Source organism: Tympanuchus pallidicinctus, unplaced genomic scaffold, assembly GCF_026119805.1.
Source record: "Tympanuchus pallidicinctus isolate F22 unplaced genomic scaffold, pur_lepc_1.0 scaffold51, whole genome shotgun sequence".
Lineage (NCBI taxonomy): Eukaryota > Metazoa > Chordata > Aves > Galliformes > Phasianidae > Tympanuchus > Tympanuchus pallidicinctus.
The window spans coordinates 483504-550821 of record NW_026294771.1 but is presented as its reverse complement, the minus strand read 5'-3'; the positions used below and the strand labels follow the sequence as shown (position 1 = coordinate 550821).

General features: G+C 46.2%; 5 protein-coding genes across 9 annotated transcripts; 2 read left to right on the top strand and 3 right to left on the bottom strand.

The window, feature by feature from the left end:
- Nucleotides 1-21773: 21773 nt before the first annotated feature.
- Nucleotides 21774-31846, bottom strand: CALCOCO2 (calcium binding and coiled-coil domain 2). The gene is made up of 13 exons (XM_052705008.1): nt 31714-31846; nt 29967-30155; nt 29346-29448; nt 28840-28973; nt 28531-28656; nt 27932-28059; nt 27726-27816; nt 27448-27570; nt 26637-26723; nt 25879-25974; nt 25366-25501; nt 24904-24938; nt 21774-24417 (listed from the first exon to the last, which is right to left on the bottom strand). The coding sequence occupies exons 2-13, from the start codon at nt 30144-30146 to the stop codon at nt 24235-24237; spliced, it is 1422 nt and encodes a 473-aa protein (XP_052560968.1). The 5' UTR covers nt 30147-30155; nt 31714-31846; the 3' UTR covers nt 21774-24234.
- A 400-nt stretch (nt 31847-32246) lies between these two features.
- ATP5MC1 (ATP synthase membrane subunit c locus 1) lies at nt 32247-34573 on the top strand. Of its 3 annotated transcripts, none has more exons than XM_052705010.1 (5): nt 32247-32322; nt 32653-32710; nt 33212-33289; nt 33559-33734; nt 34335-34573. In XM_052705010.1, the coding sequence occupies exons 2-5, from the start codon at nt 32669-32671 to the stop codon at nt 34447-34449; spliced, it is 411 nt and encodes a 136-aa protein (XP_052560970.1). In that variant the 5' UTR covers nt 32247-32322; nt 32653-32668; the 3' UTR covers nt 34450-34573. The 3 variants fall into 3 exon arrangements, with proteins under 3 accessions (XP_052560970.1, XP_052560969.1, XP_052560971.1); XM_052705009.1 differs by having other exon boundaries at nt 32277-32392; XM_052705011.1 differs by lacking the exon at nt 32247-32322 and adding an exon at nt 32407-32532.
- A 1742-nt stretch (nt 34574-36315) lies between these two features.
- Nucleotides 36316-48199, top strand: UBE2Z (ubiquitin conjugating enzyme E2 Z). Its single transcript, XM_052705012.1, has 7 exons — nt 36316-36749; nt 38651-38723; nt 40698-40885; nt 42715-42826; nt 43415-43527; nt 44053-44143; nt 45702-48199. Exons 1-7 carry the CDS (start codon nt 36412-36414, stop codon nt 45870-45872), a joined length of 1086 nt encoding a protein of 361 aa, XP_052560972.1. The 5' UTR covers nt 36316-36411; the 3' UTR covers nt 45873-48199.
- Nucleotides 48200-48479: 280 nt separating this feature from the next.
- On the bottom strand, nt 48480-51845 carry SNF8 (SNF8 subunit of ESCRT-II). 3 transcript variants are annotated; one of them, XM_052705013.1, is made up of 8 exons: nt 51722-51845; nt 51315-51365; nt 50832-50970; nt 50430-50534; nt 50134-50206; nt 49396-49537; nt 49104-49178; nt 48480-48721 (listed from the first exon to the last, which is right to left on the bottom strand). In XM_052705013.1, exons 1-8 carry the CDS (start codon nt 51773-51775, stop codon nt 48584-48586), a joined length of 777 nt encoding a protein of 258 aa, XP_052560973.1. In that variant the 5' UTR covers nt 51776-51845; the 3' UTR covers nt 48480-48583. The 3 variants fall into 3 exon arrangements, with proteins under 3 accessions (XP_052560973.1, XP_052560976.1, XP_052560974.1); XM_052705016.1 differs by lacking the exon at nt 51722-51845 and adding an exon at nt 51624-51686; XM_052705014.1 differs by lacking the exon at nt 51722-51845 and adding an exon at nt 51463-51591.
- Nucleotides 51846-52555: 710 nt separating this feature from the next.
- On the bottom strand, nt 52556-58504 carry GIP (gastric inhibitory polypeptide). Its single transcript, XM_052705005.1, has 6 exons — nt 58462-58504; nt 56386-56511; nt 55207-55353; nt 54728-54859; nt 53778-53870; nt 52556-52677 (listed from the first exon to the last, which is right to left on the bottom strand). Coding segments are annotated over exons 2-6 (447 nt in total). The 5' UTR covers nt 56460-56511; nt 58462-58504; the 3' UTR covers nt 52556-52676.
- Between the last annotated feature and the right edge of the window lie 8814 nt (nt 58505-67318).

Below are 67318 nucleotides of genomic sequence, written 5' to 3'. Positions count from 1 at the left end.
AAGGGAAAAAGAAAATGGTAAAAAGGAAATAAGAAAAAAGAAGAAATGAGAAATAAGAACGAAAAGAGAAAAAGCGAAAGAAAGGAGAAGAAAAAAAAAGAGAGGGGAAAGACAGGAAAGGGGGGGAAAGGGAAAAAATGGAAAAGAGAGAAAAAAGGAAAAGGATGAAAAAGAAATGAAATAAAAAGTAAAGGGCAGGAAAAGAAGAAAGAAAGAAAAGGGAAAAAATTAAGAAAAGAAGGGAAAAAAGAAATAGAGAAAAGAGAAAAAGGGGAAAAAAAGGAAAAGAGAGAAAAGAAAAGAGAGGAAAAAAAGAAGAGAAAAAAGCAAAAAGAAACTATAGGAGAAAGAAAAGGGAGATCTAAAAAATCGGAGTGGGGAAAAAAAAAGACATGAAGAAAATTAAAAAATCAAACTCCCATCTTTTTAACCTCCACCTTTCCTTTTTCAGAGCCCCCCCCTTTTTTTTTTTCCCCTTTCCACACTTTGACGACCGCTCTCCTTTGATGCCCTTCGTGTCCCGTTCCCCCCCCCTCCCCATCCAGCTCCCATTTGCTCCGCTCCCTGCTTTGCTCTCGGCTCCGCGTTTGCCGCAGCTCCGGCCGGGCTCCGTGTTGGGGTCAAGGCCAAGTTGAACGCCGAGAGCGGCGATGCGGGGCCGCCGTCGGATCCAGAAGATGCGGGGGGTCGAAACGGGGCAGCTCGAAATGAGAAAACCCGAAAGGATCCGGGATGGCGAGGAGCTGCGGACGCAGAGGAGCGGTTGGCCCGATGCTCTGTGCCTTTTTAAATTATAATTTGTATTTTTTTTTGCCTTTTTCTTTATCTCTCGTTCGAGGAAGATCCAACAGCACAGCGCCCAAGGAAGGAAGAAGCGCGGCTGGATGGAAACGGGATTTTAGCCTTTTTCCAAGGAATTCTCGGTCAGACGCAGCCCAGCTGCCAGCTCCAGGAGCAGCGCCGGCTGAGGTTCTGCTTTCTGCCTCTTTTCACCCCCAAATTCCCACTCGGGTTCGCTTATTTAGAGGTCGGAGGGGACTTTTTCACCCGGTTTCTCCCATACATTTGCACGTGGGCTGATTTATGGGAGGCATTACTGATCTTTTGAGGTCTCCTTTCCCTTCGGTTTATCTTTGCAACACGGTCGGAACATTTTGAGCGCAATTTGCAGTGGAAACGATTGCAACTGTGGCTTTCAAAGCGATATTAAGATTTCTATTCTTTGACAATTTTACACATAAAATTCGGTGTGATATTTTATATCACAATAAAGCCAGAGGAACGGTGTCATTTTAAAGGAAAAGATCGATTTATTTACCAGCTCCTCTCTGCTCTCGCTGATTGTGTTTGAAATTATTAAATACACTTCACAGCTATACTGATATTATATTCTTGATGGGATCCATTTAATATTTATGCCATCTGGAATCCGAAAATCTTTGGAATAGATCTGAACTGTCTGTGATTTTTTTTTAAAAGCAATTGAAATTGAGGTCGTCCTCACAAAATAGAGGGGGGAGAGGGGGGGAAAGCAACCTCAAAACCAACACAAACCCCAAAGCAGTTTGAACTGGGAAAAAGAATTGGAACTACTTAAAGACGTAACATTTGGAAAGAATCAATTGCTGAAAAATTGAGTTCTGGCTCTGGAATGGAGCCCAGCCCTTTGGTGTCTGATTTTGGCAATATTTCTGGGAAGAAAAAAAAACCAACACAAATAAAGGCAAATATTTTGACCTTTCCTTTCTTTCTCTCTTCATTGATGGACGCTCCATCCCCCCCCTCCCTCCTCCCCCCATCTCACGGGCAGCCCCAGAAGCTCAGGAGGACACAGGGGAGAAGATTTCTTTCCCTCGTGCTTGGAGGGCCATAATCTGTACTTCATAGCACGTTGCTCTTGAATCCTTTGAACAAATCAGCTGGCATGGGAACAGACAGCACGGCCTGGCTTCTCTTCACTCCTTTTATCCTTGTCTATTGCTCCTGGCAGAGCCCCTGTGCTTGCAATCGCTGCAGCACATTTCTGACCCCCTCTCTTTAGGGTGCAATGTGAAGCGACCTCAAACTTGAAGCATTTTGTTGCACTTCAGGTCTTCCCTCTCTGAGTTTGTTCGGCCAGAGGCTTCTTCCTTACCTTTCAGTTTCCCTTCCAGGAACCAGGAAGGCTGAGCACCCTGGACAGGCAAACCTGAAACCTCCACTTTGGGGTTCTCTTTCCCTTTCTCCAAAATACAGTGTTGAAACTCTAGGAGGTTCCCCAAAGGCTGCAGCTCCTTTGCAATATGCCCCTCTTTAAGCCTGCCCCTCTGCCCACCTCCTGCTTATTGGGTAGGGGAAGGCTGAAACTCCAGAAGGGGTTCATTCTGTCCTCACTGCTGCCTCCAGGAAAGGAAGAGGTGTGGTTGGATCTGTATGGCTTTGCCTGCAAAGCAGAAGCCCGAGGAAATCGAAGGCAATGTGGCCTGGGTGCAGCATATGAAGCAAATCCTCTTGTCCTGGAGCGAAGAGAGAAAATATAAACGCTCATCTGCTACTGCAAATAGAGACATTTGCACACCTTCAACCTGGAAACCTCCCCGTAAATACTGCTGGGTGTCCACGTCTGTGTTGTCTCTGTGTACAGCCTTGTTTAAATATGCAAGTGCTCTTGTTAGATATGGCAAAAATGTGCCTCTCTCCTCACCCCCCTCTGCATACCCCCATATGTGTGCGTGAGTTGCTCTGCCCTGAGTCCCACCCCGCTGGAGCAGCACTTTTGCCAGAGCCCATTTCCCTTTTTGAGCATCCATCACTGCACACTCCAGGGATTAATTCGCTGTTCCCGTGTTCCTGCTCAGCTAAAGCAAATCATTTCAGCTGTTATGGGATAGAAGGGGAATCGCAGCTTGCTGTACTTCTGATGTTTCATTCATTAAGAGCTGTTCCATTCCTCTGAACTTTCCCACTTGGACCTGGCTGTGGGTCCTGCAGGCAGCCTGCAGAAGGCATGGTCACACGGATGGTGGGGATAAGTCAGATTTTAAGTGGAATCAGGAATATTTTAGGGCTATTCTCACAAATGTGCCTGGGACTGGGATCCCCCTGAGGGAGGTGAATCCAGGTGGGAACTCAGCAAGACCAGGAGCAGCTCTCCCACACCATGCTGCTGCCAGGGAACTTGGGCAGAGGGCAGCCTGCAGGTGGGAACCTCACACCATAAACCTACAGATGAGACTGTTCAGATGCTGAGGATCTCTGTGAGGCAGCAGTAGGGCTCTGGCTACAGTAGTAGGGCTCACTGCAGCTGATGAAGCCCTTCCTGCTTCTTCTCCACTGCACACAATGGGTGATCATCTATTCCAGCCTCTCTGGTAATTCAGAAATTTTTTCCAAACAGAAGACCTTTAACTTTTGGACAATGCCATTGATATGACAAACTCTGCTGTGCTGGATGTGATTCGTACCTTGCATTCAGGAAAGTTTCCCTGAGGTCAATAAGATGGACCATAAATCCCAGAGAAACGGTGGCACCTCCAGAACCAAGCTGGGCACAGAGCTGTGCAGAGCAGCAGGATGAGGCCCTCAGCCCCTGCAGTACCCATTGCAATGGGAATTACATTTCCTGATATTCGTGGCAAAACGCTTGGATTCAAGTCTTCAGAGCAGACAAAACATCGGGGATCTGAGCAGAGCACAACCACAGAGCAGCCCCGCTGTGGAAATGTCACTCGGCTCACAGTCAGTGAGAATTTGGGACAGTGCTTTTTGGGATGATTTGTATTTGTTGATTTTTTTTTTAATTATTATTATTATTTATTGTTCTCATCAGATTTATGCACGACCAAAAAGCGGCTGGACGGCTCACACGGGCTCCTTCTGCCTTCCTGAGCACGGTGATGGATCGTCCGATGGGAGCCCCCCCCCCCGTACAGGGCTGGATGCGCTCCGTGTCCCCTGGATGGAGCAGAGACCACAGCAAACCTTCCGGGAGACACTCGCGTCCTCCCCCCTTTTCAGCTTTTGAGTCCAATGCGAGCTCTCAGCACGAGCTGGGAACAGCAATAGGGAAGGACGGGGATCTCAATGCTCCGGGGGGGACTTCAAAGGTCAGCGTTCCTCATTCCCGACCCCCGCCTTTGGGAGGAGAGGAGGTTGAAGGTGGGGACGCGAATTCCTTCTCGCCGAGGGTTTCCGGGGATCTGAGCAGCTTGAGGACTCAGTGAATGCCCCAAATCACATCCAGGTAGCATCCAGCCCTCCTAGCGACCAAATCCACGGCTTCACACGGCTTGATTTAAGCACTGCTGGGACTGTCCAGCTGAGATCGAGTTCATTCGGTTTGAGAAATGAATGCGAGGCTGTGAATCAATTAAACACCCGAACAGCATTTGCTAGAATGGGGGAAGATAAAAAGCCGACTATCAGCCGATGGGTCGGGGAATTGTTTGCTTACAGGAAGTGCCAGACTGCATTAAATTCCGTGCATGAATACAATGGAGGGATTGTCGGTTTACGAGCTGCACACGGTCGGATGCTGATGTTCTGCACTGCAGAATCCTAACTCCAGAAACAGCATTACTCGAATCCTTCATTCGAAATTCACCTCGCTTCTATTTCAGTGGAGAAGACCGGGGCTCCCCTCCCACCCCCTTCCCCTTTCCCTTTTGGAGGATCCCAATTCAGAGCCCCACAGGTATTTGCACACGAGGGGGAAAGCCGGGTCCGGACGGCAGAAGTTAATTCCCATCAATTAGGAAATCATTGTTTTGGGATTAGAGACATCGCGGCTGGAAAGATCCCTGCAGTAACAGTTAAAACAAAAGTTAATTGCTTCTTTCTCCACGTCTTTGCTAAACAATTCACTGAATTGGAGTCAGTAACTGCACAGAAGCTCATTTCTCCGTTCATTTTGATATTCACTGCTCTTCACGCTCTTCCCATACACAAGAGAGGCGGCAGAACAGCGCAGAACCGACCCAGCTCCCGTCTGTAACACGAACAGAAATTACCCCAAATCTCTTCCCTTCGTTTTTCCCAAGAAGCGAAGAAATCCCTCACAATTTCCCCTCGGCTGATTCAATGCACAAATCACACCCAGGGCGGAGGATTCTGCCGCAAAATACGAAGACCAAGGATCACCACGATCAACTTGCCATCGGATTTCACTTTTTCAGCTCTGCAGAACGATGGGACGCCGACCCGGAGAGCCGTGAGCCCATTCCCACCCGGATTTCCCATCCTCCCAGCTCGCTGCCTTTGCCTACATAGCCAAGAAAGCAAATTATCCAACCCACAAGAACGCATTTTGTCTCTCTGTTAACGCAGCGGATAGGAAGGTTTCCTTTTTTTCCCCCTTCTTTAGTTAAATAGTATAGAAAACAAACAAACAAACGACACAAAAACGAAACGAACCATGAGAAAAACTGACAACGCAACTGGGAGATAACACTGCAAAGCGGAGAAATAATTCCGCCATTAATTAATAATTTATTTTTTTAATTAATAACTCCTGATCTTCATTTCCCCCCTCCCCTCGTTCCCTATGCTGCCCGAATTACACCGCTCCCCTCGAATGGAAGGGAAGCTTTCCTCCACCCTCCTTCTCTGTAACCTTTCAACGTTACCTGTTTTCAAGTTGTCCGAGGAAAAACGGATCGTTTTTCTTTCCTCTTTGTGGCACCTCCGGCTCTGGGGATCCCCTGAGCTCCTGGAAGCCCCTCAGTTCCGTCCGACCCCCCCACCCCCCCCTGGCTCAGGGAGATGCCCGCAGAGCGCATCGCCCCGCCGCTATTACAGCTACTACAGCCCCTCCTCTCCCGAGGGCTGAGCAGAGAACGGATTTCCCCTCTGCAAAGGCAGCTGCTTCGGTTTACCTCCATTATCCGGGTTATGAAAAGCGAACCCAAAGCGAGGACTCCGCTTTACGGTGAGGAGGGGTCCCGCTGCGGTGCGAGATCACCTATTTTGCTACTGCTGCTCAAGGAGATCCCATAAGCAGATTTGCTGCCAGCACTCAATAACCTCTTCTCCCCCCACCTCCATCCAGAAATCGCGGCTTTCCTTTCAGATCGCTGACGGAACAGGACCTGAGGAGAAGAATTTCCGTGTCTGTAGGGTGGATTCGGAACCTGGACCTCACCAGGAGGAGCAGAACAGGTAAAGCTGCCCCCCATCTCCAGGCGGATCGGGGGTTCCCACAAAGCGCCGTTACTTCAAGGAGAGCTTTGTTTGCAAACGAACTCAGGGGAGAGCACTTCTGTGTCTCACCTGTGCCTTGTTTTGCTTTCATTTCCTCCCCCATACCCGGTAACGTTATCCTGGAGAAGCCTATGGGTGAGTTCAGATCCTTGAGGTCCTGGAAGTGAAGGGAGAGGAGAGACCTGATGGGAGAAACCCCAAACTTTCCCCCATAGAACCGTTCACAACCTCAAGAAACTGTACAAGAAATGAAATAATGCATTTCCCAGCAACGTTTCCCAACCTGATGTAAATCCTTTCACCTCTTAATTTCGAGGCAATCTCTCCATCTTCTCATCCTCCAGCGAAGAGAATCCATTTTCTTTCCCTAATTATCAAGCAATCAGGACGTAAAAAGAAAAAAAGCAGATTACAGCATAATCAATAATAATAATAATAATAATAATAATAATAATAATAATACAACAGCTGCATGATTAAAATTAAAATGATCTTTCCTTGCTCCCAAAGTCCAGCTCACACAGAAACACTTCTCACAGCCTCTCTGCTTGCTGTCAGTGCAGTGTTTGGAGCTGTCTGCTCACCACAATTCCCACTCAGAAATTCCTTGTTTCCACAACTCTGATTATTTTTGATATTCTTAAAAGCCTGGACATTGAAACACTCAGACCCCAAATCCCCCAAGGGGCTGCAGCTTTGCCTTGCTGGGCTCCCAGCACAGAGCTATACCCACCTCAGCTCTCCACCTCCTCCATTTCCACCTCACCTCTCCATGGAGAACCTCTCCTGGGACATTTTGATGCTCTCTAGCTGTGCTCTTCCTTCTTGTTTTAGTTAATCTCCATCAGCTTTCGTTGATGCTTAGCAGTGCATCCAAGGGTAGCTTTGATTTCTGAAGCAAAGCATAGGAAAAACAGAGTCACAAATCCAGAGTTATTCACAGCCACATAAGAAAGTTCTTCAAAAAACATTTTAATTCATTCCTTTCAACAAATTTCCTCCCAGCGTTGCCCAGACCCATTTCTATACAGCAAAAGAGGCAGAGAATGTGCCAGGGACTTGACTTAGCCACTCATTTTCTTCCCATTTCCAGGATATCACGGATTTTCCAATACCTGTGCCCAAATCATTTTGTGTTCACCATCTGGCCAGGCAGATCTGGCTTCTCCCTCCTCGTGTAGTGGGTGCACCACACCAGTCTGGCAGATGGCTGCCAATTAATTGTGCTTTCCCACCATCATTAAGTACAAGTTCTGCTGCTGACAAGTCACGTACGGCGAGGCACCAGGCAGTGCAGGCTCATTGCATGGATGCCAGAGCCAATAAATGCTTCTTGATCCTCAGTGGTTGTCAGCAATGTCACCACCCGTGTGACTTAACATAATAACATATTGCTGCATCCAGGTCCCAGCAATTTCTGTGCCAGCGGTGGCTTCATAGTTTCCATTCATTATTAGATGTGTCGGAAGCACTACTGAGTGTTGCTTAAGAAATTAAGAAGCAAACACTGCATCCTCCTGACTGTAATAATCTCATCTTCTGAGGTTTTGTTTTGCTGTTTGTAGGTGACACCTTCCCCTTCTGCGGTAACATTTGGCATCCAGATAGAGGATTTTTATCCTGAACTGGGTCTCCCTGTCCCCTATTCTTTTTGGGTGTGATATCTTGGGGATTTTGGACCATAGAATCATAGAATGGCCTGGGTTGCACAGGACCACAATGCTCATATGGTTCCAACCCCCTGCTATGTGCAGGGTTGCCAACCAGCAGCCCAGGCTGCCCAGAGCCACATCCAGCCTGGCCTTGGATGCCTCCAGGGATGGGGCATCCACAGCCTCCTTGGGCAACCTGTTCCAGTGCCTCACCACTCTCTGGGTCAAAAACTTCCTCCTAATATCCAACCTCAACCTCCCCTGTCTCAGTTTAAAACCATTCCTCCTTGTCCTATCACTATCCACTCTCTTAAACTGACCAAGGCTGCTGTAGTGCCTCTCCAGGCTGTGCTTTGGGGAAGGAAACCTAGAACAGCATCAGCAGAAAGGAGTCAGAACCCTCCATGGGCCACATCCCTCCCTGTCTCTGCTAGGACATAAATCTTCAGTTATGTGCCGTAATGAAAGAATCCGTGCCATATGCACTGGAACTAATTAAATCTGAATCTCGTTCCCAACGCAGGGGATGTGCCCTGGGAGAAGTGCAGCTCTTCCACACACACAGGAGGAGGGGAAACGTTTTTCTCCGGGCTGCCAGCTGGACTGAAATAGCCCTGAAAAACGCTGAGCAAATGTTTTGGCTCCTGGGCTGGGTTCAGCCTCGAATTCTGCTTTTGTTCCCACTGCTGTTTGTTTAAGGACATCTCCAAACTAAATGTGAAAGAGCCCAAATGTCCTCAACATACCACTGCCTTCAGGAAAGCAAGGAGAAATGGATGTTGGGGCTCGTTATGCAGATAGCTCCTGAATCAAGGCTACCAGAGGACAAATATTATCTGAAAAGCAATATGTGTAAAAACTGATGCAATTTTCACATGCCGATAATCACCTCAATCTCATTTTGTGTGATTATATTATTGCAAAGGGATTATGTGCTATTGAAACTCAAGATATCCTCCAGCCTAGATCATTTCTCAGAGCCTTCAGCTGACAGTATTGCTGTCCATAATAATTATAGCTCATGATCATCTTGCTTTGCCCAGCTGTTATTGATATAACTCATCAGCTACACGATGTTCTAAGATCACCCTGATAAACGGAAAGCTGCATGCATACAAAATATGATGGAGTGAAAAATAATAAGCCCGCTACACTGAATGATCATAACAAAGCAATGGTCCCATGCAGTGAGACATGAAAGCCTTCAAGGAAGGGAAATTTATTAGAATTGTTTCCAAAATATACAGTTCAAAGTGGGCAGAACAACAGAAGCTGGGATTGTCTCAGCAAGGAGCCAATAAAGCTGGGAGAAATGGAGGAGATGCTATTTGAGGTTCTTACACGATGGCATATCCTGACCATATTAACCATTCACCTCTCAGCTCCTGAGGACAAGAGGCACCAAAGAGGGCTGAGAATCCCTCTGCGCTTTATAGCTGGTAGATGGAGCAGTGTGCTCATGGAAGGATCTTCCTGCAAGAAAAACCCCTTTTCCTAGCTTTTCTCTAGCTCCCATTTCTCAGGAATTAGATTACAAAGCAGCACTCGCCTCCTTCCTCTGCCCATTTGACTTGCAAGTGGGAAGCACTCCCAAGACAGCCTCATCCTCCCTCCTTCAAACAGCACTGGGGAAGCAGCTTGTGTACCAGTGCAGGAGCTGCAAAGCACTTTGCAGGCAGATGCAGTGAAGGCAGCTGAACCTGTGCTTGCCCTTAGCTGAAGGGCAGTGTCGAAACTTCATTTTCTTTTTGATTAACCCTCGGATTAAGTAATTTAAAAGGAAGGAAAGTGGTTCTGCTGAGTGACACTAATTTCAGTCTGATTCATTTTACAATGTTGTAAAAACAATTATGTGCCTGGCACCCTCCAGAACATTGAGCACTGCTCAGTAACCATCAGATCTACTGAGATGAAACTGATGCAGCTTGTTAGAGCAGAAACTTATTGAAAATGTGCTTTGCAGCCAGAGCAAGTGGGCAGTGGCTTGTTTTTTTGTAGTACGACCTCGGCTGGTTTTCCTTCTCTTAAATGAAGAGGTGCAGTTCTCAGATCTCAAGGATCTGCTGTCCTGGTCAAACTCAATGGTCAGCACCCTGATGGACCCTCAAAATTCCAGCTCTGCTGGAAGGAATTGCTTTGATTTGCTGCTTGCTGACTATGATTACAATCCTGGCCATTTTAATCCCTACAGCAATACCCTGATTGATCAGAACAAGGCTGTAGAGATCTGCAGAAATGAATGTTATAGGATCTCTCACTGCTCAAAAGTCAGTAAGAGCTGACACTACTGAGGGGTATCTTTGCTGTCTGATCCAGCCCTGTGCCATTGATTGCTGCAGCAGGAACAAAGACCAGGTTGAAGCTATCAAAATGATCTACATCACAGTGCAGAGAACAAAAAAATGTGGTTCTGTTCCTCACTCTGAGGGTCAGAGGAAGTTAGTGAGAAGTCCAGTCACAGAGGTGGTCTTCTGCCAACTCACACCACGTTCCGTGCCTCAGTTTCCCTACCCACCATACTGACAAAACAATATTTTCCCAATCCATCAGAGGTGCTTTGTACATATGGTGTTTCTAACATGCTTTGCTTTAGTTCTGCATGGGCATTCAGTTCCAGAACTTAAGAGCAAAAGGAAGAGATACTAATTACCTTGATAACTTCTCCTCAAGCTTGCTTTCCATAGCTGTTACTCAGCATGCTTTTAGTCTTTATGCTGAACTGATCCTTCTCCACTTCTCTTTACACTCAAATGTTCTTCCAGTCTTTTGCACTATATTTCTATATAGGAAACAGAACACCATGGATGTGAGTAGCCTCATTTGTAACCAAGCTTCTGTTAAAACATATTAAAAGATTAATATTTTATGGATACCTTGCATTGGAATGGCCTTCCTTGAAACACAGACTCATCTGTCTCCCAGGGCGAAACAGCTCGTATCACTGGCTGCTTCAAAATGGGATTGATGGTATAGACTAAATTCATTCTTGATGAAATGGAGATCATCCACTCAGTCTATGTTACAGAGTTAACCAGTGTTAAAAACTAAGTAAAGAAAGTGAGGATGAAGCACTGATTACTGCTTCACGTCACTGTTCTGCAGAGCTAATACCAAGCAGTAAGCTGTGGACGAGGGATGAAGATCAAGCTGAATGGGGCACTGGGTGAGATGCTGAATGAGGTTGTATTTGTTCATTTGCTGATAGAAGGAACTCAGAGCCATAGCTTTAAATCCATCTTTTTATGATGGCAGGTGTTATAAGTTCTTTGGACAAAGACAGTACCTCGTTATCTGTCTGCAAAGCAGGCATAACATAAAATTATTAACGAGTAAAACAGATTTCCTTGTTCTTGACAGGTTACAAACATTCAAAACTTTTCAATGACAAATCTAGGCCCTTGTGTTCTCTGGCAAGTATTTCTTACATCCCTTACCTTTGAACCCTGCTCCATCACTCACCCACTCACCTTCTGGCAGTTTTCAGGATAACCAGGGGGGGAAGTAGTGAGTATTAATAAGAATAATCAACATTTTTGTTAATACACAGTAAATGAATATCAGTGTACTGAAATCGCTCTACAAGAAGAAATCAGCCTATGAAATGAAGCAATTTGTCAGACACAAGAGGTTTTTTTGCCTCTAATCAGATGAAAACTAGGCCAAGGAAGGGCATGTGAGGAGCTGAGTGCTCTCTTAACAGAGTTAAGTGCAAAATGAATGACCCTCCACGGAGCAATATAAACAACGAGCCTTGCCAAACCCCCAGACTTCCAGGATCACGGTTGAGATTCCTCATTTTGGCCTCTTCCATCCTTTCATCTCTGTGAGCCTGAAAAGTGAAACCCTGGTCTATTGCATCAATCTATTTGTATTTATATCAATCACAGTATCAATGAAAACTAATAGGTGTGGTGCTGGAGATGTCTGATTTTGGCAGTCCAACAGCCCAGCAGGGTTGGCTCAACATCCACTGGGAAGGAAATAACTACGATCAACAATTTAATAGAGTGCCTACGCTGCAGAACAAAGCTTTAAACAACCCAGCTCCTATTCTAGAAGAAGTGCAGCCATGACCGTGCATGTGCACCCTCAGTTCTCAGTGAAATAAAGTCAAGATAGCTCAGCTATCACTACACAAGGGTGTTACTGAATTAAATTGCTGCTCCATGCTATAAAGCTGCATGGAGACTGTGCACCATTGCTCATAAAGGCGTCACAGTTTGAGAACGACTGCTCCATTTTACAACTGTCGGACTGCAGAACTGTGTGGACTGAAAGCATTTGAGGAAAGGCAGCAAACCCATCCCTTCAGGCTCACCACACTCCTCCCACAGATTCCATTCCACCTGCTCTTAGAGCTACTGAACAACCTGTCTATCGGCACAATCCATCCTGATTTCAATTTATTGCCATCGTCAAGGTTGGATATTCCACAGTTTTGCTGCTGGTTTCACCAAGGATTGCTGAACAGCCACTTCAGCTGAAAAACACGCCTTCTTATCCTCTCTTATCCTTATCCTATCCTCGTCCAGTGCGTCCTTGCTGTTTGTCAAACCAACAACAGCAACAAAAAGCAGTGACACAAACTGGTTTTTTTCTTTTTTTTTTAATTTGGCAAAGAGAAAACGAATCATGGACATGCTCAGTTTGAAATTATGGCCTGAGATTGAATGCGGAGTCGATGCCAATCTAGCATCCACCAGGAGTAGAAGAGGAGGAACTGCCATTAACTTGCTGTCCTCTGAGAGCCACAGGCTACACTCTCCATTACCAAGTACGTTCCACAGAGGGTAATAGCTAAGTCTGAAATAATTCCGCATGCAAAGAACTTGAAAGAAGCCGTCCACAAAGGTGGGGACTCCTGCAGGCAGGAGATGCTCCATGCAAGCTCCCGGAGACCTTTTTCCCACCGATTCAGTGTAGTCTATCCCCCTCTGCCGGCCACCCATGAGCCATCCGTTAGCTGGGAGCTGCAGGAAATCCGAAGCCACGACAATTAGGAATCGGTGTTAAAAAAGAGGCGGGTGGCTGCAAGCAACAGGCTGAAGAAGAGCAATAAGTCAATACAGAGGCAAGGCTCAAGTAGACAACTTCATATGACAGAAGAGGTAAATGCAACCCTCTGTGAGAGTAGCTCTGAAATGTTGGCTTCTTTTTATTTCTTACTACCAGTGACTTCTTCTCTGCAGAATTAACGCTGTTCTGGTTAATGGAATAATTTGTCAGATGCATGCATACATTATCTGTAAATGAATGAACAAGATGCAGGGTTAGAAAGGTATTAGCCTCCTCTCTTCTTCTCTACATGATCCTGGTCACACTGCATAATGTACAGAGCATCTTAATTAAGCACAGAAGATTTAATGGCACTGAATATGATCAGCTCTATACTGATCCCATTACTCTAAAGAACCCAATAAATGAGGCTCAACAGCTTCAATTTCACTTCACTGCAATCTCATCAGCATTCCAATTCCATCACTTCTGAGAAATCAGCAGTTTCAATTGAATATAGCCCTCTTTCTCAGTCAGGTCCCATTCTACAACTACTTATTAGCAGAGCTAATTCCATGTTAGAATGATCCAGAACTACACAGCAGAACCTTTTCCAGCCATCAGCTAAGCCAGGACTTCTTTTCATAAAGAAGCAGGAAAAAAAAGACAACTTAGCATGGAGGCAAACTTTCCTTCCAGCGTTTCTTTTTCTTGTAACTACCTTAAACAGTACCAAAATTATGCTGAAAGTCGATTAGATCTGTATTTATGGCAGTGTTATCACACCTAAAACTTGTTTTCAGCTTAGATACCAAAAATATAACTACCTACTAGAAAAGAGCTAAAATATTTTATGCATGCTTTTATTAATGGAACTGAGGTTCTGCACATTGAGATCACTAACATTTATGGAGTACTTAGAGATTCCCAGATAAAGAAGCTTTGGACAATCAAACCACAGTGTTTTCTCTGTCCAGTTGCTATGTATTGGATGGTCATTAATATCTGCTGATAGAGTTGTTTACTTATGAAGCTATTAGGCAAAGGGTCAGAGTGTGCTGGACTGGCAAAGTGTGTAATGTCCTCATTATAGACAAATATCCTCAGAGGATCTCAAGATTCACCAGCACATAAATTTGCAGATCGAACTTTTGTCTACCAGTTATAAAAGTCTGGGACTTTTGTGCGAAGCCAATTTGCTTCTAAACTTGCTTGAAACACATGAGTCACTCAGGTAACTCATTAACCTATAGAGCAAAGGTTATAAGCCCAGTTAATGTCTCTACTGAACCCTTTCCTACAGTAGATATTTTTCCAGAATAGTCTAGGTTAGCTAACACAGAGCTAGGAAAGATGCAGCAAATGTCTATTGCTGGGGTCTGTGACCCAAACACTGATTATACGCAGCCCACAGCATGGGAGGTGGAATAAGATGATCCTTAAGGTCCCTTATGACCTATGCCATTCTCTTATCCTATGATTCTGTGACTGCCTACTTCCTTTTTCAACAAGCCAGAGTCTCCGTGTGCCCTCCCCTCCATCTATGGCTTTGACTTTCATTCTTTCCTGGGAATGATCCCCGAGAAATAACAACGAGGTGAATGCAAAGTCAAATTTATCTCCCAAAATAAAGCGTATCCAACGGTCAACAGCAAACCAGAGTAAATTAAGGTTCTGTTTCTAAGACTATCAGAAATCTACAAACCTAGACGTTCACTGGGGTTTGTACATTAGACTTCATCAGGAACATGACTCCAAATGTCAGTCAAAAGTGCTTTGATGAGAGTTTTGTAAAGAGCAGGACAGTAGGGCTTAACTGGACTTGTGAAAAATGAGTATTGTTTAAGGGCTCATTCGCTCATGAGGGAAAAAGTTTTCCTTGTCCAATGAGTCCGAATGGCCTGAATTCTTGTCAAGGTGATTCCATCTCAAAATAACAGAGGCTATTTCTGAATGAGAGTTTACGCGGCGACATGTAAAGTAGATATTTTTCCTTTTGACAGCAACGAATTCCTTTGATAGTGATGAATCTGAAGAAAATGACCAGTGAACGCTATTTATGGCTGACTGACCACATTCAAAGCAAGGCTAAACTGGATATTAAAACAGTAGCTCAGTGACAGAACAGCAATCTTGAAACATGGAATGGAGGGCTTACCCTTGAGATGCATTGCTGGCAGATCCTTCCCTGTCCAGGTTTTATGTCCTCAGATTTGGCGATGAAGATGCCTCTTCCCTGACAGTCACAGTCCACTTTACAGATATAAGTCCTGTGTTTCCTTGATATGCTATCAGGCTGCAAATCATCACCACTACGGGAAGGGAAACAATAGAGGGACCCTTCAGAAGTTATCAAACGCTTGCACTAAAGCTGCTTTCTGAGGTAGACTTTCTAGATGTAATTTTTCAATCTTTTGAAATAATTTTGAGAAAAAAAAGATAACTGACTGTAATAAGGAAATGTAACATCTGGCTAATTTTCTGGGTAACTAAGAAAAGAAAAAAAGTGATATTTTGATTTTCATCTCTTTAATTGCAAAAAATGATAAAGAGACCATCGCATGTCATGCTGTGGTTGGACTCAATGATCTTTAAGGACTTTTCCAACCGGAGTGATGCTATGATTCTATGATTCTATTCTATATGCATTCAGGCTAAGCAGCTCATGCTTCTAAGGGCTTGATCATCACTTCCATTCACCAATCTGTTGAGTACAACCTGTCCAGTATGCTGTCCTCTCTTCATCATCTCTCGCTGCCCAGGTTTCAGGAGAACGGAGAGTTGTAATTTCCAACTTTGCCCTGTGAGTGAGATGCAGCATCTCCTTTCAGTCAGAGCTCAGCAATAAAGCAAGGTAGATTGGTTCTGCTTGCTGCAGATGCTTTATTTACAAACTGCTTGTTTTAGATGGCAATTGGTCATAAAGGACCACCAAACAGGCCAACAATTTCTTGCTGCTTCAGAAGCCACCAACAACTGCCCAAACAAACAGTCCCATTGATATTTCTGATGTGTGGTGAAAAACAGATTCCTGGAACACAAGCCTGAATAATGCTTTGTTTAAGTTGGGAACAGAGCCATTTGTAGTGCTTCTTCGTGCTCTACACCCGAGGCATGAATCCAGAAAAGTACTGGCAAGAGCTCACTGACATATTAAGTTTTGACTTCTTGCCTAACTTCAGTCATTAAGAGAGAAATATGTATCGTGATCACAAGCAAGCCCTTTACAGAGATTAAACATTAGGGATAGTGAAGGCTTGCAAAGAGCAAGTGTTAGAACAACAGGGGACACTCCAGGGCAATAAACCAATACTTTGCTTAATGACTGGTAGCATATGTCTGAACAAACTGCATCAATGGGGAATTCCAGGACAGCCTGCCAAGCTCTGCACAACCACCCACGACTTTCAAATGATATTTGGAAATCATGTCATGACCTTCATGCAAATGGCAATCGACTCAGCCTTCGGGGATGGACTATACCACAATTATTTTGGCTCCTCCGAGCCCAAACGCTGTGTGAATGCTCTCTTATTGCTCCATCCACGCTGGTGCCAAGTGGAGACCCATTCACAAGGAGGTTTTTTTTGCAAGACCTCTGTACTGGTGGCACGGGGCAGCTGCAAGGGACGGAGCGCTGGGAGCTGTTTTCAAAGACGACGGCTCGCCAGGACTGGAGGAACCGCTGAACGAGGGCAGCTCGAACCCCACGGGACCCCAGGAGCCTCGAACCCGCAACCCTAAAGGCTCAGCGCGGCTCGCAGCAGCGCCACCTCCCGCCCAGGTGAATTCCCTTAGCAGTGAGCCCGCACCCCAACCCCTGCGCCTTCTGATTGGACAAAACGACGAGCACCACCCCCTTCTTTCCCCGCCCCCTTATTAACAAATCGCCGCTCCATTGGGCCGAGCGGCCAGAAAAGCTTGTGACTGGATAAAAACAGCAAGGGGGCGGGGTAAGGAGCTGGCGGGAGTGACGTCACTTCCATGCGCCACGAGTGCGCAGGCGCGTTTTAAAGCCCTCCCCTTTCCCGCCCACTGGCGGCTGCTGACGGCCCCATTTCGTTTGAACGGGCGTAGCCAATCGCAGCTGTGAGGCGATGTGAATATTCATGAGGGCTGAGGAGGAGCGTCTGGGTGTTGGAGGCTGGGGTGTCTCGTGAGGGCTCTGCCACTCGGGAGGGGAACGAAAGTGCTTTGCTTGGGGCCTTCCTACAGCTGTTTGGGGGAGGCCAGAGGGGAATGAATGTCTGTGAGGCCCAGAGGAGCACATCTGCCTGGATGGGATTTCAGGGCTCTGTTTTAAGCAGCCTCAAGTTCGAAGCTGGATCTGCACAGCTCTGCCAGGGCCGCCCCAGCTCTGGGTAATGGCAGCGCGTGGGCCTGAGAGCGGCTGTGTCTCAGATATTAACATTAAATAAAAAAAAAAAGCACCCAAATCATCCTCGCTAAGTAATGATAACAAAAGCAAATCAGCAGCCTTGGGGAAATGAAATTAGGTGCTGAGGTCTGCTGGTGCTGCAGAGACAATGGGCAGCACCATTTACATCCAGAATTCGCAGTTGGTGTATTAATTCAGCTCCTGCTGCCATGGAAACAGATGGAGCTGGCAGAAAACAGAGCAGGTTGTGCTGAGCTAATTGACACACGCACAGAGAAAACTGGATTCCCTCTGCTTTTTTTGTGATAACATATCCTTTAAAGTAACCCTATTCCATTTCCATAGCAGCCCGCCGTGGATTCACCAGAATTCATTTGAAATTTTACAATCCTGATACAATCCTCATTGGCTTAAGAGTTTTCCAACACTTCAAGATCTAGTGAGCATCTTAGATTTAGTTGAGCAATCTGTGGTGCACTCACTAAGGTGCACCCAAATGATACATAGGTAGATTGCTTCTCCATTAAAGCAGTGGGTTTTTCTCTTTTGTTGCTTTTAAATGCAGATGTTGGAGCCTGAGACCAGAGAAAATTTTATTCAGGATCTCATGGTGATGCAGCAGGTCTGTATGCTGTCTGTTATTGGAATTAGTTAGGATAAAAGGCAACAATCTCATGTTTGGGGATTGTCTTAGGAAAGTTCACTGAAAGATAGAGTACAGCTTTCAATGTTAATCTTCTTTTTTTTTCCCAAAAAATATATATTAGAGTTATGAGTATTTTTACAAGAATTATTGCTTTAAGAACAGAGAGATTCTCTTGTAGGTAGCTAGCAGGAAAGTTTGAGTGCCCCTATTTTAATTGGTTCATTGAGAAAAGCAAAACAGGTCATTAAAGTTGTAATAACAGAGAAGGCACTCCTTGAAGGTGTGAAAAACACTGCACTGCCTAAAAGATACTGATGTTGTGACAGTCTTTGGGACATCTAATGAAGAGTCCTTCCTTTCCAACATTCTGGATCAGCTCTATCCTAGCAATCAAGCTCTTTGAGGAAGAACTGTCAAGTTCAGCGACTCTGCTAAGACAAGTGTGGGTTCATAAACTGCTACCATCAGGTAATAACTCCTAAAGATTAAAATTCCATATGGCTCTCTCAGCTGCACTCCATAACATGCAGTACCTGCTCTCAACAATATAACTGCTAATAAAAAGGAATTAGCCACACTGTGTGGCTGGCAAAACTGCAACTTACTGTAAAACACAAAGAAGTATTAAAAATATTCGGAATCTTTAGATTTCCCATCTTTTTTTGTCTTTTTCGTTGTCATTATTTGTTTCTGGTTGCATTTAGATGCTATAATCATGACCAAGGCCCCACGGGAATACACATTATGAAAGCACATGCAATATTCTAGTCTCATCCTGTTACTGGAGAAGGGAGGCAGGCAGCGTATGAGACATACAGATGTAAGTGCCTCAGGGCTTGAGTTATCAACTCACTCTTGAAGCAGCTGCTCCCACTGGCAAATCTCTTATGGATCAGCAGAGGAGCAGCGCAGGCTGATGAACCCCACCAGGTTTTTCAGGCTGGCAAAACCATTGGGAAGGGTTAAAAACTCCCTGGAGCCTGAAGGACATCAATCCCTTTTGGCAGCCATCCATTTTTTTTTCTCCATCCTGGCTGGCTTCTCGTGCTGCGCAGCCTTTCTCAAAATGAATGTTAAATCTGGTGAGGGAGAGGAGGATTATGCCACACGTTTTCTGAGAGACTTTGGCTAAATTCCTTCATGTCTACGTGGCTGCTGCCCTATCTATAGCACAGAGGTAATATTTAATTACATAATACAGGGCATAAGTCTCTTAAGACCTGCTTCTTCAATCCTTGTGAGGTTGTAATGTGGAAGGAGCTATATTTTAAAGTAATTAATTTAGCATCTGTGTTGCTGATGGCTTTATTGTATTTTAGGCTTTCAGTGCCAGACTAGTAATTATTTAAGACTATAAGCCCTGGGCACTCTGAAGCTAGTGGAAGCTTTGTCACCAATGTCATTTTTTATTTCTATTACATGGCAAGTAAGGGTGTAAGCCTACCTTTAAGCCTAAAGTGACCTTGCATACAAATTTTAATGAGCTGTGGAGCTCTTGAACTCTTAAATAGGGCACCATGTAGTCCCATCTGCTTTGCAAGAGGGGTGGGCACAAGTATGGCTGTGCCTTGATCCAAGCCAGTCATAACATATCCCATAATATAGCCAACAGAGAATGGATGAGTGAGCTCAAGTTCTTTCCTAGAAGGCTTCAGTGTTGTATGCAGCAGGATGTTACGATCTCTGCAGCTAAGCTGATATTTGGAGGGTGAGTAAATAATGTCAAGGAACATTGGAGCAACCCAGTTTCTGACCAGATCCAGTGAACCACAGAAACATTGCTATTTGGATCAGGGTACAGTGTTAATTTTTCCCTGAAGGCAGTTTGGACTTAGTGGGAAGGTTAAAAAAAATCATCTTCAAAAGCCCTGCTTTTACTAACAACAAGAGACAGTCTATACAGTATCACATCAGTAGCTCTACTGCTTAAATGGTGATCAAAAACTAACACAACCCTCTATTTGCTGAGATTTACTACTTCACAGCCCAGTGGAGCGAAATGTAAACTGCAGCACATCCATCTTTATTCCACAAGCATCCCTGGTTCTGTTATCCCCCCTTCCCAGTCCCCCTGGATGAATAGCCCTCCCTGCCTTGCCGTGCTCAATAGGCCAGGTGACTCCAAAACCGGCCACCCAGCAGATGCTTCAGCACTACCAACTGTTCTGAATCCCCCACCTCTTCTCCAGCTTTTTTTTCCTTTCTTTCTTTCTTTCTCCCTTCCCTTCTTCCCCTGTGTCCCACCAATCTAGGCTGCCTGGCACATGCTGCAAGCTGCAGTCCCACTGGAGTGATATTGTGATGGAAATGAGGGAGGGGGTCCAGGCAGAACTGCACAGATTTACAGCACTCTAAGGGTTTCCATTAAAATCCTTGACAACTTGTTATTTATGAGTAGACCAACAGCTCTTCTAATATCCAGGGCCTAGACCCCATTCACTTCAATAATGCTGGTTTGGAATAAATGAGCCAGAGGATGGAAACCAGTTCTGTTAGTATAATGGAAGTGGCTAATAGCTGTTTAGAGAAAACAACTGATCTAATTCTGGGACCCAAGCGTTTCACCAACAAAACTGTAAAGATCTGCTTCTTCAGTGCATCTCAGTTAGGGATTTAATTCAGAACAAAGCGGGTGATGAACAGCAGTATTCTGATTTCATGCCTTTATATGCCCACTTTGTGCAACTGCTTTAGAGATAAAGGGCCTCACTGACTCCTGGGTGAGCAAGAGGAGGTCAGTTTGGATCTCTACTGCAAGACAAAGATAAAGAGAAAAAATGTCCTCACAAAATAACATAAGCAACAGCAACAAAAAAAGCTCGACAGAAGTATAATATCTTCATTTCTCAGTTTCACAGGGACGTCTGAACACTTCCCCAGATTTTTCAGAGCTGCCCCATCTCAAACAGCCTGGCAGTTTGCTTCAGTGTTGTTTTAGAACCATTGTTTTTAACTGTGATTGCATTCCCCAGTCTCTTCCCATAATTGACATGCCAAATACAGAAGCACTGCCACTTACTAAGAAAGTACAGACCTGATCCCTGAAATAAGGACTTTGGTGTTCAGAACGCTTTAACTCCTGGGAAGTGCATTATACTGCTGTAAAGAATTATCGATCTCTTCTGCTGTGTCTTAAAATCAATCTGACAAGTTGATTAGCAAGCAAAACCACTCAGTTGCTGGCTTGGACACTGCTTTCCTTCTCCTCTATTGTTCACCCGCACCTTGTCTATTTACATTCCTTTTGTTAGGAACCTTTTTATTTTCTTTCTGCTTCCTCTGCTCTCTGCAGGACCCTCATTAAGGTGAAGAGAAGCAGCAGCACTACTCCCAGCCTGCATTCTGCCAGTGCTGCCAGATGGACCCCACTCCATGCCTCAGCCTCTCGTCACCCTAAACCTCAGCACAGCAACTTCAGAGGAGAAAGACAATGCTGAAGGTGTACCTTGTTCAGTAAGAAAGAGGAAGGCATAGGTAGATGATGAGAAATCAGGAGGAGAAAGGGTGGAGGTAAGAGGCTGCTAAAGTGAGTATAGGGGCTGTGGCTGTGAGCTTGGGAATCGTTTTGTGCAAGGAGCAGAACCACCCATCACCTTTCAGAGACTCTGACTTTTAAGACTGAAAGAGTTTGAGAATCTGGATACTGTAACTGTCTGCCTCATGGCCAACCTCATTTTTCTGCACCAAAAAAAAACCTTTTTGCAGGCAAGATGATGGTCTTTCTGATGGAAAGAACTGCCAGTCTGGTGCCCTATGCAATCGACAGCATGCCTTTGCAGCTGGGAGATGCTGTCATATGGTTTGTCTTTTCTATCCACAGACATTTGGCCTGCAAGATTTTTATATCCCTTTAAATATTTATATATAATAAATGCCCATTCAGTCAGATTCCATGTGATTCCAGACATAGATTGCGCCAAGTATCTACTGTCACTTTTGAAAATTTATTTCAAGGTCCTCATGCAATACATATCAACGTAAATGGGATCTCATCCAAAGTATAATTAGATCTAATTATCAACCATTTGAGCTATTTCTGTTTTAAACCATACAATTGAGATAGGGTTGAAACATACTGCAATTCCAAATGTTAAATACATCAGTAACATAAATAAAGCTGTAAATTACATGTAAAATGAAAATTTGCTTAGAAAACACAGTGTAGTTTGTACTTGGAGGTAAATTGGTCCCTGGCTGCTCAGGATGTGTCAGGCAGAAGTATATTATGTCTTGGAAGTCTGAATCTGGATCGTTATTACAGAAAACAAATGGCATACCTTAAAAACGCTTTGAAATGCAGCATCCTCGTGAGATTTATTGCAGTCTGACCCCCTCTGCCGGCCACCTGCTTGCTGTCTGTGTCCTATGGCTGGCACCTCAAAACGGGCTCTGAGGTCTCGTGGAGATGGTAGGAGGTGGCAAGCAGAAAATGGTCGGCACCAGAGTGTTACAAGGGGTGGAAGCAACATCAACACTTGGCAGTGGTAGCTCAGGGGCACAGCACTGTAACACAACTAACCTCTAATGACAGGGCTGGGCTTTAGGATCTGAGCTGCTAAAGCCAGCATTAACAACAGTGTAGAAAATGAGCAGGGCTGGTAAGTGGTATTTGGGTGACCTGCTGGAGTTTTAATAAAGACTGCTTCTGCTCTGCATTTGATCTGCTTTGGTCAAGATGTAAAGCAGGAAAAGAATTGGAAAAGGAAAAGAAAATGTAATTTTAAATGAGGATGCATAGAAAAGCTTTGGGGTGGGAGCATTTTCTTGGAAACCAGTGGGGTATTTCCTGAGAAAACAGGTGCCCAGTTAAAAATTAGCCTCACAATGACAGAATATTTGCCAAAATTGGCATAAAGATACATCAGGAATGTTGATACACATTATAGTAATGAATAACATCCTATCCTTTGGCTTTCTTGATACATTTCCATGCTGACAGAAGCCAATGCAGATCTGCCAGTTCAGTAGATGCTATTAGACAGCAGCAGCCCCACTAACCACTGAGATATTATGTTGCATGCTAAAAGTTATTCAGAGATGTGCTTAAGTACTTTGTTAGAGAAAAGCTTCAGAAAGTAATCCAAGGCTTGCAAATAGCTCCATTAAGACACCAACAATTCCTCCAATTTATTTAAATCACTTGTCATCTTTTTTCAAGGTCTTTCTCAGTACAGCTTTTATTTTTTCTCTGCTCTTATTTTCTCTTACAGATTTTTCAAAATCATGCTTACCAGTGTACATCTTAAAGGCAGAAATACTCCATTTAAACCTACATTAAAAAAATTACGTGTAGAATCAAAACATTTTAAAGTCTTTGTTACTCTTAATGGTCTTAAGACTCTATGTAAACTTCTTATGATTTTCTTTTGCTTCAGATATTCAGCAGGAAACGTCTAACACAGCTGGATAATAAAACTTCACCCATTTGTATGTGCATGGACAAAAGGACTGTTAATCATAATCTGAAAATCCCAAAGCAGAAATAAAAATAGTGACTGGATAATCCATCCACAAAGCGTTGTAATGTCCCAAGGCACTTAGCAGTTTTCAATCACAATGTTTTGGTTTGAGAACAGGCTCTTCATTTTAAGTCAGGAGGGTTTTCATCGCTTCCTTTAAATGAAGATGCCCAGTTTCAAGACTGAGAGCCCATTTATCCTCAGCACTCTCATGACAACTCAGCTACTGCTTTCCTACAGGCTCCAGGCCATTCTGACTTTCCCTGTTTCATAAACATCAGGGTTCCCTCGCCATGAGATGGATGCATGACAGGACAGTGTCAGAGTGACCACACAAGCACAGACTGTATCACCATTTACTTTCAGTCTGGTCATACAGGAAAAAAGGGACAACAGTGCATGCACCTCATTGTACATTAAGCTATACTGCCTACTCTGATGTAAGAAGAACCCTAGACCTTTAGATCTACAAACAAGTACTTTCTTTATAAATATATATTTCACTTTTTTATGACTAGAGGCAAAAGAAGAAAGGAAAATATATTCTTATTTAGACTTCTGTATTTATTAGTATTTAACTCTATGTTCCAGAAGCTGAACCAGACTGAAGGTGTGGTCCTAAAAGACTATGCAATGCTTCTGCTCTTTGGTTAGCAATCACAGTGCTCTACTGAATAATAAAACCATTATAATGGACCTGTATCAGCTGAGTACTGCTGTACTAGATCTGTTATTTAAACCCTACCTGGATAGTTATTAATTACAGGATTTCTAACTCATTTAGCAAGCACAGTTGTTTGATCCAAGGCAGAGGACTTAAGGGGATGACAATTCCATTTCTTACCAGCATAGATCAAGTCTCTAGAATAATTTTGGTCTATTCTAAGCTGCAGCCTCCACCACCTATTGTACAGAACAGATAAGGATTCACAATCGTTCCAGGCTATGGCACAACATATGGTCTTCAAACACCTGCTGGTTGGACTTGTCAAAAGCTCCATTGCAGACTGGGCACTCCAGAAGATGGCCCTGCACGTGGGCCTCGTAGTCTCTTGTTTCAATATTATCAGGAAAAATGCAATTGCATATGGGGCATTTCCTGATAGAATCCTGGAGTACAAAGGAAATGCAAACAAAGACAATTTTAAATTTGTATTTGTATTTTTTCTTCAAAAAGAAGAAAAAAATTGCTAGTCAGATATCATCAGCTTTGGGCAAGTCTTTCTGACTTGTAATGCATTGAAGTTTTCAAATGTCTCCAAGCTTCTCTAAATAACACTTAAAACTCCTAAATGGCACAAGTCAATGTTTGCAATACAAAATAATAAGGTATTTAGCAGTTGCTCATTCTGACATGTGATGCTGCCAAAAGCTGTTCTTTAAAGATTAAGGTGAACAGAACTTCTCTTCCCTGACATGTTACTAATTCTACAGACTAAGTGTACATGGTTCCATTTTATTGTCCATTATATTACCAGGACTAAAACAATAAATGGACGACCAGCTACAGAACTGAACTTGGTGCTTCTCATTCTCAACTACTGATTTTTGTCTGCATGTCACTCATTCATGTCCATTCATGTCTCCTTTACTTACTATTCCTGTGCCTCTTGCCCAATTTGCTCCTGCAGCTGGGGAAAAAAGAAGAAAAAGTTCATTCAGCCACTTCAAACGATCAACAGTGCAATAACTAACATGTAATAACAGTGTCAATAACTAATAATTCTTGAAATGTGAGGCTGTGGCTCTGGATCTAAACCTCTACATTTAGGACTATAGAAACTGGACATAAGCTACAGAACTCGCTGTCCCATTGACAAAGGAGCTAGGTGATGGATGTCTCTTTCTGCAGTAAATGACAGACTGCTGATGACTTAAATCAGCTCTTAACATCTGGCAGCATTTTGCAGCTGGCAAGTCATCTGCAAACATGCAAAGCTACACAGGTGCTGTTAAGAATGCATTCTCCACAGCATCCAATTTGAAAGGGAGGACAGTTGGCTGAGACCCTTACTGCTGTGTATTTGTGGTATCAGACAGAATGTAAAGTATTCTCACCATGATAGGGATTTCCAAATACCAAGTCTTCAGGAGCTGGAACAAAAGCTTGGGCTTGTGAAGCAACAAAAGAGGAAGAAACGTCTCTAGGCTGAGAGAGATGCCTCAGGAGGGAATCATTCTCTTTCCTTAATAGCTGCAAAGGGACAGAAGGGCAAAATTAATTTGCAGGAGCTCAAGAGACCAATTCAGTGAGAAGTTACACACTGAACTAACACAGCTCTTCTTAAACCAGAGTAAAAATTGCTCTTCAGTTTTCAGATAGTTCAGTCTTAGTCCTGCTTGACAGAAAGTGAAGAAAGGAAGTGCAAGGATCTATTCTGTGGCCTGCTCAGGCAGACAGGATGACTGCAATAGAGTAATACATTTTAAAAGACAGAAAAGAATCTTGCAGTTGTAAAGGCACAGGTAGCAATCTGTTTGGTGGAGGGGTCAGTGGAACTGAACACTAATGGACAGATTTTTGTCATATTCAATGCGTGAAAAACGTAAGGACTTGTGACAAGTTCTCACCTGATTTTCCCCATCAGATTCCTTCTTTTTTGCTTGCAAAGCCTGAAACAAACGCTTCTGCTCTTCCAGCTCTTTCATTAAGTCACTGTTTTGTTGCTATGAAGGAAGAGTGTTGTTAGCTAAATTGTAGGACACTAGCAAACAAAAAGATGACAGCTCCAAGCACTGTTCACGTATAGAGGCAGCTTCTAACTGCATTTATTCCCAACAATTAAACCTTCTCTTCAAACAAGAGTCTTAGCATTTTGTAGATTTTGACCTATTGCAACTCTGTGTCACCAACCACTTCAGCTCTGTATTTTCATTACAGCATGAGAGGATGATGTGACCCCCCATGAGAGGGGATGTACAACACGTCAAAGTGAGAGGTTAAAGAAAAGGATTCTACCCTGGCAGGTAAGAGCCCTCCAAGCCTGACACATTTCCTGGTACTCTGATATCTGCATTGACTGTGGATAGCAAGTACATCCTTAAGAATGAATCTTGGATTAAATCAGTAAATTAGGTAAGCTAGAGTCCATAGGGATTCTGCAGTCATTCTCAAAGTGTCACTGTAAGAACCCTGAACATTTGGCATCACAGCAGAGGTAATCATATCTATTTTAGGCACCTCATTTTTGAAGTCAGAGGGGCTTAAAGTAAATGTCAGCTCCCCTAAACAGACACCAGCAAATTCTACACAATATAGCAGAGCTCTGTACTCAGCACTTTTGAGACACCCCCCCCCCCCCAGCTGCACCCCTAGAAATGCTGGACACCTGTTCATTCTGCAGACGAAGTGTCAGCTTGGCCTCTGATCCCTTCAAGTGCTCCAGGCACTGTTTAAGTTCTTTCTTTTGCTCCTCCTGATCAGAATTCCCAGAGTTTCACAGGTAGAGTTGCAAAGAGAAATCAAAGAAAGAAGATGTCAGGTCAGGAATGTGAGGCAGAACATTAAACTACAGAATAGAAACTATATTGTAAAGGTTGTTTCATGGCATTCTGACTATATTCCATCTTTTCATCTTTTTTTATTATTAAATGGCAAATCTACAGCAGTAAAAACGTGAAAGGGACAGAATGTAAGCATACAGGAAACCAGCAAGGTTGCTGCCTTTCACCAGTTACTCATCGGCTTCCTTTTGGAGCTAAAAGCAACTGCAGATAGTCTAGGCAGATTGAAATTGTTTTATTTATACAAGTCTCCACCCTGAAACAGTTTTGCCTAGTTGTAACAATTTGCAATCAGCTAACTATCCATTCTGAATTCCCACCTATCTGCTTCATCAAAAAAGATGAAGACAGAGATTGAATTTTCTTGCTACAGAGAATCAGAATTATGAAGTCTACTTAGACAGGCATCTCTTCCAAAACTAAAATGTATGTTTGTACCACAAGAATCTGCAAGGTGGTGTGTTCACAGAACTACCTGTGTGGACACCCATAGCACCATAGAGATTTCTCCTTGTCATGAAATCTCCTAGACTTTTCCTAAAATTGAACTGTATTTCTATGTAGTCACTGCAAAGGACACCATTCAGCTTCTTCCCTGGCTTCCCCAAGCATCCTAATATTCAGGGAAGGTTTTACCTTTTGAGTAATAGTCAAGCATAACTGGTTATTCTCTTCCTTTAAACTTTCACACTGCTTAGTCTTGTCATGGTCCAAACGAACCAGCTCTTCAATTTCCTTCTCATAACTCAGAAGTTGAGACTAGGAAGAAAGAAGAGTGGGCAGCAAGTGAATACAAATAGTTATGACTGAGAAGCACAGGATCTTTTAGGTGCATGAAGCAAACCTCCAGAACCTGTGGCTGACCATCAGAGACTGTCCATAAAAGAAAAGAAAGGAAGCTATGTGTTTTCTACCTGCAGTTGATCAACATGATCCAGGGCTGTTTTCAGTTTGGTTTCCAGATGTTCCTTTTCAGAGGTTACATTCTGAATTTGCTCCTTGAATCTGTTCAAAGCAAGTCAAAACACACCACACTTTCACAAGTGGAAACTTAATCCATAGCAGCAAGATGTTTGCTTGCATGGAATCCTGTTTAAATTGATCTTGAAGATACACTTACTGGTGCAGTTCTGCCTCTCTGCACTCATTCAGCTCCTTCAGGTGTTTATTTTCCTGTTTCAGGGAATTCAGCTCCAGCTCCAATTTTTCAGTGCTGCTCCTAAGGGACTCCAAAACATTTTGTAGCTCCTGAAAATCAAAAATGAGGTCAGTAGGAAGAAAAAAATGGGACTCAGGCAACAGACCTCCTCTGCACTGGAACTGCAAAATGCAATGCTTCCAGGCAGCCCACCTGAAGGAGGAAAATCTCTCCTTTGTATCTTTCAGACCCCGTTTTGTTTACACAAAGCCCTGAGCAAAACTGAAAGAGAAAACAGGAACGTTGGGAACAGGGCTGGGCTGGAAATTTCTGGAGAGCCTACCAAACATTTTTTAATATGTTCCTGAACCCCACCTCTGATGATGCCTCTTGTTCATCACTGTTATTATTACTGTAGCAGAGGTGTTGTACCCCTTGTTAAATTATTAAACAGATAATATAGGAAGAAAACTCTTTCATTTTCTCCCAGAAGAATACAACAGAGCATGACCTGACTCAGACTTTTTACCTTATCTTTCAGAATTAAAGCTTCTGACTTCATATATGAACTTTTGTTGTACCTGTGTCTTCTTGAGGTCTTCCTGCAGATCTGTATTTTGTTTTTGGAGACTTGCACAGTTGGCTTGCAGCTCCTCATTCTCTTTAAGCAAATTCTTGTTTTGTTGTTCAATCTCTTCCACTTCTCCCTAGCAAGCAAAGTTGTTTAGTTGTAGTGGAAGTATAAAAAACCACTGTGCTCCAACTGCAAAATAAATGTGCATGGCTTCACAACACTTCAGTTATTGCCCATGTGCACACATTTACTCCCATCTAATGGAAGGCAAATAAAAGCAAAGGCAGGAAGAAGAAGGGGACGAGAGGATACATACCTGTGTGGTAACCACCAGAATATCATCCTCAGTCTCTGCTCTGAACTGGAAAGGCACACTGGCTCCACGGATCATACCATCCTGGTCAATGTAGCAGAACTGGTAGTATTCATCATCTTTGGGCAGGTAATAAGCTTCAGACAAACACAACAACACTGTCATATGCAGCTTCTAATTATTTGAGTCTCTTACCTATCTAGCACAGAAAGTCAGAAGCTAGCAAAACAGACATCTTCAATATTGTTCCTTCACCATTGCTAGTTCTTCGTGATAGTGATTGGAACACAGACAAAATCATTCAGACAGGATTGCAGAACCCAGTAGACTTGAAGTATTTCTTTCAAATCTATTAGGCTGCTGGGATTTGAAGTTTACCAAAGCACATTACTAAGATATTCTGTAATTCTGAATATAATACTTATTAGTGGCAGCAATGATTTGATGTGTGCATGCCTGTGTGTGCACCTGCACAAATATACTGTGAGTGACCCAACCTCCCAGCCCACCTTTGAACTGGATCTGTTGCTGCACAGCAGTATCACCATGGACATCACTGGGCCGAGGAGCCCACATGAATGTGTAATATTCTCGGGTGGTTTTCCATCCCACCTGCAACAGCAAAATTCTTGTAAGGGATTACATACTTCACGTTTATCCTGTGGCAATTGGACAGTAGTACTACATAGACCAGCTGCTGGGAGGACTTTTGTAACGAAATCCTGACTTCTTAAGAATCGCAATCTATGCATGAATCAAAGATCCTCACCAGTTTATGCCTTATTCTATGGAATGTGTTAGGTAAGTGAGGGGAGCACTGAAGTAGGAAACATACTGGAAGAGATGGTGCCAGTATGGTCTTTAATGCAATTGTTCTTCACAGATTCTGTGTATCATGGTCTGTTCTGTTGGCCTTGAAGCTGTTGAAGTAACAACAGAGTTCTGGCACTCTGTCCCTGAGCACAAGAAAAATGTTGCACGACACAAGGTTATCGCTGAAAATAAATTCTTTACCGTGTTCTACCAAAGCCTTAAGACCTTTCCTAATGGTGAAGTATCAACTAAATGCCAAACAATTTGTTTCTGTCAGAAGCTGCCTAATTGTACTTGGTTGCACAGTATTCACTTACCCGGAAGATGCCCACCCAGTCCTTCCCACGAGGAACAATGTTGTGTGTGAGAGTATAGTGACAGGTTATGTCTCCTCCAGGAACATAAAATTTCTCCACGTTGTTAAAGACGACCTGGGAGAAGTGGCCACTGTCTAAAATGACAGCAGAAGTGGGAGGTTCATCTGAAGTCTCATCCATTGTGGAAGTCTAGGAGAGGAGAAAGCATAATGTAATTATCTCATCTCCACGTGCTGCCAGTATAATTGTGTCCAGGAAGGATATGAAGAGGAACAGTTTGGAGTGACAGAGCTGTAAGGTCCTCTACACATGGGCCAATATTTATCAGCAAGGCACAAGGGAACACCAGAGTCCCTACTGCTGTGATGAGACTGCTCCTTAAATTCAAGACAGTTTGTAGATCCTTTTTAGTAACGTAAGACTGACCACTGCTTCCCAGCCACAGTGCCTGGAACTCTAGGGTTGCCCATGTAATGTAACAACCTCTCTCCTGTTTGGGACCCCATAAGCCAGACCCTGCTGACCTCCCTACAAATCTGCTACACAGAAGAGAAGCAGCAAAGCCTTCTAGCAGCAAAAGCATGCATGCATGTCTGCTGGTGGGATTCAGTGCTTGGATGCAGCAAAACAACGCATCCTGCTGGGGAAAAAAAAATGAAAAAGTATTGTTTTTCAGCAAAAATGACAGTGATCTTGCAGAAAAGCAACCCCAATGGCCACACAGGCTGTGCTGATGATACAGCATGCAGTCCATTTCCAGGAAGTAGAGAAGAAAGACATCTTACTAAGATGAAGTTTGTTACATGAACAGTTTTGAAGCAGTGCAGGAAGAGGTCCTGTGAGGCTGGATCCACCAAGGCAATGGTCACAGCCCCACCTTTGCAGATGGCAATAAGTAAAGGTCAGCCCCAGCCCACAGCCGAGGTAATGAGATAATTACACCTCACACAGAGCAATATGGAATATACAACACTCCCTCTGATATTCATGGTCCAACCTCTTTCTGGGGATTTTTGGTTGGTTTCCTTTTGCTGTTGTTTTCTTCTCTTTATAAGCTGCAGCATTCCAAAAATGCAATCTTAGGAAGAGAATGCTCTGATAGCAGCTTTCTGATACTTATAAACAGGAAGGAAATCAACTTTCTACATGGCTAAATAGCGATAAGACAAATGGGAAACTTTTAAAGTAAAATAAGAGATTCAGATGAGATGTCAAGGGTAATTTATTCACTGAGAGGGCAGAAAGGTGCTGGCCCAGGGAAGGGCAGACACCCTACCCCTAGAGGTGTGCAAGGCCAGCTTGGATGAGGCCCTGCCCATTCTGATGTAGTGGTTGGCAGGGGGGTTGGCATTACGTGATTTTTGAGGTCCTTTCCAACCCAATCCATCCCGTGATTCAACAACAACAACAAAAACGACCAAACCCTTCTTAAGTGAGGCTGATTTCCAGCTGCAGGCAGGAAGCTGATGTGCCAAGTTACATGCCACGGGGGGGTGCCCTGACTGCAGCCCCTGTTAGCATCCCTACGTAAGCCGTGGAGTGGAACGGGGTGCCGCTCCCAGCTCCACCGGCCCAGAGTCTGCACTCACTGCCGGGAATCGAATGTGAAAGCATCTCAGCAGTAAGCGAGCCCCGTCCACAATCAGCCTTCCACCCTGCACTGAAACAAAAGCGGAGGGAAGGAAGAGGGGGACAACGGGATTGCAGGGCATCCCCAGGACCCCACACCCTGTCCCGGCTCACTTACCGACAGGCACGGCTGGAGAGCTCCGAGGAGGAAGCGGAGCACCAGGAAAAGCAGAACGCTCCTCCGCAGGCTCTGCCGCCCCGCCCAGGGTCGCCTCCCCAGGCTCAGCCCCGCCTGCACTGCTGGGATTTGTAGTTCGGTGCCGCGGCGCAAGGACCGCCTTCGGTGCGGGGTGCTTCGCTAAGCAAACAAAACGCAAGGACGAGTTTCAGTGTTCGAACGGACCTTTATTTATGGAACGGGAAACAGGAGCGGCCGCAACAGCCTCCGGTGTACCGGAGAGCAGCGTGAGAGGACGGCCGAGCCCGGGCCGCAACGACCGCCATCTCCATGGTCAGCTCTATGATTCGAGGAGCGGCCCGCGCGCCTCATGATCCTCTGGGAGACCTCCAGGCCGCCAGCCAATCGCAGAGCGCGTAGCGAAAATAACTAACCAATGGAGGCCCGCATCGTAACACAGTCCTCCCGCCCCATGCTGCTATCCCGGATGCTGGTGGGAGGAGCTTGCCTGACCTCGGCCAATGGGGAGCGAGGATGTTGTCCCAGAATGCCGCGCGCTGCGTGTAGCGGTAGCCAATCGGCGCGGAGGACGCTGGGGGACACGGCAAGGTGAGCGGGGTGGGGGCGCGCTCTCCCTTCACAGCCGCCGCCGTCGCAGCCCGGAGTGGACGCCGCGCAGGTGGGGTCCGTGTGCGGCCCCGGGGCTTCGAGCGGCACCGCGGCCTTGGTCCTGGCCGGTGGGGTGTGCCTGGCCGGGACCGTACCCTTTGATGGGACTGTGCTGTCCCTTTGCTCCGTCCGGGACTCGGTTGTGCTGAGGTGGTTTTGGGGTGTTTAGAATGAGGGAAGGGAGAAATGCGGATCTCTGGATCTGTGGGGTTGGGCCGCGAGGAGGATGTGGCAGCACTGGGATTCCTAATTCCTTCTTGTCGTTATTAGTAATAGGTAAAGCAAGATGCAGACGACTTCTTTGGCTCTCCTCAGCTCTCCGGCTCTGGTAAGAACTGTCTGCAGAGGGGTGTAATGGGGTATGGAGGCCAATGGGGCAGCGATCAGAACTCTGGGCGGTCCTGGCTGAGAGAGGGTCCCACAAAGCCATTTTATATGTGGGTAATAAAGGGGGGGGAACAAGGTGACCTCTGGTGACTGCAGAGTGATGCCCACTGTCCCTGCAAGCATTTGTTGGGCTGTGAGCCCAACAGCAGTGTGAGATAAGCAGTTATCACAGAGATGTCATCCTTTTGTCACAAAATACAAGCTAGGAATGAAACCTCTGGGGTTGTGATAATGGCTGAGCTGTGAAGTAACAGCTGTGATCCTGCAGCTTGTGACAGCATTCCTCGTGGGCTGAATCCAACTGTCTGGAGTAGGAATGCTCTAAATTTGTCTATGCTTTTTTCAGTCTTAAAACATTTCGAAAATTTTCTAACACTGTTCTTTTATGAGAATTAATGAGGGTGCATCTAACTGTAGGAATTAACGATCTGTTTTGCTTCAGTTCCGGTGCTGCTCCAGGGCTCTGGCCAGGCCCGTTTCAGTGTCTGTGTTCAGCAGGCCTGAGGCTCAGGCTGTACAGGTAAGACTCTTTTATGTGGTAAATTAAATTGGCTCCCGTATTTCTGTGCTTGATGTTTTGATGACTCCTCCAGAGGTGGAGGAGTAAGATTTTTACATCATCACAACGGCTAGTAAAGAGATATAGCTTCTAGCCCAGACCAGTGGTAGCTGAGCATTTTTTTTTTGCTCTGTCCTGAGTAGATTATAAACGGTGAAAATACATTTTATTAAGATGACTTCCATATTGATGATTCAATGCCATTAACCTGTTTTCTATGTATCCCACAGCCAGCTGGTGTGTCCTATCCACAGCTGACCCGCCGTGAGTTCCAAACTAGTGCAGTTTCCCGGGATATTGACACTGCTGCTAAGTTCATCGGTGCTGGTGCTGCCACAGTTGGGGTGGCTGGTTCAGGAGCAGGTATTGGGACAGTGTTTGGCAGCTTGATCATTGGCTATGCCAGGTAAGTAAGATGCCAGGCTGGCTTGAATTTATTCCTTTCTAGCACTAAACTTAGAGGAGAGGAGCTTTTTCTGGTGCTTATGTTCTACTCTATATGTGTAACGTGTAGAATCACATACTTTAACTGAAGCATTCCTCTCTGGAATGTAAAAGGAATGTTATATTTCATCATTTCATTTAAACAAATAAAATGCCTGAACTGTTTAAATCCACCCTATACTTACTATTGGGTGATGCAGAAGTTCTGTGGAGCTCTGCCTCCTCCTAGAAGGAATGAAGCACTAGTCATCAATGGCAACTGGTGCTTGGTACCACCAGGGCAGGTGAAATTAGCTTTGGGGGTTTCACATGGCTACTGAAAATCGTTAAACCCAGGGAAAAATCATGGCTTTTTCATTCCAGATGGTGGCTATCTGCCATAAATCTGGTTCATCCTCCAAAGCTTGATGACTGTATAGCATAATCCTGGCTTTCTGTGATGTGATTTGGGGTCTGGTTTATTTAGTTGTGTTTTGTTTTTCTCACTGTGGGTCCTTTTTTTTTTTTTTCTCTACCTTCACTTTGTTGTTTTTTGTTCCCCCCCTCCCCTGTATACATGCAGGAATCCATCTCTCAAGCAGCAGCTTTTCTCCTATGCCATCCTGGGCTTTGCCCTGTCTGAGGCCATGGGGCTCTTCTGTTTGATGGTGGCATTCCTTATCCTCTTTGCCATGTGACAACTTCTGGCGTGGCTGCAGTTTCCATCACTTTGTCCTCGGCGGTTTGAGTCTGCTTCCATCAGAGCGTTCCAGACTGACAATTAAAGAAAAGATTTCTCTAAATAAAGTGGTGGCTTTATTATTTTTTTTTTTCTTATGTGCTGGTCCATCATTGGGAAAGCCATTGGGGGATGTTGATGTATTAGTTGAAGAGGGTAATATTCTTGATCTAGGAACACCTACTGATAAAGCAGTGGGAATGTGAAATGGTGGCAGCAACAAGGAGAAATGAAGTCAGCCAAGTAAAAGAGGATGTCCTTGAACAGCTCAACCACTGTGTCGGATTTATTCAGTGATCCCAACAAGCATTGCTCTAATAAAGCAAATTCTTATATTTGAGCTGACAAAACATTATTATCTCCACATAATATTACTGAAGATTATGGTATTGAAAAGGTGATGGGTACAGGTGAGTGTACAGAGTGTATTAAAGGAGTTTGGATTATAAAATGGCATATGTCCTTGTGCAAGTACACAAGGATATACGTTACAGTACCATCTGAGATTTCTTTAACAAAGAAAGAAAAATGGTTTCAAGGTCACACTGTTCATAGGCCTCTTCAAAGCTTTGGTTTAAGCACAGGACCACAGACAGTGTTATTTCTTTCTCAACAGTTGCATGCCTCAGCTGTTTCAGAGTTTGGAGCACACTGAGCAAGAAGTTCTGAGGTCTAAGCTGAATCTTGGACCCAGTGTAAGACAGCTGTGCCTTTAAGGAAGGTAACCATGTGGGAAGCTAGTCTGGTTATCAGCTTTAGGTAATTGAATTAATGCAGTGTCTGTGTATACTAAAGCCTCTGAAGCGTGGTTGGGACACGCCTGGGGACACGAATATCAGTAACTTCTCTGTTCCTTTGTAACAGCTGCCTATGCAGTGTGAAAGGAGTTGGAGAAGGGTTTTGATTTCTGCCCAAAAACAACAAACAGACAAACTCATTCTTGACACTGCTTGGAGAAAAGGTCTCCAGGAAGAGCCCAGACAAAACCCACTAGCTGGCAAAGAGGAAAGGTTCTATATGTTCAGAGAGGTTGCCAGGTGGGGACAAATACGTAATTGCTCAAAGGAGAGGACCCTGTTCTGTATGCCTGGATTTCTACTTCAGCTGAAGTTCATCTGTTTTAAATGTGAACCATGCTGGACTGCAGTAGCAGAAACCCTTGCTGATAGAGAGGATGATGCACAACTTAACTTGTGCTTTTATGTTTCCTTCAGTGAGAAGGTAAAGTGCATCACAGACAGCTGTGAGCTGGAGAGAGGCAGATTTCTCTTGAGCACGGGGGAAGCTTATCTGTGCTCCCTGTGAAGTGTGGGGGTAAAACTATCAGTGAAGGTCCCTGGGAACCTTCAGTTAAGATGATGTAGTTGGCAGTGTGTCAGCTGCTCACCTCACAGCGCAGTGCTGTGTTACCTGACCTTTTCTGGCGCGTAATCTGATTGCGTTTCTTCTTTACGTCGGTCTTTTGTGCATGAAATGGATTAAACCAGATTATTTTGTGTATCTCTGGTATGGCAGCAGTGACCTTGGGAGTAAAATGGTTCAGTGATGGCTGCTCGGGGCCGTGCTCAGCATCTCCGTAGCAGCTGCTTCCCTGCTGAGCCTCGAAAAAACTCCCATTTCCAAGAGTCCGACTTCTCTGCCTCTGCAGTCCGCCGGCACAGCAGGGGGCGCCGTTGCGCAGCGACGCACAGCCTATTGGGAGGAGAGGGCGGTCTCCGTGGAAGGGCCCCTCTGGTATCGAAAGGAGACTCTATGGCAGCTGGGGGAGGGGGGAGTCAGCGCCGGTAGTGGGAGGGCAGCGCGTAGGAGGTGACGCTCTGGGCGGCGATCGGTGGAGGAGGCGCGAGGCGGTGGCCGCTCTGGCCGACCGACTCGTTGGTGCGGAGTCCCGGAAGCGGCGTTCTCTGAGGCCGGGCGCGGAATGGCGGAGAGTCCGGCCGCCGAGGAGTCGGCTCCGGCCGCGGTGTTGGCGGCGGCGGCGGCGGGCAGCGGTGGCGGCGGCACCTCGACCAGCTCTGGCGGCGGCGCGGGGAACCCCGGCGTTTTCATCCCCGCCGAACTGTGGGCGGCCGCTGGTTTCGGCTCTTCTCCGGCTGCTTCCAGCGTAGCCCCGGGAAGCGGCGGAGCTCCCATTGCCGCAGCGGCGGCGGCGGCCGCGGGGGCCGCGCTCCTCACGCATTCCGCCTTCTGGGACCCCACGGTCAGCGGTGACTGGGACAGCGAGCGGCCCAGCTCGGCCTGCCTGCTGCGAATCAAACGGTGAGCGGGCCGCCCTGCCCTCCCCTCCCCCGGGGCCTCCTCTTGTCCTTCCCCGGCACGGAGAGCTCCGACGGAGCCCCGCTGTCCCGCTCCGTGGTTGTGCGGGGCCGCCCGCTTTCCTACGCCGGTAACGGGGAACCGGGGCCACGCCAAGGGGTTCAGCCGGTTTTGGGGTTGGGGACGGGTCCTTGGGGTCATCGGGACGGATCCTGGCGGTCGCTGGGGAAGAGGAGTGTCAGGAGAAACACTGGAAGGGATCGGCCTCTGTATCAGGTAGCAGCCGTAGGATAACGGTGATGGCATTACGTTGTGCCAGAAGAGGTTCAGGTTGGGTATTAGGAGAAATCTCTTCTCCAAAAGAGCAATGAGGCATCGGCACGCAGGCTGCACGGGGAGGTGGTGGAGTTGCCGTCCTTGAAGGTGTTCAGGAACTGCAGAGATGTGGCACTTGGGGTCGTGGTTTGGGGGTGGGCTGGGCTTGGGTTTATGATCTGAGAGGTTTTTTCGGACCATAATGATTCTGTAATTCATTACCGTGCCCGGGGCTCTCTTAGGTGCAGCCCCAGGGCTCTGTACTCAGGTGTTTGGGTGAAGGCCACAGACCCTCTAGGATATCCTCCTCCTGTTGCTGTGGCCTTTGGCAGCCACGTTGTGTGGCACGCTGCCCTCATCCTGCCCTCAGGATTGCAGCGTGCTCAGTGGAGATGCTGTTAAATAGGAAGGGAATGAGCTCCTCTGCTCCCATCAGCAATCAAGTTGAGTTTTGCAAGATGTTATCCTAAACCTGCCGGTAGCAATCCTTTTTCCTGGTTGGTGCCCACCCATTTGGCTGCTCTGACTCTTTAAGAATCATCTGGTTAAACCTAGTATGTCAATAGCCTTTGATACCGTGAGCAATACGATCTTTTATTGTTAGAGATATTGGCACTGTTACAGCAAGTTCTTCCTCTTCCTTCAGAGCAGTATTGCTGCCTGCCAGGCTCTTGCTCATCCTTGTTCTGTTGCTTGTTCTAGAGCTTGTCTAATGTCTTCCAAAGATGGCACCAGATATTTTGGCAGTTTTCCATCCAAACACCAAAAGCAATAAACTTCATAATGCTGAGTAGGAAGGCAAAGCTCTCCTGTTGTTCTCAAACTCGTTCTTGCCCTGAAACCTCTCTGGATTCTGGTTGCTTCCTGAACAGGTCTAGTGGTAGCTTGTCCCAGAGTACAGTTCAGCTCTGATTGTGATGGGGAGCTTTTTGGCAATGAAAGGTGATGGGTGCTGTTTGGTGTATTTGTAAACTTGATATTTTTCAGTTCGTTTAGCCCAGGAAATAAAACCATTGTGATGAAGTTGTGTGCGTGTGTCTGTGCTTCCTAATAGCACTTGAACCAACTGTCTTATTAAAACCAAACTTGACAGAGCGGTTTTTGGACACAGTTCAGTCACTGTATGTTGGGGAAAAAAGTGACTTGGTCTGCAGAAGGGACTTTGTAAATAGCCCAAGTGTATGGAGAGAAAACAGAGAGGTAAAGTTTTCTGTTGGGTGACAACATTCACCAATGAGAGCTTTTTTGTGCTGACCTTAGGAGAAGCTTACTGTTAATTCCTAGGTGCTGGAGTTGATTCAGGGTAAAAAGCAAGACAGCAGGTAGCCAAGGTGCTGAGGTCTGATGCCTCACTGATTCATTGAATGCTGCCTGTGCTCTTCAACTATTGTTTATGATAAGTTAAGAGAACTCAGCCAGGAAACAGTCAGACCAAAGGAAAGCATCTACCACTTGGAGTTGCAAATTTCCATCTTAAAAATCTGTCCCTTTGCATCTCTACGCAGATTCGTCCTCTAGAACATTCCATGCCTCAATGGCTGATGAACACCAAGGGAGATTTTGACTAATTCCTGTTTCCTTTGTTGCAGGGATATTATGTCCATTTACAAGGAACCGCCCCCGGGAATGTTTGTTGTGCCTGATCCCCATGACATGACCAAGGTAAGAGACTCTTTGGAATGGGTTCAAGTTCCCACTCTTCTGTGTGTTGCTTTTGGTGGCTGCTCTGAGGATTCTCCCAAATGGTGTAATCCCTTCTCTCAAAACAAGAAGTCAGGGTGAGTCCTGTAAGAGCACAGTGCAGCTCTGGTTTTTCTTGGTGACAATCTGGGCTGCATTTAAATGGAAGGAGGCTGTCAAGGAAAAAATGGTTTTGTGGAGAGATACCATCACAGGAACCTGGGAGTTTCCACAGATAAAGACAGTCCTATGAACTAGTGGAGTGCCAACCCAGCTTGTTCTTTGCCCTGCAGATGCTTGAAAAGAATCACTGGATTAGTTCTATGGAAATCTGTTGGGCGTGGGGGGCTTTGTGAGGGGCTGGAAATGAGGAACACCTGTCAGTCATTGGAAATGCTGAATTATATGTAAGTCACCTATGGAAGGCAGAGGTGTTTAACTGTTGTGATCTGGCAGTGGGATTTATCCCTGGGCCCAGATGCTGTCTTGCTGTGGAGCTGCCTGCCTGGCTCTCACAGGTAACAGCATCCCTGTCCCAGAGAGGTGGTAGATACCCTGTCCCTGAAGACAACACCTGAGGTCAGGTTGGACCAGGCTGTGAGCACCTGATCGAGCTGTAGGTGTCCCTGTTCATTGCAGGAGAACTGGACCAGCTGGCCTTTACAGGTCCCTTCCAACTCAAACAATTCTACGAGTTCATGCAGATCTGACCTGTGTAGCTACTCCCATCACATCACCTCCAGCACATCTGTTCCCTAGGGCCAGGTGTGTCTCTTGCCTCTCCTGCCCCAGTTCTTCCCCTTCTGGCTGCCTGGCTCTAGGGATTTTCCAGGATAGGGAATTGCCAATTACGCCTGAGAGAGTGCAGTGATCTTGGAGGCTGGTGTTGCTCAAACAGTGATCGTGATCCAGTGCATTCCTTGGCTGATGCTACTTTTCTCCAGCCAGTGTCACCTCATCTGGCTGTGCTGGATTCTGAGAAAGCTCTGTGTGTGTGTGTGTGTGTGTGTGTGTGTGTGTGTGTGTGTGTGTATGGGGTTGCTTTGGTTTCTCCTCTGCTGCACACTTCTCTCACCCCCTTGACAGACTTGGCACTGCCTTGATTCCCTCAGTGTGAGCACCTGCCTGGCTTAGGGCTCTTGGATTTTTGGAGATAGTGCAAAAGGGAGTGTCTGTATGCAGACAGCTCAGACCTTGGGCATTTTGCTGGAGCTCTGACCTCCCTGGGTTTGAAGGCTGAAAAGTGCCAAAATGCCCTTCAGCAGAAATGCGGGTTTGTAGAACAGCAGCCTTGGGGTTTTTAACTAACATCCTAGGTGGGTAAGAGGATCATTAAAGGAGATTGCTTGGATCACTTCAGGAGGATGGAAAAGGAGGAAGCTTCCCTAATAGCCCAATGGGAGCAGATTTCCTGGTATGCAATCGAGATTTTTGAAGGTAATTAGTGAGGGGAGCATGGGGTCTTAATTTCAGATCCTGGCAGAGGTAATTAAATGATTGGTTTCAATAAAACCAAATCAGCATGAGACCATAAAATTGAGGAATGTTCTAGTTTTGGCAGAAAATCTGCCTTTTTTTCTTGCTAAAATTAGCCTTTTTTTTTCATATTTGAAATCTTTTTAAAGCAGAGCTCACCAGCTGAACTGTGATTCAGTCCTCTTTGGACTGTGTTGAGATGTATGGGAGGCAGCTGCCGTGGACTGTGGCCAAACCTCGCGTTGGAAACCTGCTCTGCACATTGAGTGTGGCAGAGGGGAGAGAAGGGTGCAGCAGTGGCTCTGGCTAAGGAGGGAAAGAGGGGGGGGTTGTGTATGGCCTGCACGTGGCGTGTGCTTGGGGAAGGTGCCGTGTCCATGCCTGGGTGGAGGTATTGCTTGCCTTCGGTTGGCTTTGTTGAGGATTTGATGGTGCTGCACAATGTTGAAGTGGTGCGCAAGATGGGCTTTTGTTTTCCAGATTCATGCATTGATCACAGGCCCATTTGACACGCCTTATGAAGGGGGTTTCTTCTTGTTCCTGTTTCGCTGTCCTCCAGATTATCCCATCCACCCGCCAAGGGTCAAACTGATGACAACGGGCAATAACACAGTGAGGTTTAACCCCAACTTCTACCGCAATGGGAAAGTCTGCCTGAGTATTCTAGGGTAAGAGGAGACTTTGGCTGTTTTGGTGGGAAATCAGGAGGTAGCCACTGGCTGCTCTGTGCCTCGCACATCTTTCTCAATGCTCTGTGCCCTGATCTTGCCCCAGACATGCTTGGATGCACCTCTATGCTTCTGTAAAGTTATGCACTGGATCAGAGTCGTAAAGCAGCACAAATTCCTCTTCTGAGCTCAGAGTCTAACTTGTCTCTAAAAGCATCTGAGAGCGGAGCAGGGGAAGCATGAAGTTCAGTGCATACTGTCACTTTTCTGCTTCCCCTTGCAAAGCCCTGGCTTGAGCGCTGCCTTTCTTCTGCTCTTGCTCTTTGCAAGCTGATCCTTAATGCTTTCTGAATGCAGGTTTTCGTGGTTTTAATTTCCTCCCTCTGTGTGGGTTTAAAAATAAATAAGATTAAAAGCCTCTAAGAACTTCCTTGAAAGCCATTTGAGTGCTCTGGGCTTCCACCTACATGTAGTATGTGAGGCTGGGTAGGTCTAATGATTTACAATCCCTGCTCCCATGCTGCCTGTTCCAACAGGCTCCACTGCTGCAAATGCTTGTTACTCACATACTTGGTTTTTAAACTGAGTCCTGGCTGATTCAGTGGCTTTTAGGCTCTACCAGAGGGACTCTGGCTGTAGTGTGATATTCCCCACCCCAGCTGTGATGGTTTTTCAGTTGCAAGTAAGAAAAGGCTTTTGCTGAGGCTCTGGACTGGTGCAGGTAGAGGCAGCCAAGTGGGGAAAGGGCAGCGATGTCTTGAATTGCTGGAGGGGTTTCATCAAACAACAGGAATCTGAGCACAGCTGTGGTTATTGTCTTTGGGATGGTTTCAGCAGCACCGTGTCCCTTATGCTAAAGTTGATTCAAGTCACTGATACTCATCTGCTGGTCCAGGGCTGGGTGAGAGATGCAGTGTGCTGGGAAACATTTTCCTCAGTGAGGGAGCCTTTCTGATCCAGTGAGCTGGATGCCAATGCCTGGGAAGCACTGAGGTGTGCAGGGCTTGTCTGAAGCTCAGGGGGCTGAATGCCCAGCAGCTTCCACGCAAGCTGCCTCGTTGCTCATGTACTGTAGCCTTGGCATGGAAGCTAAATTATTGAAGAGTGAACAAAGAGCCTCAGCCTTACCAGCAATGGGAAGCTGTGAATGAATTTAGGAAGAGCATATGTGGGTCAGTACATCCTTGTTCAGCTCCCAGGGAAGCAGCTCTTTATCTGGAGCTGGGATATTAATGGCAAGTAGCAGTTCTGACCTGTTGTTCTGTGCGGAGGTTTTTGCTACACCACGCATATTAAAGGAGCACCTTGTTCCTACAGCAAGGCATCCATGAGTGCTTTTGGTGGCAGACCTTGTGCTGTCTGCATTACAAACTGCCCAAGTAATGGTCTTGTTTGAGTCTGCAAAGTTAGATTTAACTTCTTAAACAGCTGCAGTTCTTGACTTATTGTAGTGTTGGCAGCATGTGTTGCTTCAGGGTGCTGTACAAGATTACAGCCATAGCTCTGAAGTGCACTGAGAGGTATTTGAAGATGGTACTTTTCCTCAGCTCACATGTGATTCCCTCTGTGTGTTAGCTGTGAAGCTCCCCAGCCTCTTGCATGGCTCAGATTAATGCTCTCATTTGACTGAGAGAATAAACTGCCTTCGACTTGGAAACTTTCTCAGTGTGCAGTGCTTTGTCTTTCTGTAGCAGCTGTTACTTCTCCTGTCATTTCTGTAAGGTGAAGATGTGTTTTCTGAGCTTTCTTATCTTTGATATTTAGAGAGATGGTTGTTGCTGGGCTGATCCTGCCTTGTTAATTGATCCTTTTCTGTTTTGATGCTTCAGCACTTGGACCGGGCCTGCGTGGAGCCCAGCACAGAGCATCTCCTCAGTCCTCATCTCCATCCAGTCTCTGATGACTGAGAACCCGTATCACAATGAACCTGGCTTTGAGCAGGTGAGAGTTGGAGATGGTTCATCTTTGGTTCTGCAGCAATTTCTCCCTTCACTCCACACCTTGACCTGGTAACGAAACACATTCTGGAAATGGGGACAAAGCAAGGCTGTGTCACTTGGCTTTTTTTCAGTTTGCTCTGCCTCTGGTCAGAGCTTGAGGGGGGGGGAATTACAAAGCTCTGAACTGGAGGCTGCTTAGCTCTCATAGTGAAAAGTAACAGAAGAAGAAAAGGCGTTTTTCTGCTACATGGCTCCTGATGCAGCTTCCTTGAGACACACTGTGGTACAGAAACCAAACTGCTCAGGTTTTCATGGTTCTGGCATCCCAGAGAGAGGCAGCTTTCTGTGCCAGCTATCAGCTGACTTGCCTCCCCAGCTGTGCGAGTCCAAGACTCTGTAGATGTAGAAAATGGTGCCAGCTATTTTTTTTTTTCCTTTTTTTTTTTCTCCTGTATAAATTAGCTCAGCATACACAAAACAGACAGAGCTGTAGTGGGTTCATGCACCAGTGAAATTCATCAGTCTCAAGAGAGAGAGACGAAGAGCCGTTCCAGTAACATGGACTCACTGGCCCAAATTCTATTTCCAGGAGAGGCACCCTGGGGACAGCAAGAACTATAATGAGTGTATTCGGCATGAGACCATCCGAGTAGCAGTGTGTGACATGTTGGAAGGAAAGTGTCCCTGCCCTGAGCCACTACGGTATGGAAAGGAGGCAGGGAGGGAGCATAAGAAAACGGGTGTGGGGAAACAGGTTGAGATTCTCTGGTTGCCTTTCCTGAGATCCTGAGAGGTGCTCCAGAGAAGAGGAATCTTTAAATCGTCCTGCTCTAGTGCAAAGTGGTTTTGTTTCTTCTGAAATGGATGACTGCATCTCTGTCGTGCCCAGGAGCTGTGCAATGATCAAAGCTGTGTTACTGTGCACAATGGCTTCATCTTCTGATTTGTGTTTGGGAAGAAATGTGCCTTCTCTTAGAGGGGAAAAAAAAAGAACATTTCAGACAGAGAGAAAAGCACAGCTGTTGTAGAAACACGTGCAGGGTCTGTTCAGCTGCAGCAATGCTGCAGTTTGTTTTGTTCTTTGTCCTGCCTCGCTGTACCCAGTTGTCTGGCTTGAGCTGTGCTGATTACATGACTGTGGTTCAGTGGGATGCTGTGACCCTGGATGATGCCACCATTGTAATACTGTCATTCTGTGTTGACTCTTTGCTCTCTGATTATGTTCAGGGGTGTAATGGAGAAATCCTTCATGGAATACTACGACTTCTATGAAGGGGTGTGCAAAGAGAGACTTTATCTCCAAGGTCAGACGATGCAGGTGGGTAGCAGATGATTTTCTTGTCAATTCAGAACTTGGATTCCAAATACACTCATAGTGACAAACAGTTGCACTGTGTGATGTGCAACATGGGGTGGATCTGCACCTTTTCTATCAGCTGTGCTTCAACCACAGTTTCTATCCGCTGTGGTTAACTCAACTCTGAGTTAACCATGGAACTCCTGTGAATAAAACACTAACTTTCCTGAGTTTGGAGTATGCACACAGTGTTTTCATGGCTGTTGGATTCCACTCAGTGCTGGACCTGAGCCACACTCAGAGCAAGCAGATACTTATAGCACTGTTTAAAGAAGTGCAGTTTGCTTTCATGTGGATTTGGCGTTAAGCAGGGGAGGCCCATAGAGTCTATGCAATACTGATGGCAGCTGAGCTCTGTTGCATCATTTTCTTGAGGTGCTGGTAAGATTTCTTTTTCATGGATTTCTTTGCTGGTACAGATAGGAACTTTTCTCTGACACTGTCAGAGTTGTTCTGTAAGATGCAGTTGAAAGTGGCTGACTGAGGCAAAAGTATCTGGAGGAGGAAGGATTAGGGGAACAGCGACAATATGGCAAATACATCCAGACAGGTTGAACAAAGGAGCTCATTTCTGTAGGAAAATAGACCTTACAGAATAGACTGCCAAGCTATTTGCATCTGAACACGTCTTCCTCCCTCATCAGGCACCTCTTGTCTGACTCATTGAGAAATCTCACTGTTAAGAAAAGATGGAGGTGTTTGATTTAATGATCCAGTGTCTCTGATCTGAGCCCTTCTTTCCTGTCAGTGCCATCACTGACTGTGTAATTCATAACATGAAAGCACTCCTGAAGCAGGAAGGTTCGTGTTTGAAGCAAGAAATTCCTGAAAACGAGAAATGAAAATGAGAGCACTGTGCTGAAGGCTGTATTTGGTGAGATCAGAGGATTGTCAGGTGTGATCAACTCTTGTTTCTTCTTCAAGGAGCCAGAGCTAGGTTACTTCTGAAGAACACGATGGCTTGGGACTGCTGTGCTCAGAGCAGAGCTGGTGGCTACCACAGTCTGTTTTCTGCTCACGTAAATAGCAGTGCAGGGAGTCTGAACACAATTTGCTACTGTTATCTCCACTGCTCTGTATTTGAAATGAAGTCACTCTAGACAGATATAATATTGGTTCAGTGCTTGGCAGATGTGCTGTCTTGTTAACTCTGGAGCCACATGGGACAGGTGAAACTTCACCACTCCTTCATATAGCCCTGATAATTGCCTTTAACATGGAATAGGGATAAAAGCAGTAAGTGTTTAAGCAGCTCAGCATCTTGATTTAAAATGTAGTTTCACAAAGGACAAGCTGTGCCTGATGACTCTGGTGGCCTTCTACAACAAAATGACTGCTGGTGGGTAAGGGAAGAGCAATTGGTATCAGTTTAGAGTTTTGTGAGGCCACTGACACGGTCCCATTGATCACAAGGTGGAATTCAACTCTTTGCTGGCCAGTTACTGTACAGCTTTCTTTAGACCATTATCCTTCTGCCAAGAGGTGTATATGAATGCGTTCATCTCTGGTTTCCTTCCAGGATCCTTTTGGAGAAAAACGAGGCCACTTTGACTATCAGTCCCTATTAATCCGTTTGCAAGGAATTCGGCAGAAGGTGCAAGAGAAACATCAGCAGGAGAATACAGAAATAGACTCTGAGAGCAGCTCCTCTGAGACAGAGACAGACACTCAGGGCTGCTCCAAAGCTTAGAGCTGCGTTACCAACGGAGAGGCCAAGCCGTGGGGATGTTCTGTCTTCACACTAGAGTACCCCTGACAGACTCAACAACCAAACCAATGCCAGAGTGGAGAAAACTGTGGGATATCTTCTGTCTCCTTTTACTGCTCTGGTGGATAACGCTGAACGAGAAGACTTCATGCTAGACAAAGCCAAGCTTGTGACAGGCTACTCTTACAAGGTACTTACTCTACTAGAAATCCGGAGCATGTGGCATCAGGTTATTTTTTGAAAAACATCTACACTGGTTATTATTATTATTATTATTATTATTATTTTTGTCTCCATTTGATTAAAGAATGAGATGTAGACTGCGACTCCTCTTTACAGCTTTTCTGTTCCTACAGTGAGGCCTTCCCTGGGGCCATGCTGAACATGGAGCTGTAGCTGTGGGAGCGCTTTGATGAGTCTGGGGTATGACATGGCCCAGGCACCGTGTGCCTGGATGAAACCTTTTTGTGCAGACTGGGAGAGATGGAGCCTGTTTGCTCTGTAGAGCCCATCTACCCGATGTCTTTCTTCTAGACACTGTTCTAGACAGACCAAAGATAAAGAGCAGTGGTGGAATCTGGGCTCCTTTCTGAAAGCTTTACACAAGCCGTGGGTGGCTTCATCCACTGAGATTTCAGGCACAAAAGGGGAGGATGAAAAGGCAAGAATCTGTACATTGAGTGCAGGTCTGTTCATTGTGGTGTTTTGGGGAAGGGGAAGGCGAGAAAATCATTGGTTCAGAGATAGGGGAGCACTAAAAAAAAAAACCCTAAGTCTTGTTTGTGTAACTCTTTAAGGTTTTGGTTTGAATTTAGTATTCTAGAAGTGTTTTATTCTGGCTGCTCTGAACAGAGAGCTGGTTTGTTTCCTTCACTGAAGTACTTTTTGCTTTCCATCTCTCCAGTCAGTGTAATATTTCATTTTCCTCCTGCCACCTCCCTCCCCACAGCAACCATCATTGCTCAGACTGAAATGCTACGATAAGGGGCAATTTAGCTCAGGAAGCCACTGTTTCTAGGTGGAGCTTTCCAGAGGTGTACACTTAGTTACTGACTGAAATTCCTTTGCCAAACTTGGCCAAGCTCAACGAGTGTTGTAAAGTTAACACTTCAGTACTTTGAATGTTTTAAATGGCAGCTTTTTACCGTGAGCAAAAGCAAGGCTGGAGGAGAGGTGTGTGCTGGCTGCAAGTGCAATTATGTCAAATATGTATTCAGTGCAACTTGGGTGGAGGTGAATAAAAGCTTCTCCATGGTGAAAGACCCCGGGGATGATTGATGGAAGCAGTAAAATGTTTTGTTGGTAAATAGCTTCATCCACTTTTTTCATGAGGACGCTGATAGAAAGCTGAGCACAAAGTTGCACGTTGTCCCATTCCCTCTCCCCCAGCACGGCTCTGCTGCATACTGGTAGTGGGAGAACATTCAGTGCAGTCATTCTTGTTCTAAAAGCAAAAGAAGCACGGGAGGAAAAGCCAAAAGACCCCTGCCATGCACTGCACAGAAAGGCATTGTCCTATACGTCACTGAATTATTTTCAGTCTCTGATTTATATTGGCTCTTGCAGAACTTAGAAGCCTGCACACTGCTCTCTAAGCAGCTCTGGAAGGTGGAAACGTTTGTGAACTGTAAATGTGCCATTTAACAAGTAGGGGAACCTTTCCTCCCTTCTAGCAAGCAACCTCCCCTGGGTCTGTCACTGGTATGAATTAGACTTTAACCTTACCTTCCCTCAAGGGAAAGCTAAACTTACATAGGACTCACTCAACACATACACCAAAAGAGAGTAAATAAAGCTGTGTTCACCTTCAGATAAGGTCTCAGGGAGGCAGCAGGGTCTCCTGAGAAATCATGAGCAGTATGCTACTTTTCTGCCTCTGTAATCCTGTTGTAAATGTCACGTTGTTTGTCACCATTCAGTAGCATTGTGGATAGAGCTGTGACTCTGCTGCCTTCTCAAGGCAGAGCTGGTTCTGAAATCTGTTTGCGATGCATGTGGCATTACCATCCACCCATACAATGAAACAAGAAAATGCCTTATTGTGGACACTATTCACATAACTAGCATGTGGCTGTAAAAGAGAAGTATTAGTTTTCTAGCTCTAATGTTGTCTGTCCTACCATTTCTGAATGTTTCCATTTCAAAGTGACAATCCTCAAATGACTGCTTTAGGCAGAGATGTTTTAGCAACAGATTTTTAGACCTAACTGAGTCAAAAATATATGCACAAGAGTCACTCTAAGATTCCTTGTTTATATACTATTGTACATAAGATTTTTTTTTGTGCAATAAAGTTTGTTTTGGCAGAATCTAGACTGTGGTACTCCTTGGTGGAACGACGACTCATTCACAGGACAGAGGACTGCAGCACCGTTTCTGAGTGGCTTTAGAAGCATCACTGCAGGCAGCAAGAATCTTTAGACAGTCATTTTTGCATCCTCCATGACTGCAGTTGCAATACTTTTCCTCTTGCTGGGAGGAGGTAGCTACCATCTGCAATAAGTAGTGCTATTTCCACTCACAACAGAGGAGAAAATCCCAAGGTAACCAAGCATGAATTGGTCCTATGAAACTTGTCAAGCTAGACACTTCTTTTTACAAAATTTTATTTCAAGTCCACTGTCCCTCTGTTTCAAGTGATATGCAAGTACCCTCACAAGCAGACTTGGATACAGGCACAGAACATTTAGCAGTCAAGGTATTGCCTCCTTGGCTTCCTCTGGAGTGATTTCCTGAGAGTACAACTCTGTAAAGAGAGCAGGCAGCCAGTACTGAGGTTCTCCTGCTGCCTGTGTATCCAGCCAGGCCATTCCTTCCTTCAGCAAGTGTTCCTATTCAAACAGAGCAGAAACCATGAGCACAGCATAACTAGATAGCTGACAAGCCATTCACAGGGGAGGCCTCACCCTGCATTTATTGTACAGTAAAGGAGTGTGTAGAACTCAGATTTCTACTCATCCTGAGCAGGGGAAAATGTAGTTTGGACATCTAGTCATGCAGGAGCAGAGCTAACACATCCCAAATTTCAGTGAGATTAGTGAAGTCACAGCAATATCATCCTGTGCATATGGTGCCTTTGCCACCTAGCTTGGGATCACCTGTGCATGCTGTGACAACACACACAGTCACCAAAGCATCTGCAGCTCTGATGCAGGAGCAGCCACTCTACCCTGTCACCGACCTCCATCACGCACAAGAGGCCCTCATACATACCAGAATTTGCTTTGCACGTTCCACCTCCCACTTCAGACTGGACTTGATCTCACCAACTGTTACATAGCCCTTTTTCTGAAAAGAGAGAAAAAAAATAGCATGCTTGGAGTCAAGACTTAAGCCCACAGTTTAGAAGAGTGTGGACAGTTTTACCCACGGCCCTGACCTAACCAGAGCAGGAACTCTGGATTCACATTCCTGCTGGAACGTTATTTTCCACTCCACGTGTTCCCTGTCACAGAAGCAGGGAGATTCTTTCGAGGTGGCATTTTAAAGTCTCCTGGCTCAATACCTCTGCAAGCTGCAAGACAACCGTGTGATCCATGTTCAGTTCAGCTGGTACAGACTGAATCAGATACGTTCCACCAACAGGGATAATCCCAAAGCCACTCCCCAAGACCTTCAGTTTCTTGATTGCACGAAGGAGATCATCTCTGAAAGCAGAAGTTAATGCAGGGCTTTAAGCCAAAAGCCTCTCCCAAACTGCACTAAGTTTAGTAAATGAGGAAGACTTCATGTGAAGAGGGTATAAGATACAGCTACTGGAGCTTGCTGCAATTTCAGATAATCGACAGCTGATTTCTCTCCTATTATTAATTTACAATTAATTTATCTGTGTCCCTTTACAGAAATACAGAGTTCCATCAAAGGGACACTGGTAAAATCCAAGCTGCAAGTGCTAAGTTTAAGATTCAGCCCCAATTACCAATTCTAGGGAATTGTATCCTAACCCTAAAATCTTTGCTCTAAGGCAAAGGGTATCAGTCCCTTCCTTTACAGCTTGGACCAAAGCAGCTTCAGCAGACTGTGACAATAGGAATGCAGCATTTGCAGCCCAAGCCAACAGCTCTTTATACTTCTGGCTCACTCCTGAAATAGTCATTAACTACAGAGCACATGCACATGACTAATTGCTAGAATTTGGAGTCCAATTAACAGCAGCACCTTCAAGCCCAGCTGAGATCAATCACTCAGTTTCCTCTTTCTCATGTTACTTTATTCCCTTCTCCTACAATACACAGACACTCACTGGCTGACTTCCTGAGCAAACTTCCCTCTTCCCTTCAACACTTGCTGATGAAGTTCTTCCAGTGTTATCAGACCTAGGAGTCAACAAAAGGGGACAAGAAAGCATAACTGCACAGCAAGAAAATTACTCCAGCAGTAGTAGTGAAGGCTTCTTTGTGTGTTGACCACTGGCTCACTCTTGCCTCACATTATACTCCCACGGTGTATCAGATTCCAGCTCCTATTGGCTTTGCTGTTGCCCACTCTTAGCCTCAGATTGCACTATTGGAGTGAAGACAGACAGAGAGAGATCCTCACCTCCATTCCTGTGTTTCAGAGCCAGGCAGACTTCAATAATCTGCACACCCAATTCATAGTAGAAGTCACCAACTCCCAGCATTTCTGACCAGAATCCTTTACCAGCTGTGAAATGAGAAAAAAAGAAAGCAATTGGACCATCAGCAAAAACACCTTCCTTAAGAGCCACTGCTGCTCACAAACCTCAGTGTGAGGATCTCAGTGAAAAGCCTCTTTGGTTACCTCCACCTTTTTCTTTTCTCCCTTTTAAATTTACGTATCACCTAAAAGCATATTAAAGCATTCACAAACCCTAAGAATCAATACACCATCAGACTTCCCCAAGGACAATTTCTAACAGCTTCACTGAGAATCCTTCCCAGGAGGATCTTCAGCTGTTAACCCCTGCTGCCTGGTCCTCACATGCTAAAGGATCCACTCCAATTGTTGCACACATATCCTGGAACTGGACCCGGAATTCAGGGTTTTTTCGGATCTCTTGCTTATGTTTGCTGGCAAACTCCTCCAAGTTGGTTTTAAACATGTCCAGCTGCTTAGACATCTGAAGGACAGAGAAAAGAATTTCTGTTCAATCCTTCTGTGAACACAGCCCCCAGTACACATTAAGCAAGCACAGCCCTAAGGCAACACGCAGCACTCTGACGTGCTGCCCAGCCTCAATGCACTCAAAAGGAAGGAAACAGCTCTACAAAAATGAGATGTTGCTAAGATGGAGAGGAGAGAAGCAGAGCAACGTCTGCAGCAAACAGCACAGTTCTTAGAGGAAAAAGCAGCCCAGTGGTGCCATCATTTAATGCTCCAACCCTGAAACAGTGCGAGATGACGCCTGGATTTACAGCTGGGCTGACAAACACGGTTACACCACAGCAGGGCTGGGTCTCCCACCTGGGCCAATTGGTCTTCAGCCAGGACTGTCCCTCGCTCCTTGTACTTGGCCTGCAGGATGAAAACAGAACGGTAAAGCCAGCGCTGGAGAACAGAAGAACCAAACCCCAAATTGGGTGAGAGAAGTGCTCCTTAAGGACATACAAACCCAGAAGCCAAACGAGGGAACTGCCAGAAACCTCGGGGCACCCCGAGCAGACACAGCTGCGGAGATGCTGAGGACCCCACTTAGAGCCGGACACCGCAACTGCCACCAACCACAAGGGACCTGAACCCCTCACACGGGAACACCGGAGCCTGGCAGCTCACCTGTCCCGACACCGGCGGAGTTTGACCCCCTACGAACGCACTTAGGAGCTCCCACCGGGGCCCGGAACCTCCTCCCTACGGACCCAACCCCGCCTCACCTCCGCCAGCTTCTTTTTGGCGATAGCGCCCGCGCCCACCCCTCGCCGGTGCATCCCGGCGCCGCCGCCGCGCGTCGCGTACTTTCTGACGTCATCAACCCGCGACGCGCCACGTGACACCCAGGTGGGCGGGGCCTTCCGCTCCACGCCTCCGCCTTAAGGGACGCTTCTGGTGGCGGTGGCTCTCAGGGCTGGTTGGGGCTCGGTTCATCCTAGCCGCCTTTATTGTGGGTCAGGGGGCTGGGTAACGCACTTTATGGGTTCTAGAGGAACAAAGGCTGAGAGGAGAAAATCAACATCCCTTGAAATTACAAAAAAAAAAAAAGATAAAAGCTCTTTATGCTGATTGCAAAAGTTGGACAAGGATGAAAGAATCTCCTCACCCAAGGAGGTTGTGGATGCCCCATCCCTGGAGGCAACGGCAATTCCTAAAATGCAAACCCATCCCCTCCTGCTGTTCAGTTCGGACTGCTGTAGGCTGAACTCGCTGAGCACCGTGCCCCTCTATGGGAGAATCTATTGACAGAGCGAGGGGAAACAGCCAGAAACTGCAGCATAGGAAGTTCTGCACAAATATGCAAGAATTTCTTTACGGTGAGGGTGACAGAGCACTGGAACAGGCTGCCCAGGGAGGCTGTGGAATCTCCTTTGGAGATATTCAAGACCCGCCTGGACACCTGCTTGTGTGACCTGGTTTAGGGAACCTGCTTTGATGGGGGGTTGGACTCGATGATCTCCGGAGGTCCCTTCCAACCCCTGTGATTCTGTGACACGTGCTTTTATTTTAATTGCTGAGTTAAACCCCGCCCGTCCCCAAATGAAAACTTCATCTGATTGCAGTTTCAGGCTAAAAATCTTTTATTTCTTCCATTGGCAAAGTGGGTGACACTCAACGCAGAGCCTCTTCCTCAGTGCGGCTGTGGGAGCTCCTCAGGCGGTGCTGTGGTTACACAGCTCTACATGGGAGGGGAAAAAAAGAGCCATAAATCCTTATGGAACCACATTTACCCTATTTTAATGCAGCTCCGACGGCAAACAAAATGTATTTTGTTTCCTTCTTTACCCCACCAGTCCCCTGTGGCACCTTTTAGATGTCTTGTGATGGCATGACATATCTCACAGCTAACAGGTATCCAATAGAAAGTAGGTATAACTTCTGAGAGAGAGCAGCAACAGATCAGAGGAGCGGGATACAAAGGTGTGCATCCTTTCCCTGCAGGATGAGCTCAGCACTCAGCTGTTGTCTCTGCTTTGTTGTTTGCTTGGTTCCCGTTATCTGACCAACCTGCATGGAGCTCTCTGTAGCACAAAGCAGCCCCCATCTCCTTCATTCATGGCCAGCCCATCCTTCTGTCATAGAGTCATAGAATGGGTTGAAAAGGACCACAATGCTCACCCAGTTCCAACCCCCTGCTCTGTGCAGGTCGCCAACCAGCAGACCAGGCTGCCCAGAGCCACATCCAGCCTGGCCTTGAATGCCTGCAGGGATGGGGCATCCACAGCCTCCTTGGGTGAGGAGATTCTTTCATCCTTATCCAACTTTTGCCATCAGCATAAGGAGCTTTTCTCTCTATCTCTTTCTAAATTTCAATAGATGTTGACCTTCTCCTCTCAGTCTTCGTTCCTCTTAGAACCCATAAAATGTGCTCTCCATTCCTTTGAGTCCCCCTGGGACCTCAACCTTTTGCACCCTGATTTCTTGTTTTTCTCTCTGCTTTTCACACTTAAGTATACTGAATAGAAAGGAAACATCATTTCTAAGATGAACATCCCCTCTTCTCAGAAAAGCAGGGCAGAGGATTTATTAACCCTTCTCTAGACGGTCATTATTTGATGTTTGTCCATCCCCCAGTTCATCATTGAAGATTTTTTTGCAGAGCTTCTGACCAAAGCTCTCAACTCTCCAATGAAATCCAGTTAAGCCACATTGTGTGAGCACTCAGTGCTCATCAGAAGATGGAGCACGGCAGCAAGAACCCCTGGGGCAGGGGCTTTGTACGGTGCCACAGTGGAAAGGATGGTTTTTACTACAGGGTTAGGCAGAACAGCTGCTCACCATGGTCTGCAGAGGTCAGTTGACATTAACCATGTCAGAAACTCCTGGTTCACAACATCCTTCAAATCTTCTGAACCATCCGGAGAAGCAGAACTGCAAGAAACGTGACTTGCCATCGAAAGAAGAAACAACCTGAATGCAGTATACAACAATCTTCTCCCAGTCACATCACAGATATTTTATTTTCCTTTGATTTAATGCGTTGTTTGCCAGCTTGTCAACCCTGAATCCTAGCAACATTTCCTTCTTTTGATTCTCAGTACTCTGTTATTCTTAACTAATTTTTTTTCCCCACTTCATCCTTAAAATAAAAAGTCCTTTTTCTCCCTCCTTATTCTGAAAAAGCCAAAAAGTACAAATCTCTGCCTCCCAGCCTAGATAAATTAGCAGTCCTCGCTTCTCCCAGGAGCACATCAGTTTCACTTCAGTTGTCACTGGTGAGTTTTATTTCGATAGGGCTTTGAATAAACCACACTGGAATGGTTTGGTTAATTCAAAGCGCTTGGTTTTAAGCTGTGACGTGAAGGATGCTGTAGGAACAGCTGTGTCTCAGCTCTGTCAAAAACAGTGCTCAGGCTTCAGCAGAGCACTGGGTTTGTTGAGGCTGTTCTGATATTACCTGAGAAAGAGCAACCAACCGACCAAAAGAACCCCAAAACAACCAAAAAGCCAACAGCCTGGACAGCCTCCTCAATCATCTGCATTTCTCCAATGTGAATTTGTTAAGAAATTTTAGAGGGATGGAAGCTTTTTTTTTCAATCTTTCTTGCCTCCCTCACCCATGAGACAATTGCAAAGCATGGCATTCCTTTCTGAAACAGAAATCCTTTTGCTTGCTGATGCTTATCACCTATTCCTGCCCTATAGAATCCCCCCAAAAGTTGAGAACTTGGGGACTTCACCCCCCCCCCTCTTGGGACCGGATTCTGTTTTCAGTTCTCTGCTCTCACCTCTGATTCTCCTTGGCTTTTAGGAGCCAGGCAAGGAAGTCTTTGGCTTCGTGGCTGCGCAGGTCCGAGCTTTGGTCACTCACTGCGGATAGCTGGGGCTCGGCTTCTCTCTTGTACGGCTCAATGACGTTGCTGGGAAGGCAGAAATGGGCAGAAATCTCAGCCTGAGGCACCGCAAGAGGGTGCTGGAATGCTGCTTTTCCACAAACCCATCTCTCTCCCCACTCCATCCAACCGCAGCAATGGGAGAAGGCGGACTGGAGCTCGGAGGAGGCAGTGCCGTGTGCCGACAGAGCAGAAGAAACCTCTAGGATTTAGGGAAGAAAAAAAGAAGCAAAAAAAAGAAAAACAACCCCTTTGCCCCCCCGGGAATCACCGCTGCAATCCAAGAAAAATATCCTCAGCTCTGCATCGTAACGCAGCCATCACTCGGCTGACGACAGCTGTGAGTTTGGAGCGCTGGAAGTCTGCACACTCACTCGCTTTTCTTCTCTCTCCGGGCCAGCAGCCACTCCACGAAGTTCTTTTTCAGCATGTTGTCCATCGTGCGGCTGTAGTCGCTCGCCAGCGTGGCCTCAGAGTAGCGTCTGTGCATCGGTCTGGAGCCCGGAGTCCTGATGCTGAGGCTGTAGGAAGAGTAGAGCGGAGGAAAGGAGAGGAATGAGTGCTGCCCAGCTCTGCAAAGCAAACTGCTGACTGGACAAGGAGCTGCCGTGCTCCTCATCCCGGTAACCATTACTGCCTACTGACACATTTGCAGCTCGTATCTGATAACTTACGGGGTGAACTTGGGATGTTTGGAGCCAGTGGGACTCTTCATAGCATCGTTGAATCATGGAATCATTAAGGCTGGAGAACATCTCCAAGATCATCCAGTCCAACCACCATCCCATCACCAATATTGCCCGCTGATCCACATCCCTCAGAGCCACATCCACTTTCCTGCCATATTCTGATGGATCCAAACTTTGACTCAGCCTAAAGGACGCTCAGGCACCTTTTCCAGTGAGCTACACAACAAGGAAACCAATCCCTACATCCTCAAAGAGCCTGAGGGTGGGATGGCAGGTGACAATTTGAGACCTTCAGACCAGTCTGACAATGCAGACATGGTTGGGGACTGCCTAAATTAGCCAAGGATGTCAGGGCTGATCTTCCTTTGGTACTATTAGCTGGAATTACATCAGCTCCTACTTCTCTAATAGGGATTCTTTTGGACCTTCTTGGGTAGCAGCTGGAGGTTCTGTTTCAGGAATTGAACAAAAGGAGGGAAAGCCTTTCTTATGTCCCCACTTTATGTAACTGGTCACATTTTCAGAAGCTTAAAAAAAAGAAATGCCCCCTAGCCTACTTCTTGTGAGATGATTACATCTTGTTCTAGTTCCCAGCCAACCTTCTCTCCCTGGTCGACTTCCAGCTTGCTACTCCCAACCTGGAGCAATAAAGTTTCTAGGGAAAACTTGGGAGTTCTTGGCTTTGGCATAAAGACTTTAGTTTGAGATCTCTCTTATCATTTGTTCATCTCTTTATATCCAAGAGCCACCTCAGGACTCGTGTTCTCACCTTTATACCAAGATGCCAATGGAAAGAATCCATTTGCTTCCAGCGGGAAGTTGGAAAAGGCTCAAAATACATCGTGTGCTTTCCAGAACACTTACCCTGAGACGTTCTCTTCCATCAAAACAAAGCTCAGAGAAGCAAAAAGCAACGAGAGAACTCTCAGAGACATCATTTTCGTGGCTGATTTCTCTGTTCAGAAGCGGAGGGCGAGCTGGATATTTGGCCTTTGGGACAGAAGGGACAAGACAGTGAGCCCAGAGGGATGTGCCACGACTGGGCACAAGTCTGTGCTTGTTATCATGGCTCTTCAGCCCTTGTGCTTAGAACAGCCTCCTCCACCACACACAGCCCTCCTTTGCCATTCCCAGCTGAATTACTTGTTCAATCCCAATGCTTTTTGATGTTTGTTCCCCATAGTTTTATTGTAACCACCAAATTCACCGTGGTTTGCACATTCCTGAAGGCAAGGGCATCGTCCTGTTCCGTGTTTGTAAGCTGACCCCCAGGGATTCCTCCTCAAGGATCAGTTCAACCTTCAGTATGTGAATGGGATCAGGCAGTCCCAATGGCAAAGAGGAGAAACATGGCACCCTGCCTTTCCCTCCCTGCATGTCTACAGGATTTAGGAGCCCAATCTAATTACTGCTAAGCTTTCTGTTGGTATGGATAATGCCTTATAGGTAGGGAACACATCCAGAGCCACTGGGTATCAGTTGGGAGAAGCATCCCAGGACAGTGACAAGATTGAATTCCATGGTTTATTGGTTTCAGGCTGTTCTTAGTCCACAGCTCAACAGCCCTCAGACATCTGAGCTCTTAATTACTATCCCACCTCCACAAACTCTGTACAAAAATGGTTTTGATCATGGTTCAGGGATGTGGTTTATTGTCTGTCACCTCACTCTTTGTTACAGATGTGTCTGGAATCTGCATTGCCCTGCAGAGCTACTGTTCACAAGAATCGAATGATGACAAGAAGTAGAGGCGTAGATCAGGACTTCAGCATCCCATCCTTCCAAACTGCACTCCTACATCAGTGCAACTTTGCTCACACTCTTACAACAGCTCAATTATTCGTTTGGAGAAAGAAAGTTTTGACGTTGTTCATAACTGAGGCACTTTTTTATTCCTGGGAAACTGTGGCATCATTGCACAAACGTTTTCAGCCTTTCCGATTGAATGAGAGAAATATCAGATGTGTTCTGATAACTCAGAGGCATCAAATTCAGAGGAATACCTCAAAAAGCAAAGCGTGCTGTTCTGAGCACTCACAACCCCCCTAAAACACTTACAGCTAAAGCCAGAAGTTACAGAATGCATTGAATGAAGTGGGTTTCATGATACAAAAAAGCTGGGGGATATTCTATACGGGAACAGAAAAATGGTTGTGATTAAACAATGGGTTTCCCCTCTTGTTTGCCCTTCATTTTCTATATTGCTGTAGGTATGACAGTGAATCTGAAAACAGTTATGTGGTAAGAGAATATTGTGCTGCTGAAGGTAATTATCTACAAAAGCAGGAGAAGAAATGCGTTGTAGCCTTAATCTGAAGGAGGGGTCGCGCTCATTCTCTGCAGATTTTGCCAAAATAGGGAGGAAAAAGCAGTCTGCATTTTCAGAGATGGTCGGAACAAACATTCCTGAGTTCACACAAGACCCCTTTGTCTCCGTGATGCTCAACTCCAGCTCTGCTCCACCCGTCTGGGGTGCATTTTGATGCAGTCCCTGCACTGCTTTACCTTACCCTGAGACCCCTTCAGACAAGTGGAAAACATCTCCTGATGGATCTCAGCTATGCAAAGGTCTTAAACCCCTTGTCCAACACTGTCTGCTTTGGAAGAAACATTCTCCTTGCTTTATCCATAGCCAGGAGGATGCAAAAAGCCACTGAGAGCCATTTTTCCTCCTTTCCCTGTGTTACATACATGTAAAAGGGCAGATCCCAGCCTAAGGTGCGCTGCATACCAAACCCTCCTTCGAAATCATGGTCTTCACTGCTGAATTGCTCCTTCCTGCAGACCCTACCAGGAAAGCTGCTGCTCCTGCACTGCCTGGGGAACAACTCAGCCCAACAGCTCACCCTGCTCTGCTGCTTTCAAGCCACTCTCACACTCATATAAGGAAAAAGAATAAAGGTAAGAAGTAAAAAGAGAGTCCAACAGAGAGCTGCTTACCTTCCTGCTCCCCCGAGGATGCCCAGAAGCTTTCAGTCAATTCTGGTGCCCAGAAAAGACCCTTCAGAGCCTTTATATACATTCCCAGTGTGGGACCAAACCCACTTCCATCAGGCAAACAGGAAACTGAGCACCAATCAGAGCAACTCAAACCCGCTTAGATCTGCTCCATTAGGTCCATTGACCCGCAGAGCAGGGAAATAACCTTTTAAATTATGTTTGCATTAATGGTAATTAAACACGAGTATATCGCGAAATCAAGAACTGTGGGCAGAATACAAATGGCATCGGGCTGCACCTTATTTCCACACAGCTTCCCTGGCAAAACCTTTATTAATTCCCATCTCTTCTGCTGTCAGGTGTGAGTGTCACCTTAGAGAGACCCCTTGTGCTTTTCTCCCATGCGGGAGGAATAACTTTGCTAAAAGCAAAAGCTCCAAGTTTTCTTTTCGCCACCACCAGCATTGAGTTGGGGCAAATGAAGTGTGTTCTGCAGCCCCCTGTGCAAATCCCAATGCTGGGAGTCGGGGCTACCCCCCAAACTTGGCATCTAAAGGGCTCCCTCCATTTGGGATGGACAGCAGCAAGCAGGAAACTGTTAGGAATTAGCAAGGCAGTATTAGTGGAAGGGATGGAGGGTGGCATTGGGGTGGTTAGCCTTGGGGCAGAGCACCATTCTGACATTTCTGAGAGTGTTCCTGTTGTGGTGTGCCTGATACAGTGTCCTCCATGGTGTCCAACCTGCTCTGGGTCTACTTGGGAGGAGAAGTAATGCATTCTGCTACGTGCATCCAGGGGAGAGGCTGCTCACAGGGGTCTCTGCTGCCTTCAGCTCCAATCTGTTACAGGAGTGTTTTCCTGGCAGCTTAACCCACGCACTGAGCTCTGCTAGCATCCATTCCCTTGCACAAGGGGCAGCCCTTGGTGGAACTGCAGAAATAATGGCAATGTCTGTGATTTCAGCATGGATGAGGGCATCACTGCACCCCGACGCATCTCATCCTTAACGAACACAGAAATCCAGTGCAATGAGAGACAGATCTCTGTATAAATGCTTGCTAAAAAGTGCTTCCCTGCTGTGACACTCTGCCAAATGTGAGTCTGCTTCAGTCACCACCTGTATTCCTGTACCAGGAGGGCACAGAATGATACGCACACAGCATCCTGCAGCCCTGCCTGGCACAGGACTCTCTGCCCTGCAGTTACACAACAGCCTGGCACGGCCAGCCCCTGCTGCATCTATATTACATTAAGATAAAGAATCAGAAAGACTTTTTGTTGGTTTTTTTTTCAGGTAGATTAAGAGCTCAGCGCTATTAGGGAGTAATTATTACTTTCACAGGAACTACTTAACATTCGGCTTAATCCTTTAACCAGCAGCACACCAGCATGCCAGTGTAGCCAAAAGCTTTTCACTCACGCAAAAGCATCGTGCCTGCAGTAATAAATGTTGCACTGTAATAATTACAAGTAAGCAATTCACACTCTTATCACTGTTGCTAATCAATAAAATGGAGTAGTTTATCCTGGTGTCTTTATTATATGTATTCTGGGCACTTTGCTGCCAGCCAACTCGGATATCTTGTTTCTCCAAAGTGTAAGCTGTTTGTTTTCCTCTCATTTAGTGCCTCTGTGTGGTAGGGAGTTAATAGAGTGAAATAAATATTGAGCATTCAATGATGGGCTGTTCACAGTTACGGTTGCTTCAGGGTATCTGTTTGTGATCCACTTTGGACATCAGCATCGCTCTGAAGTTTCTCACAGTCTTGCAGATAAAAAAAAAAGAATAGTACAAAAATAATTTGAAACCAACCAAGCAGATTAAAGACACGAGTGCAGAAACGAGGAGTAAAGCACTGACAGAAAAGAGCCATGTGCTGCTTTTCTTCCCCCCAGCACAACAGAGGGTCTATTAAACATGTCGACCTTGCTCTTCTCCAGCCTTTGCCCATCACAGCTCCCCTTATAGCACTGCCTGCACTCCCTAATAACAACTTGCTTCATGAGCTTCAGCTGGTTCTTAGCTTGGGACAAAGGACACTTCTGCTTAGGTTTCACCCAGCTGCAGCATTTCCCTCCCTGCAAATAAAGCAGGAGAGCCAGGGCTGCCCCATGTCACCCACCCAGCACCCAGCACCAGTGCTCTGCTCCCCTCTGCAGCAGACCTGAGCAGTCGGGGGCTCTGGGAATCTGAGAACGTGTTGGGAAGATCCCAGCTGTGTTACTGACAGTCCCACTCTGCTTTGAGACACTGAAGCACCTCGAGGGCAACTTTGATTATAAAGTGTTTCAAGCATCAGACGTCCCTGTAATCGTGAAAAGCAGGGCTTGATGTGACCTGAAGAGATTGATCCTTCACCCCCTGCTTCCAGACAGGCTTGGCTCTGCTTAAATCGTTCCCAATGGATGAGAGCCTGATCTGTTCCCAAAGGTTTTCAGACACGGAAATTCTGTAACTTCCCAGTGAATGTTTTGTAGAATTCTGCTGGACATCTCACTTTAAGTGGTGCCATTTACACCTTCGTCCCATTCCTGGTGGATGTGGTGAGCAGGATTTTCCCTTTCCCTCTCAAGCAGTGCTGCTCAGGTGCTGTTCTGTGTGGCAGCAGTGAAGGCATCTCTTCTGCCACAGGGGAAGGATTTCAGGTGTTGCACAAACCACATGAAAACCCTTGCTGCTCCTTTTTGCATCAAACATTGGGCTGATCTGAGATTGCTGCTTGTATCCAGCTGTGATTGATTACCATCAGCATTTGCTCTGTTCCCCACAGGGACAGATGGATGATTTTTGGTACTTTTTTTGTTTTCCTAAAACCTCTCCCTTAAATCATAAGCATTGGAATCATTTTCCAATTCTGCTCCTGAGTCAGGACTGGTTCTGTTCCTACCTCACCCTTCCTGCTGTCTGCAAAGGCAGAAAGGCTCAGAGATTTTGTTGGTGGCTCCTTTTTCCCCCTAAGACACCAGCAGTGATGTTTGCAGGGGATGTAACTCTTCCACGCTTTATTATTCCTCATCCTACTGCATCTTGGCAATCCAAAATATCAGCTTCAGTCTCCAACCCCACTGCCCAGATCTGGCTTCTCTCTCTCCTCCTCTCTAGTGCTGTCCCTGTACAGACCTCTGCCATTCTATGAGCAGTGAGGTTTTCCCTGGCTTCTCACCCATCCCTGATGCTTAAACCCACACTGTTGCCATTTATCTGCACACGGGACATGAGTGATGTTCTGCCTGTAGTTACAGAGGATCTTCTGAGTGACGAGCATCACTTCATCCTCTCCTCTTGGTTCCAGCCTTTCTCCCTCCCTGGGCTCGCAGGAATGGAACAGGTTTGTTCACCATAGCAAAATGCCAGATATGTTTTTAAATGCCAATACACACACTTAACTGCAAAAAAAAAAACCCAAACCCTGGGGCCTTTTAAAGCTCTTTGTGATCTTGATTAACCCAACTCATTGGTGTGGCTGTCTCTCTGCTGCTTTGTGACTGCCATTTCTTTTTGGGAAAATCAAAAGCTTGAACTAAAAAGAAACAAAACAACACAACACCCAAATAAATGGGAACCACGAGACACGGGGAAAAGGCTCTTTTACATTCCCACTTCTCTGTTTCTTTTATCTTTGGTGCTTATTCTGCACCCCCAGGAGCAGAGAGCTGTGGGATAGCACTGAGTGTAGCAAAAAGCCGCTGTGAACATCGCTGCATGAAAGGTTTGTTTGGAGCACAGAGCTCTCAGGATAAAAATCCCTCAACTGCATCTTTTGCCTCTGTGCAACCGAGTGCTGTCACTGCTCCAAATGGACGGGGCTGAAACTGCCACGGCAATAAAACTACCTGTGCTCATCCTTGTCGAGCGATACCTTGTGGCAGCTCCACGAAACCCATCCTTAACCCATCCCTAAGCAAAGGCAGAGCCAGAACCGAACAGCTGGAGAGATTAGAGCATTGAAAACACAGGAAAAGAGAGGAAATAATCAGTCCCGATAAATCCCAGCTATAGAGCAGCAGGACGAGAAACGAGACGGCGAAGTCCCGGCACGGCGCCTGCCCAAGTGGCCGGTTCAGTAGCGTGAAATTATTTCCATCTTGTGCCCTTTCTGTTCTCTACCAGCACCTTTCCAGCAGCCCAGCAGCACTGGTGCCCCAGCACAGGCGGTGGGGAGCAGTTCAAGGTTTGGATTGTGAAATGACCTCTATTTTTGAAAGTGACCCACAATAGAAACGGTCGCTGCGCGGTTCCCCACCTCCCGGGATAAACTTGTTTTGGGTCTGAAGAATTAAGGCAAAATGGGATGGTGATGCTGAGCTTTTCATTGCCTCCTGCTTCAGCGAGCTGAGAAAGCAGAAGGGTGAAGAGCAGCAGCACTGGAGAGCCCTCTTTTCTTGGGGGGTTTAAATGGTGCATCAAAACACACGAGACCCCTGAATTTGTACCCATGTAGCACAAATCTGATATAAATGTATTTAGTTTGGATAGGAAGAAATCTGAGACAAATACCTACCAGGAAAACTTTTGATCCGTGCTGTATATGTGCTGCAAATACTTGGAGGGGGGTTAAAAAGATCAGCTCCTGCTTGGAATAAGGTCAGGGGGAGTTCAGCAACGGCAGGATCCATCTCCCACGATGCCTTCTGGGCTACATTGGTTTCTTTTATCATTGCACCAACAGCAAAACTTCCCACCACCTTCATAGCCATGGATCTTTCCAGCCACCCAGAGGAGGAATGGCTGCTCCAGGTATTTGTCCCACAGATTGCAGTGATTTTGAGGGGGGAAAAACAACAATTTGGCACGTTAGGAAAGTCTGATGGAAGGAAGTGGGGGCATATTTGAAAGCTGCATTAAAGAGAGGGGGAATGAAAAATTAAAGGGACTCTGAACAGCATAATTTCAGGGCGCCTTCCCATCAGCATTTCCCTCTCCTTGCATTTGGGATTTACCTCTTAGCCAAAGCAAAGGACTGAAGCACCAAAACGAAACCGAATCATTTCCATCGTGGGAGGAAAAAAAATAAAGAACGATTAAAAACAATTTAAAAAAAAAAAAAAATTCGATGCAAAGCAGCTTTGTTTTGCTGAAGTCTGAACAGCTCTCGGAACGTTTGCAAAGCCCCAGTGGGGAATTCAGATTGCTGCTGCAGGAGTGCAAGAGCAGAGCACCCTGCCCTGTGCAAAAGCAGCTCCCAGGCAGATGGAGGGAGAAGAAAACAAGAGTTTGGTTGTGGCTCGCTGCAGTTTGGAAGGAGCCCCATCTTTCAGCAGCAGAACAAAAGGATTTTTTTAGAAAGTGAGCTGATGCTGCAGCCTGAGTTGATCACAGCGTGTGCTGGGCTTTTAATCCAAGTGCTGCAATGCTCAGGCAGTGGCCAGAACTGGGAGCCATCCCCACCCTCAGCACTGCTCCATGGGACCCCCCCTGTGCTCACAGCCCCCATTTCCCCCCAGGGCAGGATGCTGCTCTGCTCCTCAGCTTCAGCAAGCAGCCCTTGGGGATCAGAGTTGTGTCCAGAGAGCACAGAGAATCAGGAAATTATTAATAATCGATGCCAAGCTGGAATTTTGTTTGAAATCCAATTAGTGATTCTGCAGTAAGTTTGATTCTCAGCTGATTCCTGCGCTCCAGCTTTAATCAATGGGATCAGATCACGGATAGGAGATTCCTTTTTCATTCACGAATGTTTTCCTCCTTACAAAAAATGAACAAAAGGTGGTTTGAACTGGGATCCCATGTAAGAGAAAGGAAATATTCCCCAGCTGCACCCTCACACCTCTCATTCTGCTCAGTTCTCACCTGTGTTTCAGGGAGAGCCTTGCTCTGTGCTCGGCTGATTTCTGGTGGCTGAGGTTTGTTTGTAACAGATTCAGCATGAATCAAATGGTGATTTTTTTTCCCCCCCCTTCTGTGACAGAAGTGCTTCAGTGAAATCCTTCAGCCCATATTTGTTTGATTGTGACTTAAGCCATACATGAAAGCCCTGGGAAATGAGTGTTGTTCAGAGCTTCAGGTGTTTCTCTGCGTTGCCCAACTGGAAATGCAGTGCCATCACCAGACATTAAAAACAAAAGCAACCAAACCAAATCAAAAAAGAACCCAAACAAATTAAAACAAAATCAAATGGCAACTGCCTGGAAAGATAGCAGGATTTGAGCTCCTCCATTTCACCACTTCTCTGCCACAGAGATCATTCCTGCTTTAATTTTCCTCTGCCTCACAACAACAGTGCTTCACCACTGTGCAGGAATTGCACCTTTCCATATTGAACCCTTGCACTCATAGGTGCATTATCCACCATTCAGTTCCCACCGTTTGTTTTTGGGTTTTTTTGTTTTGTTTTGCTTTTTTAAATTAACCTTAATAAAGTTCTCCTAAACTCCTGTGTGACAACAGGGGTTGTTTGGCGTTGCACAGTAATCACAAAAACTCATTAAGGACCTTTCTGCCTCATTCCAAGGTGGAAATCCTTCACCAAAACAACAACAAATCAACCATGCAACTCCCCCCCCCCCCCTTCCCAGAAAAAAAAAACAAACCAAAAAACCAAAACCAACTTCTAACCCAGCTCACATTTTGGGTATGAAATCAAACACAGCCTCACGTGGCTGCAGAGCATGGAGGGACCCATTGGAACGTGGTGCAAACTGCACAAAGAAATCCGCTCCTCAGAGGGAGCTCAAAACCTCGGGGAAGCGCTGGGGGAGGAACGAGGCCACGCTGCTGTTGGATGTGACAGAGCTCAGCTCCCCGTATCACACCGGATTATTGCTGAGCTTCCTGGTGAGGTTGAGCCCTTTCCCCTCTTTTTTTTTGGGGGGGGAGGGGGTTTGCAGAGCTTTGCTCTCAGTGGGGCAGCTGGGACTGCAGGGCAGCTGCCCCTCCTCCTGCCCAGGGCTGAGCAGCCCTATCACCCCGCAGCAGATCAATGATTTGGGCTCTGCTGTTTGCATTCCCTAAATACCTTACATCTGGAATGCTCCACCGAGGGAAGGAGGTTGACTGATAGCCTTGCTTGTTGTGGGTCTAAACGGAAGGCTTTCCCTCTTTGTTAGGGCTTTGGTTGTTGTTATTTTGGGGTTGGTTTCTTTCATTTCATTGCTAAAGGGTTGTGTTGCACGGGGAAGGTGCTCTATAAATCAGCAAAAAAAGAAAAAAAAAGAAAAAAAAAAAAAGAAAAGAAGAAGCAACAACAGACACATTTGGGACCAGATTAGAGCTGGATGCGAAGCAGGCAGCAAATGAGTTGTTCCTGTGGGACGTGTCTGTGTGTGAAGTTGAATTCTCCACTTCTCAGCCACTTTGGGAGCTACAGGAGATTTGTCCCCAAATTTCATTACTTTCTTCTTCCCACCTGTGAACATGGAGCTGATGCTGCCTCAGAAACACACACACAGACACAGCAGTTCCATCCAAACCCCTCTGGTGGATTCGGTTTGGTGCTCTGAGGAGAGCGATGCAGTTGGAAGGATGGCACCAAACTGTGAGCAGCATCTCTGTGTTTGGAAAGCCAAAAGCCCAGGACAGCAGAATGCATCAGACAGAGGAGGGGGAGCTGAAAGCTCTTCGCTTTAAATTTCCCAGATTTTTTTTTGTTTTCAGTCGTTCATTCTGACGAGTTTCCTACGTGGCCGTAGCACTGAACGCACCGAAATACCCCTGGGTAGGTGCGCTGATTTCTAAAGCTTTTCCCAACTTCTTCTGCTCGAATAATACCACCGAATTTATTTACTAACAAATTCTCCACGTGGCTCTTCCCCCCCCAGCGGAGAGACGGACGATGAGAAGCCGAAGAACAGCTCAGCAGCGCGGGGGGAGGAGGGGGGGGGCTCCATCCCGACCGCAGCGCTGCGCCACCCCCAGCTGGGGTGCGGGGGGGGAAGGTGGGCGCTGTGCCCGTATATCGCTGGGGGTAACAGCGCCCGGAACGCTTTTTTTCAATGGAGGAAAAGTTATTCTTTATATCGGGAAATTCTTTATTTAAAATCATTTTTTATTTAATTTTATTTTTATTTTTATTTTTATTTTTTATTTTATTTTTTGATCGATGGGACGGGGAAAACGGAACCTCCGGCCCGGCGGGCAAGGCAGGCAGGAGCGCGTTACATTTAATTGCAGGCGCGGAGGGGCCGGCCCGTGCCTCTACATGTACGGGAGGGAGTCACGGCCGCCCCCGCCCCTCCGCGCCCGGCAGCCGCCCGCCCCGAGCCCCCGGAGCACCGGGGTCCCCCGCCCGCCCCGTCGGGGGAGGCAGCAGGAAGGCGGCCGGGTGGGTGGTGCCGGTGGGGGGGGGGGGGGGGTCGCTGCTATTTTCAATCCATCTCGAGCCTAAAAATAAAAAGCCTCCAGAAAAGGCGAAGAGGGAAAGAGGGAGGGAGGGTTTCTAGGGACGGGGGGATGGGGGGCTGCTTCTCCCCGCCGACGGGGCGCGTCCCCCCTTCCCCTCCCCCTCACCCCCTACCCCGGGTCCCGCGGGGAGCGATCCCGCTGTATCGCGGGGCCCTTTTGTGCCAGGAGGAGCCTTCCCCCTTCCCCGAAGGCTTCCGCAGGGCTGCACATGAAGGGCTTAAAACAATACCGGGGACAATAGCCCTCCCCGGGGGCTCCTCCGCTCACCCCGCCGGGTCGGACCGTTCCCCTGCAGCCCCGCTCCCCTGGCGCCAGGGGACCTCCCGGCCCCTTTGATGCCGAAGGTTTTTTTTTTTTTTTTTTTTTTTTTTTTTTCTTTCTTTTTCTCTTTTTTTTTTTTTTACACCCAGAAAAATCCCATTCAGGCACCGGGGGAAGAGGCTGGGGGGAGGGGAGCGATGGGGGGAGGGGCGCGGTGGGGGCTGGAGGCTGCACAGATGGGAAAGTGCCTCCGAC

Bases quoted from the DNA above. Each gene is read 5' to 3' on its own strand.
- CALCOCO2 (XM_052705008.1), bottom strand. From the start codon at position 30,146: ATGGATGAGACTTCAGATGAACCTCCCACTTCTGCTGTCATTTTAGAC. The intron at 29,449-29,966 runs GTAAGTGAATAC...TTGCTGTTGCAG, and splicing joins ACTGGGTGGGCATCTTCCGG to GTGGGATGGAAAACCACCCG. The intron at 24,418-24,903 runs GTAAGTAAAGGA...TTTGTACTCCAG, and splicing joins GGGCAAGAGGCACAGGAATA to GATTCTATCAGGAAATGCCC.
- ATP5MC1 (XM_052705010.1), top strand. From the start codon at position 32,669: ATGCAGACGACTTCTTTGGCTCTCCTCAGCTCTCCGGCTCTG. The intron at 32,711-33,211 runs GTAAGAACTGTC...GTTTTGCTTCAG, and splicing joins TCCTCAGCTCTCCGGCTCTG to TTCCGGTGCTGCTCCAGGGC. The intron at 33,290-33,558 runs GTAAGACTCTTT...TGTATCCCACAG, and splicing joins CTGAGGCTCAGGCTGTACAG to CCAGCTGGTGTGTCCTATCC.
- UBE2Z (XM_052705012.1), top strand. From the start codon at position 36,412: ATGGCGGAGAGTCCGGCCGCCGAGGAGTCGGCTCCGGCCGCGGTGTTG. The intron at 36,750-38,650 runs GTGAGCGGGCCG...CCTTTGTTGCAG, and splicing joins TGCCTGCTGCGAATCAAACG to GGATATTATGTCCATTTACA. The intron at 38,724-40,697 runs GTAAGAGACTCT...TTTGTTTTCCAG, and splicing joins ATCCCCATGACATGACCAAG to ATTCATGCATTGATCACAGG.
- SNF8 (XM_052705013.1), bottom strand. From the start codon at position 51,775: ATGCACCGGCGAGGGGTGGGCGCGGGCGCTATCGCCAAAAAGAAGCTG. The intron at 50,971-51,314 runs GTGGGAGACCCA...TCTGTCCTTCAG, and splicing joins CTGAAGACCAATTGGCCCAG to ATGTCTAAGCAGCTGGACAT. The intron at 50,207-50,429 runs GTGAGGATCTCT...GTTGACTCCTAG, and splicing joins TCTGAAACACAGGAATGGAG to GTCTGATAACACTGGAAGAA.
- GIP (XM_052705005.1), bottom strand. From the start codon at position 56,459: ATGATGTCTCTGAGAGTTCTCTCGTTGCTTTTTGCTTCTCTGAGCTTT. The intron at 55,354-56,385 runs GTAAGTGTTCTG...CTCTTCCTACAG, and splicing joins ATGGAAGAGAACGTCTCAGG to CCTCAGCATCAGGACTCCGG. The intron at 53,871-54,727 runs GTGAGAGCAGAG...CGTTTCTTGCAG, and splicing joins AAAGCCAAGGAGAATCAGAG to TTCTGCTTCTCCGGATGGTT.